The sequence below is a fragment of the Oratosquilla oratoria genome, chromosome 5 (genome assembly GCF_046742065.1).
Source record: "Oratosquilla oratoria isolate Oo_2021 chromosome 5, ASM4674206v1, whole genome shotgun sequence".
NCBI lineage: Eukaryota > Metazoa > Arthropoda > Malacostraca > Stomatopoda > Squillidae > Oratosquilla > Oratosquilla oratoria.
Window position 1 is genome coordinate 75,975,529 of NC_134781.1, and position 72,089 is coordinate 76,047,617.

At 39.7% G+C, this 72,089-nt stretch overlaps 5 protein-coding genes and 1 long non-coding RNA gene across 12 annotated transcripts in view; 3 read left to right on the forward strand and 3 right to left on the reverse strand.

Annotated features, from left to right (window-relative positions):
* The window catches only part of LOC143025564 (uncharacterized), a 444,744-nt gene extending 435,512 nt beyond the window's left edge, over positions 1-9,232 (forward strand). For 4 of the 5 annotated variants that reach the window (XM_076185440.1, XM_076185439.1, XM_076185442.1 and 1 more), the window contains 3 exons: positions 1,884-3,986; positions 6,166-6,402; positions 7,252-9,232. In XM_076185440.1, coding sequence (XP_076041555.1) covers positions 1,884-3,986; positions 6,166-6,402; positions 7,252-7,310 — 2,399 coding nt within the window. In that variant the 3' untranslated portion in view covers positions 7,311-9,232. Of the gene's footprint in view, positions 1-1,883; positions 3,987-5,080; positions 5,176-6,165; positions 6,403-7,251 lie in introns of those variants that run through there. The other variant, XM_076185443.1, reaches the window with a different exon arrangement.
* A 7,074-nt stretch (positions 9,233-16,306) lies between these two features.
* Positions 16,307-21,350, reverse strand: LOC143025565 (uncharacterized). 2 transcript variants are annotated; one of them, XM_076185444.1, is made up of 5 exons: positions 21,213-21,350; positions 20,731-20,796; positions 20,231-20,379; positions 20,077-20,109; positions 16,307-17,121 (listed from the first exon to the last, which is right to left on the reverse strand). In XM_076185444.1, exon 5 carries the CDS (start codon positions 16,900-16,902, stop codon positions 16,432-16,434), a length of 471 nt encoding a protein of 156 aa, XP_076041559.1. In that variant the 5' UTR covers positions 16,903-17,121; positions 20,077-20,109; positions 20,231-20,379; positions 20,731-20,796; positions 21,213-21,350; the 3' UTR covers positions 16,307-16,431. The 2 variants fall into 2 exon arrangements, with proteins under 2 accessions (XP_076041559.1, XP_076041560.1); XM_076185445.1 differs by lacking the exon at positions 20,731-20,796 and having other exon boundaries at positions 20,231-20,370; positions 21,213-21,288.
* A 4,007-nt stretch (positions 21,351-25,357) lies between these two features.
* Positions 25,358-26,346, forward strand: LOC143025566 (uncharacterized). The gene is made up of 3 exons (XR_012966410.1): positions 25,358-25,435; positions 25,786-25,873; positions 25,990-26,346. It is a non-coding gene; the product is annotated as an uncharacterized LOC143025566 (long non-coding RNA).
* Positions 26,347-27,721: 1,375 nt separating this feature from the next.
* Positions 27,722-30,443, reverse strand: LOC143025839 (uncharacterized). Its single transcript, XM_076185852.1, has 5 exons — positions 30,380-30,443; positions 29,864-29,929; positions 29,364-29,512; positions 29,210-29,242; positions 27,722-28,588 (listed from the first exon to the last, which is right to left on the reverse strand). Exons 1-5 carry the CDS (start codon positions 30,441-30,443, stop codon positions 28,520-28,522), a joined length of 381 nt encoding a protein of 126 aa, XP_076041967.1. The 3' UTR covers positions 27,722-28,519.
* Positions 30,444-32,500: 2,057 nt separating this feature from the next.
* Positions 32,501-55,667, forward strand: mms4 (Methyl methanesulfonate sensitivity 4). Of its 2 annotated transcripts, none has more exons than XM_076185447.1 (12): positions 32,501-32,783; positions 35,683-35,731; positions 37,166-37,320; positions 37,509-37,636; positions 39,388-39,579; positions 41,025-41,180; positions 41,722-41,809; positions 42,646-42,739; positions 50,188-50,310; positions 51,716-51,847; positions 52,062-52,248; positions 55,055-55,667. In XM_076185447.1, exons 1-12 carry the CDS (start codon positions 32,684-32,686, stop codon positions 55,226-55,228), a joined length of 1,578 nt encoding a protein of 525 aa, XP_076041562.1. In that variant the 5' UTR covers positions 32,501-32,683; the 3' UTR covers positions 55,229-55,667. The 2 variants fall into 2 exon arrangements, with proteins under 2 accessions (XP_076041562.1, XP_076041563.1); XM_076185448.1 differs by lacking the exon at positions 32,501-32,783 and adding an exon at positions 32,859-32,881.
* A 16,127-nt stretch (positions 55,668-71,794) lies between these two features.
* The window catches only part of slf (C-type lectin domain-containing protein slf), a 5,734-nt gene continuing 5,439 nt past the window's right edge, over positions 71,795-72,089 (reverse strand). Inside the window, exon 3 of the mRNA XM_076185449.1 lies at positions 71,795-72,089. This exon is cut by the window's right edge and continues 697 nt beyond it. The gene's annotated coding sequence lies outside the window, so the exon portion shown is untranslated.

The following is a 72,089-nucleotide window of genomic DNA, read 5'->3' on the forward strand; positions in this document are numbered from 1 at the left end:
TTATTGGTAATAATTAACCGATATAAATAGGTCAACACGTCCGGTTCACTACATTTTTTTGTTTTGTTTTTGGGTACATGCCCCTTATCGGATGTCGTCTTCAGTTGCGTTCGTTTTTGGTCGCGCGGGTGGTCGTTGTCGACTCCACCCGAAGCTTTGGAGGATAAACTACCGCGAAAAGCCCACCCGCTTGCACGGGATTGGTGTATGTGGGAGGGCGTTGGTAAGATAAGTTTGTAAGAAAATGAAAAGATAGTTGTGTACTGGATTACATGAAGAATACCCTAGACTTCGACAGGGTGAAAATTCTTCATGTGGGCTATCCTAGGGTGACAGTTCCTCGTGTGGGCCATCTTGAGTTTACGATACTTTGGGTGATGACAATTAACATAACCCTCATTTAACCGAACCTTATCTTTATTCCACTGTTGTTATTCGGCGTACTGGGGTGACAATTCTTTAGGTGTGATCTCATGGGGTGACGATACTTCATGTGGGCGGCGTCTGGGATGACCCTGTGTGCTGAAGGGGGTTATTCTGAGCGCCTGTAAGGAATGTTTATTGGAGATTTTATGTCATGACTCAGGAGACTGACTTCGAAGCTTTGGGCAGGACCTCCCGACTCCGCCCCGCGTCTTCGCTATTGTCTTGGCCTGGGAAGCTCGTTGTCAAGCAAGCATGACTGCGCAGGTACACCCGTCAAGGTCACGTGTTGGGGGAGGGGAGTACGGTTGGGGGGAGGGGGGTAGCGTACGGTATAGGGAAGAGAGATTGGCGTATGGTTGGGGTGGAGGGGGGATAGAGTACGGTTTGTGGGAGGAGAGGGTTGCGGAGGGGAGGGAGTGAGTTGGCGCACGGTTGGGGGGTGGGGAGAGGGTGTCCGTGTGACACGGTTGCGGAGGGGTTGTCTCCGGATAGAAATGTGTTTGCAGAACAGTCTTCAGCCTAGGGTTGAGCCGGGGGCAGTGATTTTCACCTTTGGTCATTTCGTTGAATGGATGAAAATAGATGTATATTGACTCAGTCTTACCCGTGCCTCCTTCTGTGGGATACATCTAGAGACTTCAATGGTTGACGTTGTTTTTAAACTAAGAAAGTCAAAAGAAAAGTTTTCGTCAAGCCTGTGAAGCAAGGATTACGTCATTGGTTGGCTTGAATGGAACCCAGCAACAACAGTCATCATCATAATAAGACAACAGGGCAGGACTCAGTCATGGATTTGAATTTGATCAATTTAGATTCAAGAAGGAAGTAGGCAAGAACTAGTTTACCCACAGTGTGGTTAACGAATGGAATAGACTTAGTAACCATGTAGTGAGCACTGAAACTAACAGTTGCTTTTAACCATGTAGTGAGCACTGAAACTAACAGTTGCTTTAAGAAAAGGTTAGACAACTTTATGGATGAGGATGACAGGTAGTCATGAACATGGAACTGCCTCGTGTAGGCTTTGTGGTCTCTTACAATCTACTTCATTCTTATGTTCTTATCATCAGCGCCGTCTGCCCAATTCGATCAGACGAATTTGGACTGTTGTTATTGTTAATGATCACACAGACGTTGACGTTTTTGCACAACTCTTGAACACCTACTAACTTTTCTTGATATGAAGTAACACTACTTTTCGTGGTTTTGTAATGCAGGAAATGAGGATACATTTTCAGATGTAGATCAGAGAGCATGTGACCTAAACCGAGTTAGGGATAAAACATGCTAGTGTGACCTCAAACGTAAATGCAAATGTAACTTCATTGATAAATCAGTGTAAGATATACTATTGTATGAACTTGCTGTTATGCCCACAATGCTGATGTTATCTTTTAAGTGGATATGTAAAACTTGATTGTTGTGGCAGTACAAGTAATATTTTCCTTTTCTTGCAGGCAAGGGAGTGAGTGCTGCCATCTACCGGCCTCCCCCAGCACGGCGCGATGGCCCCTTGCATCCATCACCTCAGAGTGACCTCATCCAGACATCGACCCCAACCTCGTCAGTATCACGCCCACGAGCCAAGAGGCCTGACCAGCGGCTGTATGTGCCCAAAGGGCGCCGCTATGGACCTCACGATGCTCCCACACCTGATATGGAACCACGTCCTCCTTCACCTGCCTATTCTGTAGCCTCTGAGTCCAGTGGACGAAATAGGTACAATAACAGGAACCAGCAGGGGAGTCATCTTTCCATATATGATGAAGACCTGGATGAACATAGTGGAGCTCCTCTTCACAATGACTTGCGGGATCTCAGCCGTGAGTCAACCCCTGCATATGGAAACAACAAAGGGAACTCTGCAGGAGGGCTTTTCTCAAAGCAGACACTTCAGCTGATTGAGCGGTGTATGAACCAGGACCGTCAGGACAGCTGGGAAAACAGTTCCGTCAATAGTTCCCCCTCACCCAAGAACAACCGCAGGTACACCAATGGAGGTGCTAATGTGTGTAAGAGCCCCACGCCCAAGCGTGACCTTGATTCTGTTCACAGCAAGGAGAATGTCCTTCTCCCCAATGACCAGGTTCCCACAAGGACGAGGAAGAACCGTAGGAACAGGCGTCGTGGTTCCAGGAGCCGTGACCAGTTGAATGACCAGTCAAACAAAGATCAGTCATCCAGAACCCCACAGAGGAACACCCCCAATACTACACCAAGCTCCTCTGAGTGGGTGTTCTACAACAGTAGTTATGACCACAACAGTGATCGTTATGACAACAGAGGTTATGACAACTATGACAGGTACAGCAGTAGCAGGAACAACAGCAAGGCCAGCAGTCGGAACTCCAGTAGGGAGCGCCAGCAGCAGTACCAGCACCACCAGCAGAGTAATTCCAATCACCACACACCTTTGGACTGGAGGAACAGAGGAAATAATGTAAACACTTCTTATTCCATACCTTCCAGTCCTGCTAAAGGGTACACCCACCCAGGTTACCAGCACTCCAGAAACTCTGCCAAGCCCCCGTCAGGACGTCTTGGCTCCTTACCCAATGTTGCTCTCGACTTTGGTGACACTCGGAGGAGGAGTCTGACAGAACAAACTGCCAACAATACTTCCCCGAAGAACACATCCCCCAGGGCCACCAAATCAATAGAAGAGTCAACCTCCACCTCCATGTCACCTCACAGTTATACCCAGCCTTCCAGAACACCTTGTTCTTCCCTGAATAATTCCTGTTCTTCAAACTCCTCACCACACATTATTCCTGACACCCATGAACACTTTACACCCATTATGTCGGACATAAGTGAACGTGTTGAACCCTCAAGTGCCAACCAAGACCAAACTTACCCCAACAGCCAAACAGTAGAGAGTAATACCCAAGTCATATCTAGTCAAGAACACAGGGTCTCGCCTAGCATAGAACCGGATGTGTCTACAAGTGACCAAAATGACCACATAGATACCCGTTCCTGTAGTCCCAATGCTTCTTCTCACACAACAGCTCACACCCATGCATATGAAGTTGAAGATGTGCACTGCCATGAAACTGAACAGCATACTAGTGGTTCAGTGAATAGTGACCTTGCAGAAGAAGAATCCAAGCCTGAAGATGCACAGAAAGAGGAGACAAAGGAAGAAGAGGAGAAGCCAGCTGAAGAAGAAAACTCACCACCCAAGGAAGGGTTGAAGAAAAACCCAAAGAAGTTCTCCTTTAATTGGGCTGATGAGGTTGAAGATTCATGGGATAGTATGTATGACGAGACTGGTGAGTGTCTGGACCCAGAGCTAAAGAAACAGCTGGACAGCAACATTGGCAAAGTTACGTTTGAGGAGCCAGAGCATGACTACTACAACTACCAAGCCAAGGACAGCAGTCCAGTTCTCATGAATGATGCGGAGTATTCCCACGTTATTGAGATCTACGATTTTCCAGTATCCTTCAAGACGCAAGACCTCCTAAGTATCTTTGGAAACTTCCAGAATACAGGCTTTGATATCAAGTGGGTAGATGACACCCATGCCCTTGGAGTCTTCACTACTGCCCTCATCGGTATGTACTGTTTTCTTGTTAACATTACTGTTGTATAACCTTTTAATCATGATGACAAACTATGAAATTCACTCTGGCATATTTATTCAATTGAGAGGCAGGCCTTTTGAGGGGAAGACCAACAATAGGCAAGAACTGATATACCATCAGAAACATTAAGAATGGAGTACCACAGGGCTCAGTTCTATCCCCCACACTATTTAATCTATACATGCATGACTTACCCACACCAGACACCTCAGAAATACAAATCTCTTCATACGCAGATGACATAACAATCACATGCACACATCGTAACACAGACAAAGCTGCAGAAATAATCCAGCCATACCTTGATACACTCAACACATGGTTCATCACAAACAGACTCAAAATAGCTCCAACCAAATCTACAGCAACACTTCTCACCAACTGGACAATAGAACACAAATACATACCTCATCTCTACATCAACAACACTCTAATACCACACACAAACACACCGAAAATTCTTGGTGTAACATACGATACATCCATGTCTTTCAAACAACACATCACAAACATAAAAAACAAATGCACACCTAGACTGGAACGACATTTGGACAAAACAAAGAAACTAATATAACAATATACAAACAATGCATACGCTCAGTGATGAATTATGCGAGTCCTGCATGGGCTCCTAATCTCAGTGAGACACACCACAACACCCTTCAAATCATACAAAACAAAGCCCTAAAAACAATTACAGGCTGCACAAATACAACACCTACAGACCATTTACACCATGAAACAAAAGTCCTCAAAGTCAAGGACCACCTCGACATGAGAGGCACACAAACACTTGCCGCAGCCACCACAAACACATCACACCTGCTACACTACATAGCAGAACACCTACACACACCAAAAAACATTAAAACAACACCCAAAGACCTTTATTACACACAAATACTCTCTTCTCTTCCTCCACAACCACCAAATACCAGCCTCCGGAAACATATTCATAATCATATCACTCACCGCTCCATTAACACACTGAAAGACAACACACTGCTGCATGCCAGACCCCCTGATATCCACCCTTCTGAATCCTCTCTCCCACGAAATGACAGAGTCCACTTGGCCAGACTGCAGTACGGCCACCACACAGCACTTCTAAGCTACCAGAAGAGGCTGGATGACCGCATTGTGAACAGCTGCCCAGGATGTAACACTTCACCCCATACCATACAACACATAATGGAAGACTGCATTATACACAATCATGCACGCAAACAACACAACATACACTCTATAAAGGATTTGTGGGAAAACCCAGTTTTGGCTGTGGCATTCATTGGGGAGACGGGACTGCTCGGACAGACAGTCTAGGGAACGACAACAACAACAACAACAACAACTGATATACCAACTAAGTGGTTAAGGAATGGAATAGACTTAATAACCATGTTGTGAGTGCTGAAAATATTAGTTGTTTTAAGAGAAGGTTAGATAACTGTATGGCTGGGGTTGATAGGTGATGATAGACATGGAACTACCTAGATGGATGTGTTGAAGGGAGTATTGAATGCAAGGAGCAAAAAAGAGAGTACAAAAGATAGGAGGAATTGTAGAGGAGATAGAAATGGATGGGGAAATGGCATGGCTGTTAGGGATGTTGTCTGTTCCATAACTATGTTCAGTGGATGAGGGAAGGAGGGTTACCACATAATGAAGGACAAGGTGTAAACCAGCTCCAGCTTTTGGATCCTGTTGCAGAAGTGCTCTGTCTTGTTGCATTGGCCTTTAGCCCAGAGTAGTGTAGGGGCTGGGGAGCAGAGATGACCATCATTGAGGATCTAAGATGGAAGGGACAGTGAATGGGTTTTCAGATGGGTATGGTGTGGTTGGATGATGTGATCCAGTCTTGGGTTCAAGTAAAAACTATAGAATATACTACTTGGTAGTGCTCAGGTTGAGGTGCTCAGATGAGGTGCTCAGATGAGAGGGAGGGTGGGAGGGGTGTGGAGTGTATTTAGGGATGAAATGGGTGGGAGTGTTTTTATGCCTTTCCCTTTTTGGCTACCTCCCTTGGAAGGGGGAAAAAGCCTTGGTATATGTATGTATGTATGTACTTGGTAATTATAGTCCAGTTTTTCATGTTTCCCAGTATGTCTGATGATAATTCATATAACAAATTTTCATATCTTTTCCACAGCATCTGAAGCTCTTAACATTGACCACCCATTCCTCAAGACCCGACCCTTGACCCTGGCTACCCGTGCCTCCAAGGCCAAGGCCCTGAGGATCACAGAGGCCCTCCTTCCCTACAAACCTCGTCCAGAAACCTCAGCAGCTCTTGCAAGACGCCTTGTCTCAGGAGCTCTGGGGCTCAAGGTCAACGTGTCCAGGGAAGTGCGGGAGGCAGAGAAGCAGAAGCTCAAAGATGCAAAGGGTAAGTTCCATTGGCAATTTACATATATATATCAAGGGCTTTTTTCTCCTTACAAAGGAGGTAGCCAAAGTCAAAAGGCATAATTCCATTCCTACCCATTTCATCCCCACACACTCCACTCCCATTCACCACTCCTTCCTCCTTCCCTCTTTTCATGGCTCCTTGTGGAGCAATTTAAGTTCAAAATTAATTGAGGCTTCTTCATAGTGAAATAACTAAAATAAACCTTTCACTGTGTCAGTGTATAAACTTTGTATAGGATCTATGTAAATTTTTCAGTGTTTTCACTGTATGCTGTGCTCATAGCTTTATCATTATATATCTGTAATGTAGCTAGACATAGGAGAAAATACTTTATATGCCTTTCATTCCTATTTCTCTCGTCCCTTTTACTCCTTGTCCTATGAAAAAATTGCTCTATACGATTTCACTAGCAAGGTGCTTCTCTAATGGATAGCAGAAACCTATGAAACTATGCAATCATCATGTAAAACCTCAAAAGTGTTGCCTAAGACTTTGAGTAGAAAGTAATCAAATTTCATTCTTGCTTGCAATGGTTAAGCATGCTCATGTCAGTGAAACTTGTATATTTTCCAAGCTTGTGGTTATTGTTTTGGCATTCAAAGGTTTAATACAGTTATGTAGTCAATAGGCTTGTACCATTGTTTGAAAAAATCTTGTTGGGATACTGTAAGAGGTTTGTCAGGTCTTTAACCTCCCTCCATACTTCTGATTGTGAGGCAGTTAGGTTACATGGGTGCTTGAGTATTATAGTGGCTCCAAGTTATCTGTACCATAGTGCCAAGTACTTTAAACTTTTCTAAATTTATTAATGTCTTCTTCCAACAGCCAAGAAACGTTTAGCAGCCAAGCAGCGGGAGGATGCTTGGGAAGGAACCATTGTGTGAAGGCTAAGCACTTCATGAATCTACATCCAAGATAAAGGTCAAGGCTTGCCTGATGCTCATCATCAGGTTCAGTCCATGCAGTCATAGGTCGGACAGTAAAGATCCTTAAGTCAGGGTTCATAACTATGAATCCCTTAGTCTGGGGTCTAGGTGACCGGTCCTCCTTTCCTTCAAGAATTTGATGGCAAACTGGTGTGGCTTTGAATTTTGCAATAAAAAATGTTGGCGACTGTGGCAACCTTATATTATGTAAGGTTATACAGCTGGATAAGATAGGAGTGGTCTGTGTAACCATATATTAAGAACCATTAAAATGATGAAGGTTATTTATAAGAATGAAGTGTTGGGTATCTTTAAGGGATGCATTAGCAACTGGAGAAAGAGTTGTGAAGTAGAGAAAGGGAGGCAAATGACCATGGAGCTGTACTCGGTTCAATATCACAGCAACCAGGAAGGTTACACTCAGGTAACAAAGCTGTTGCAGGGCTTTCTCAGTCTATTCGCCCTTGGTGTTCCGACAAGGGCACACCTGTTGCCTGTTCTGCCAAGAGAGGATGGAGAAAGATGGCTACCTTGAGCAACAATTCTTTTGGTTACACTTTGTTAGCTGAAGACTCAAGTGTAGGAACAGCAGGAGGCAAGAGTTCCATGTGGAAAGACTAGCCTCCTCTTGTGTTGTTGTTGTTGATGTGGGTGAATGGTAGGATCACCTATATGGTTTACGTGTTGTTTGACAGATATTTATTATTACCAAGAGGAAGCACATGCTAATAAAGGTTTAAGTCAAGGCCAAGTCCATTTTTGACAAAGACCATTATCATTATGTGCAACTTCATTCATGATTGTCGGGTTGGATTTGATGATATTGGTTTATTTATTTATTACATAAATTAATGGTGTAAGAAGATAGGGCAAGTTGTATTTTGATTTACTGATGCTTTCATTTGGGAGCTCATATGACTAGCTTTGAGTCAGTGACATTGTGGGCATTATTTTTAGTAGGCTATAGGATGGATTTAAATGGCTCTTGTGATATTAACCAATATCACTTATCATTACTATTATTATAATTCTTAATATCATTAGTATGTGTGAAAAATCAATATCTGTTGAAGTATAGCTGATACTTGTTGTATTGAGTTTCAACTCGGAATGGGTGGACAGATTATTGCAATTGTATTCACTAGTTTGGAATTGTAATTCATTCAGATATTTTGTTTTTAAAGTGGGTTTTACAGAATTAAAAGTTATTTTACTCCAGTGATGAATATCTAGTTGGACACTGAACTTATTCTGCCTCAAAATGACATTCATTTTTACAGTGATATATTACAAAAGAACTAAGATATATAATACATATAAATATATATATACTTTTTCCACAAAATAATATAAACAAAAACACTTGTTCTTTCCTGCCACAGTTTCCCAATGGTCCTTTTGAAAAGCTTCCCAGAGTTATCATACTTATTATTGATTATTGATCATTATTGCTATTATTATTGTTATTATTATTATATTACAACCATAATAGTATGGTACTATCCCATTGAATGATACATTTGGAGGCATCATTTTGGTGCCAGGCTTCAGTGCAATGATTTGATGTCTGTGTAAGGTTGATTGGTTGCATTTTGAAATTCAACCTGGTGGACGGCTTGGGTGTCTCCATTTCTCTGTGAGTAATCAGTCGACTTGCCTGGAATGGAGAGGCCAGTGAGCCGTTAGACATGTCCCTTTTACGTTTAGTCAGTGAGATTCCTATCAGTGTTAAGGTAAACCAAGAGTGAATTCTGAATGCACCCATGTTACAGAAACTTGTAATCTACACACTGGAAGTTTCTATTTTTCTACATCTTAAAGAGGGATGATGAATATTTTACTTTGGAGAGAAAAAAATAAATGTGATTTTTCTCTAGTAATTTTATGTTTTATTCAATACCAGTGTATGATAATTTAAGCGATTGAGCGGAAAAATTGAGTGCTAACTTTATAAAGTACCCACTTCTTAGACACATGGAGTGATTGTCATCTCACTTGGGTTCCCCATCCAAGGGCCAAATGGGTGATAAATTAAGTGGAAATTAGTTTGTGCACTACTACAAGAGAGACCTAGGGCAATGGAATGATTGATTACCAGATGGACATTTCCCCATTATGGCTACAAACTACCTACGGGAAATTAGATGATGCCCCTTTCCTTTTGGGTTTATTCTTCATTAGAATATCAAATAAAGTGACAAAAATTAACTATGACCCATCTCTAGGAATAAGTAATAGCAGAAGAAGGGGAAGTCACAGACTATAAATTTTCCTTATGAAAGAAGGTAGAGGAAGTAAAGTTGAAGTTGGCAAAGATCTTGGGCTCAGTCTAGGGCGCAAGTGATAGCCCACTGGGGGTGCACCACCAGATGGATGTGGGGAAGTTGCCAGATTTTGAAAATGGGCTGCAGAGAGATGAATCTATGCCATCCATCTCACAAGACCAGCACTAGTGAATACCCATAACTGGTTCTGTTACAGCCCCAGGCACATATACACGACAAAAATGGGTTAGAGTAGAAACTATTTTGTTTACAATTTTTTTTTTTTTTTTTTTATCTATTAATTTTCATTTTTTTAGTACCACTTTACAAGGGAAAAGGGGACAAGTGTGAGTGAAGTAGTTTCAAAGGGATCAGTTTGTTAAGTGTACAGTAGTTGGGAACACTTATGGAAGGGTCTTGATCGAGAGGATTAGGAGAGGAACAGCATGGGTTTAGGACAGGTAGGGGTTGTGTGGATCAGATTTTTGTGGTACGACAGATATGTTGTGAGAAAGCTTAGGAAAAGGTAAGGATGTTTTTTGGGCCTTTGTGGATTTGGAAAAGGTTTATGACAGGGTAGACAGGAAGACAGTGTGGAAAGTACAGCCACTCCTCGTTTAACGACGACAATTGGGACCAGCGCGACGTCGTTAACCGAATTGGTCGTTAAGCCAAAGTGTATACATATACGTACATGTACTGTATGTACAATGTCCAGCAATACATGTATCTTTATTTTTGTGTATTTCCCTCTTTTATACAGTACATTAAAGCTTTATTTACTGTTTATTTACGGTGGTTATGTTCCCGAAATTACCGTATATGACCAAATCCGCGTATGCTGACATTCCATATTGAATACCGGGGTATTTTTTTGCAATATAGCAATAGAAAATTAATTATTAATTTTGTAAATTAAAATGTATCAACGTAATATGCAATTTTGTGGGCGGAAATGAAAGTAAAATATACCATGCTACAAGAAAATATGCTAATGAACGAAGTCGGTAGCATAGGATCGGGACGCCATCTTGTCATCTGCCAACGTCTCTCACGACGACGACAACGAGGACGAGCCAGACGACATTTAATCTGCAGGTAATGATTTATCAAACACAGGTTAGGTTAGTTTAGTTTAGGTTAAGCGAATTTATCATCCTTTCATTTCCTCGACATCGGCATCTATCATAACAAACATGGTGTACCATTCATCCGACATGACTTCGTTACTTTATTTCCGCTCACAAAATTGCATATTACGTTGATACATTATAATTTACAAAATTAATAATTAATTTTCTATTGCTATATTGCGCCCTTGGTCGAAACGAAAAATTCACCACTACCGGTATGTATTGTACCCCAGGTAGTTTTTCCAGCTTGCAGGATGGTAATGTAGACCTAAGCTTCAGAACACTTTACCTCACAGCTAATATCCACTGTACAAGTTCATTTATAACATCATACAAATTTGCCTCAGCCAACTTAACCCATTCAACTCCGATGACAAGATGTCTTGTCATTTGGTCAAATAAAACAAAAAATCATAAAACACCAAAATGTTTGATCCAACACCAGAAAAATATGACGTCAGTCCTCGCTTCGCTGCAAGCGAAGCGAGGATTGACGTCATATTTTTCTGGTGTTTGATCAAACATTTTGGTGTTTTATGATTTTTTTGTTTTATTTGACCAAATGACAAGACATCTTGTCATCGGAGTTGAATGGGTTAATTATCATACACGACGTCGTAACTTCGGGAGATTTACATTAAACGAATGTCATAAAGCCCGTCGTTACTCCGAGTTGTCGTTAAACAAGGAGTACCTGTATTGCAAATATATGGGATAGGAGGAAAGCTTTCAAGAGCAGTCCAGAGTTTTTACGAGAGTAGTAGAGCTTGTGTTAGAATCAGAAATAGAGAGAGTGGTTTGAGGTAAAGCTGGGACTTTGACAGGAATGTGTTATGTCACCTTGGCTGTTCAATTTATACATGGATGGAGTTGTGCGAGAGGTAAATGCAAGGGTAATGGGTCTGGGGTTGGAAATGGTTAAAGAAAATGGAGAAAAAAAGGGAGATAAGCCAGTTGTTTGCTGACGACATTGCACTTGTAGCAGGATCTGAGGAGGTTTGTGACAGAGTTTAGGAAGGTGTGCGAAAGAAGGAAGTTGAAGATAAATGTGGGTAACAGTAAGGTGATAAAATGTACACGGGGAGAAAGTGGCAGCAGACTGGAAGTGAGTATTAAGGGAGAAAGACTAGAGGAAGTGGATATTTTTAGATACTTGGGTGTGAATGTGGTGGAAAAGGGAGGAGTGGAGGTGGAGGTAGAATGTAGATTGAGAGAAGCAAGTAAATGTCTTGGGGGATTAAAATGTGTAATGAGAAATAGACATTTGTGAATGGATGCTAAGAGGAGGTTATATGAAGGAGTGATTGTGCTGACAGCACTGTGTGGGGCAGAAAGATGGAATATAAGAAAGGAGTTTGAATGTGTTTGAGATGAGGTGCCTGAGAAGTATGATAGGGGTTACTAGGGTGGATAGAGTGAGAAACAAGGTGAGGAGGAGAACAGGAATGGAAAGGGAGTTGGGAGATAGGGTTGATGAAAGAGTATTGGGATGGTTTGGACACATGGAAAGAATAAGTGAAGAACGATTAGTAAAAGAAGTGTGGAAAGCAGAGGTAGAGGGAGTGAACATGAGAGGCAACCAAGGATAAGGTGGATGGATTGGGAAAGAGGGGAATGTCTGTTGAGGAAGGACAGAAGACATAAGATAGGGATGAATGGAGAATCGCTGTGTATGGATGATGCTGTGATGCATGAAAGGGAGTAGGTGTGAAAAATAAATTGATGTGGCCTGAAGGGATTTTCCCCCGTCTTCTCCATTTCTGCATGAGAAGACGGAGAGGGGGGTTCGACAGTTTAAAGATCAACTGAGAAGGTTTTGGATTTCTTTATTTTTTGTTATTTCATGTATGAAAATATAATTTAGAAGAAGTTAGAACACTAAAATGCACATTTCTAGCATTCTATAGTTTTGATTTTATTCAAACAGCATGATATTAGAAGTGCCTGATAGCAAACGAACTTTTCAATGTCGTCTGCACCGAATGATCCAGTTGATTTTGCAAACAGGATCTTTCAGAATAGAATGAAAATGAAGTCCATCCGCAGCAGAATGTTTCGTCGAATCACTGTTGCAATTTGCGGCAACACAATAATTTTTCGAATGAAATACATGATAAAACCTTGCTAACACACAAAATATGACAGATCACTGATCATGTCGACAGCGCAGAACGGCATTTTATAGTGCACGTTATATGGATACATCAAAATGTAAACAGCGAGGTTGATGTCACAGCCTTACGAGAACAGCCGAAGACTGGCGAAGGAAAGTTCGTTTGCTACCGATATTTTGATAGGATTTTTTTATCACATTGTCTAATAATCAGGATTTTTTCCCATTATTTTATAAAAAAAAAATTACTAAGCCATACATCTAGCAAATATTCACCATATCTTTGAAAACCTTCTCATTTGACCTGTAATGAAGTGGTCTTGCTGTGGATGTGGTGTGCCTTGTGACACTGCTTCTGACCCAGGGCAGTGGGTGAGATGCAGGGATGACCCATCATCCAGGAGGAGCCAAGATAAGAGGGAGGGAGGGAGTGGAGTATGTGGGGATGGAATGGGTGGGAGTGGAATTCATACCTTTGTTTTTTGGCTACCTCCCTTGTATGTATTTTTAAAATCTTCAAATCTTGCGTCATATGTTGAGAAGTTATTTAAAATCTTCAAATCTTGCATCTTAAAATCTTGCGTCATAGGTTGAGAAGCTGAAAGACGAACTAAAAGACGTTAAACCTGTACAAATTTTAGACACATTGTTGAATTGTCCTTAGTGAAGTCTAGAATAATGTAAGCAAAGTCATCCTGCAGCTTTTCAAATTCACAACAATGGATGAGAATCATGGAGCGTTAGTTCCAATACACCACATAATATCTGTTGTACAAAACATTTTTTAGAGTTCGTGAGATCTAGTGGGGGTGGGGGTGCTAGGTTGGTAAAGTCTACCAACTATACAACAAAGGCATCTTTCCCCTTGTAAGGGAGGTAAAGTGCATCACACATACTAGGTTCTCCAAAGAAACTTCACTTCATTGATCCTGGGGTAAGGAAACAGGAAATATCTAGTTGGCTTAATTTGATTAGGTTAGGAATGGTGGAAAACAGACCATCACTTAAACCAAAGCAGGCTGGGGATTTTTTTTCCACAGACATTCTTAAGGAGGAAATTTCCTTTTGCTTTTGGGGACTGGAATTTTTACATGGACCCTTTCACCCAGAGTTCATCCATCGCCAGAATAAGGTTGTCTGGTCAGGAGAAAAGAATCTTAAAACTACTGCACTACATTGAGGACGTTATAATATCAGCCAGTCCCAAAAATTTTAAATTCTTGGGGAAAACAAATATCAGAGTGTGTGGGGGTGTCTACCACACACACTCATCACAAAGTTGGGTTCTTCTTGGCTGAATAAAATTGCTTGGTGGCAACAGGAAGTAGGAGTTACATGCAACATTACACAGTGTAGTGATTGCCATGCTTGGGGCTTGAAAGCTTCACATACAGTGATTCACTATTCCTCTTGGGGTGGTGTGTGTGCACAAGCAAGGTTTATATACGAGTTCTCATCAGAAAGAGTGATACCTATAGGCCACGTGCCCAGCATGTGATCCAAAGTCATAGTGAATAACAAGCACAAATTACTTTCGCCAGCGTTGAGTGGGCAGGTACACAACCAACGTACATGCACTACTTTTGGTATTAAATGTTCATATATACATATTTCATTTTTATATTTTAGCTTAGATAAAAGGGAAACAATTAGGAATGGGACAGCTGGGGTGTCTACCTCTATTTATTATAATGGTTATATGCTTATTGGTAAATTAATAGATTGATATATTATACGTCATAATTGAAATGACGAGTGCTGAATGCTTATGTAAATTCGAGTAAAACTTACTAGTACTGTAGTTATCCTTTCCAATATTATAATATACTATTTTCAGTAATAAAGTACTTCACTTTACAATCACACTGTACAACAGCTTAAGGCGTTTTTACCAGCGCATCAGAATATCAAACGCTATCAAAACTGTTTGATGTTCTTGCTTGGTTTTATCAAATGACTGGGAGAGGCGTTTGATAAGGCGTTTTTACCAGCGCATCAGAATATCAAACACTGTTTGATGTTCTGGCTGGTTTTTGGTAAACACGACTTACTGTGCTGCCAGACGACCCTCGCTCGCACCGTCTCGGAAAAAGTGTCGTACGAATCATAACATACAGCCGTGGTGGGACCATCAAGCCAGACTACGAGAATTGAGCCAAGGGACGAGACAATGGACAGCAGCACCGACTCTGATACTTATATGGAAGATGACGAAAACCAGTCTCTTCTATCAGGACCTATGATGCCTCTATTGGCAGTTGCAAGCATGGCAGAGATGCAGCCAGAGGCAGATATGGGTGCAATGCAGGAAAGATGTCTTTTTGTGGCCAATTCCTCCTAAAATTTCTGAAATTGCACATGAATTCCAAGAAATGGGAGGAATTCCCGGTGTGGTAGGGGCTCTGGATGGATGCCACATTAACATCAAAGCTCCATCACCCACGCAGGCCGATTATGTTGATAGAACACAAAAACACAGTGTCATTTTACTTGCAGTTTGCTTGCCTAATAAAAGTTTTTCCTACATTCAAGTGGGCTTCCCGGGATCTGCACATGACAGCCGAGTGCTAAAGTCAACTTCACTTTATAAAAAAATCCAAAACGGTGACCTAAATTATTTCCCATCACCACAATATCATATCGTAGGAGACTCTGCCTTTGGAGTCCAAAAGCATGTAATGGTACCATTTAAGAACTCTGGAAACTTATCGCAAGCACAAATTCTCTTCAATACTAAACTCTCCAAAGCAAGAGTTACCATTGAAAATGCTTTTGGTTTCTTAAAAGGTAGGTTTCGACGATTGAAGCATGTAGATGCCGATATTCTTCGGATACCTAAAATAATAAAAGCATGCTGTGTTCTTCACAACATATCAATAACTCAGCCTGATGAAATTAACATCCTCGAGAGGGATGGGCTGGTGGATGACGCTGTTGAGTATTTCAGTTCTTCATTGTTGTCTGCCCTGCCACGAGACCAGGCTGGTGTGCTAAAAAGGCAGGCAATAGTGGCAATGCTACAGTGAGTGACAGGAAAAAGTAAAAGCAACCTGGAATATGACTGTTTAGGGTTTCAATAATTAGCCAAAATATATTGTTTTTTACATTTCTTTATATGTTACAAAAATATACAAAATTCACATATATGTACATGGTTTTTATTGATTGTGCCTCCCAAAATTTTGTAAAAGTGTTTTGACTCACTCTGAAATCCTCTTCAAGTGTGACGTGGCACATATAATTGGATGTACTTTTGCTTGTGTTCATATGGTAGGTTGGAGGGAATGCAGAGGGCAATGGAGGCAGGAAGGGTGTCAGAACCGGTGACTGAAGTCTTTCTGACAAGTCAGAGACCACAAGGGTGACTTCAGTTACCGGTTCTGACACCCTTCCTGCCTCCATTGCCCTCTGCATTCTCTCCAACCTACCATTCTACCATTTCAATGCAAGCACCAGTACATCCAATTATATGTGCCACATCAACCTGAAGAGGACTTCAGAGAGTCAAAACATTGTGTTATAGTAATTTGTCACCATGTACTTATTTGGTATTATATTTTATTACAAAATCACTCATTGTTTTGTCTGCGCTCTAATTCAATTCTTTTTAATCTTAGGATATTCAACCTCTCCCTCTTTATCTCCATGTCCATTTCGTGGCGTTCTCTATCACGTGTTGCAATGCAAGACAAAAGTTCTTTTAGTTCTGCCATACTGTTTTGTTGTTTATCACTAGATGTTTTCAGTGTATTTTTCATATATTTCACGCACAATAACAGTTCCTTTCTGTCTGCAGAGGGTCTTAAGCTTCTGGTTCTTGTTCTTCTTGGAGGTGGGGGTAGGACATTCCCTCGGGCTGCAGGTGGCTCCTCACGTGTGGCTGGAGCAGGCTGTGGGGCTTGTGAGGCATGAGCAGGCTGAGGATCTGGTGGTGATGCTTGAGGAGGAGTTGGGGCACATTGCGAGGCTTCACCATGCTGAGGGTCTAGTAATGAGGCTTGTGTGGCTGGGTCTTCTTCCACAGGGTTGTCAACCTCCATTTCTGCCACACTCCTAGTACCCACTTCTGTGCCCTCCAACACACACAGATCTGGCTGGGACAGGGGATGATTCTTCAGAATTGAAGACAGGAGATTGTAAAATCGTGGCTCAGTCTTCTTTCCCCTCCCACTTGCCTTCTTGTAGTCCTCATAATGATGGAATATTGATTTGAGGTTGCGCCACTTGCCCTCAACTTGTCTCAGTTCCACACCTGTGATCTAATTTGGGGGAAAAGACAAAGTGGAATTAATATCACTGTATAACAATGAAAAAAAAAAAACGGAAATGAGACTATCCTTTTCTAGTTATTTTTTGCGTAGATCACGAATATAACATCCGTTTCTTTCTGTGACCCTCCAGTTCTTCGTAAATAGAAGTGCCCGCAATGTCTATCTGAACGGTATTTTTTGTTGCTTTTACCATTTATATAATTTTTCACATAGCTATGTGTTTTTTTTTTCTTAACAGGATACAGAGTTAAGATGCCTAGAGAATGCAAGAATTCGCCAGACAAGTTTTGTTATATATGTGGATCAGTTACATTAAGGCAATACAAGAGACAGTTGACTCAACGTGTAAAGAAACTTTATGAGCTGTACTTTGGATGTAAAGTGGGTGACCAGGACAAAAGCTGGGCACCTCACATATGTTGTGTCAGGTGTACAAGTTCCCTTTCTGCCTGGGTGAAAGGCAAAGGGACTGGCCTCATGTTTGGCGTACCAATGGTCTGGAGGGAGCCAAAGGACCACTCAACAGATTGCTACTTCTGCTTAACGGATATTAAAGGTGGGTGTTCAGTGTTTATTTTTTACTGTTTTTATATATATTTTCAAGAGATGTATCAATAAAAAAGATCGAAATACATAATAAGTTGCACTTCCACTATTTTTGCACGTGATCACAACCAATAGTATCCATTTTTAGTCTGATTTTATTTTATTTTCCTGCAGGTCGCAACAGAAAAGACAAGAAATCTATTGTGTATCCAGATCTTCAGTCTGCTATTCGCCCAGTTCTACATTCAAGTGATATTCCTGTACCACAGCCGCCCTCTGAACTACCAAGCGATGACACGAGCAACTCAGACGATTCAGAATCTCAAGATGCAACGTATACGACACAACTTGAATCTGATAAGAAACCACACCTCATCACCCAACCAGAACTCAATGATCTAGTTCGTGATCTAACACTTACTAAGCAACAGAGTGAACTCCTGGCCTCACGTTTGCAACAATGGCACCTGTTGGATGAAGAAGCTCGAATTACAGTATTTAGGAAGCGTTCTGCAAATCTACAGGATTTCTTCACTTTGGAAAACAACTTGACTTATTGTAATGATATCAGAGGCCTATTCAGTGCCCTTGAGCTGTCCTATGAACCCAATGAGTGGAGGCTATTCATAGATGGATCCCTTTACAGCATAAAAGCAGTTCTGTTGCACATTTGGAACACCATGCCTTCAGTTCCAGTTGCTTACTCAGTCATTTTAAGAGAGACATATGAGAACCTTGCTTTTATTCTAGACCGCATAAGTTACAAAGAGCATGAGTGGTTAATTTGTGCAGACTTGAAAGTAGTAGCCATACTTAATGGGCTACAAACTGGATACACCAAATTTATGTGCTTTCTTTGCAAGTGGGACAGTAGGGCCAGATCAGAACATTATATACGCTCAGAATGGCCATCTCGGGAATCTATGACACTTGGATGCCATAATGTAATTCATGAGCCACTAGTTAAGAAGGAGAAAATCATTTTGACACCACTGCATATAAAACTAGGCCTAATGAAGCAATTTACCAAAGCACTGCAACATAACAAGCCATGTTTCCAGTATCTCAAAGGGATCTTCCCTAAAATTAGTGATGCCAAGATTAAAGAGGGTATATTTGTAGGCCCTCAGATTCGCAAGCTTATAAATGATGAGGACTTTGAGGCGACAATGGATGAACCTGAGCTAGTGGCCTGGCATGCATTCAAAGATGTATGCAAAGGGCTTCTGGGAAAGCACCAAGAGTCCCAGCGAGAGCGTAAAGTGGAGAGGCTAATCAAATGCTACCAAGATCTCGGATGCAATATGTCACTGAAGATACACTTTCTTCATTCTCATCTGTCCTTCTTCCCAGAGAATGCAGCAGATGTGAGTGATGAACATGGAGAGAGGTTCCATCAAGATATAGCGTCAATGGAAAACAGGTACAAGGGAAAATGGAGCCCTGCTATGCTGGCTGACTTCTGTTGGAACCTGAAGCATGACACGCCTGAGACGTCTTATAAAAGAAGAAGTAAATAATAGATTGTAGGTTAATACATCATATAAAGCTAACAAACATGCCGATTCATTATATATTAATTAAATAAATACAATGAAGACATTTAATCTGACTTTGGGAGCAAAATACATTTATGGAACCTTGGAAATCTCTATTAATTGCATAATTATTAAAACAGCGATTTACAAAAAATTGTGACGTGGCATGAAATTTTTGTTATCAAATTTGAATTCAGCACACTGAACTTCATAATAAAACGCACATGAGAACTATGTTTTTTTCTTAATCGTGAAATTTGTTGTACAGTGTATTTTTCAATATTAATTGATACATGCATCTTTTCATCATAAGGATTCCTAAACACACATTTGACAGAGAGAGGTCATTAATTGAGAAGCACATAAAGTAATGGTCTGGTTAACCATTTTTAAACCAAAAATATGTGAAGAAATTTTTTAGGTTTATAGCATACAAAACACAGACATAGAGCAGGGGCACTACAGTCTTGGAATGCAGATCACACTGTGAATTACAATGTGATGCTTCATGACGATGGTACCTTAACCTTGAGGAGGAAAATGGAATGAAGTAATGAAGCACTAAAATTATAATACAGAATCCAGTTACCATACCCATGCTGTCACTTAAAAAGCTATTAGTATTCATACGTGCATGTACAAAATCATGTACGAATCAAGCAGTTGGCAACCAGCTTCCCAATATCAAAGGCAGGTAACACTGAGAGGCTACCCATTATAACATAAGGACCTGACACAGCATATGCCACATACAGAAAAGCATCATTGGTGGTAGGCAACATCCAGACAGGAACATATTACGTGCACTGCTTACATAATAGACATGCATACATCATAACAGTTTTCATTTAACTAATACCTCAATGTGATGCAGTTGGATGCCTGCTAGTCCCTGAAGGAAAAAAAATATATTAAATGTGATACTCCAGCTGTAATGAATTGTGGTTACTAACAGATTATTATGGCGAATATCAATAAGAAAATGAACTCACATGGCCTACATAATAACTTACCAATTCCTGCAACACTCTGGTGATGTCCTTCCACACAACGGCCTTTGTAGTTTTCTTGTCATTTAGGCGCGTGTAGTTTGCCTTGACAAGTTGCAGGAGTGCTTCTGTAGCCTCATAATTCCACAGTTCTTTCACCTTCCCTCCCTTCCCTGAAAAATTGGGCACTCATTATAGTAAGGACGTCATATCATTTCAAGTGCAAAATTATACAGGATATAAGAAACAGTGAAGAAAAAATACATGTGTGACCTACATGTATATTTAGAAGCACAACACAATACTAAAGACTGACATAGTCATGCCACAAGGGCCTAAACATACAAAAATTAGAGGCTACCCTATGGTCAAGCTTTACTGTTTGGAAGAAACAATCTGTGGGACTGTTTACATAGAGTTTCATCCAAAGAATTACAGTACTGATGTATGCCCTGGCATACATGATTATTTTGTATTGTAATATTTCAGTATAAGTGTCCAACCAATACCACTAATTTACTTACTCTGTTTTCGGACACCCTCCTCTGTGAGTGATTCACGTGGTTCTGGGTTGTCCACTTCTTCATCCTCTGAAGGGGAACAAAGTACTTATGTAGGAACAAGAAAAAAAAGGTACAGAAAATTCTCCAATATTCTGGTGAGTATAGTAACATGGCAGAGACAGGAATTGATTTGGTAAGATGAATACTGCCTGGTTATGAATGTGATGTTGGTGCTATGTATAAAAAAAAATTCAAAATAATACCAACAATATCAACTCCATGTGCTTTGAAACATGTATGTATTTTGGGCATTGTCAAGGATAAAATTACTAAGTATATAATAACATAAAATCGTTTATCATAATGTATTTATGATGGTATGTACAAATAACAATCATTGAATGTACAGCCCTACACTAAAATTAAGGTCCTTGAACAGGCTGAAACTATTTACTGTAATAATATAAGAGGAGATAACAAAATACTTTTCATTCATTACTTACAGTTCTCGCTCCATGTTGGTGGAAATTTTGGGGATAAATGGTTGGAATGAAATCTTAGCAGTTACAGCAGTCGTCCATGATGTACGCAATGTTCGTGTTATCTCAGCAGCATTTCAAAACAAATATCATTTCTCCGATATATTTGCTTTAATACGGATGTCAATAGCATACAGCAATACGGTAATCCTTTAATTCTTATTTTTCAGCAAGTATTATACGGATATATAGCATAAACTACACCAAGTTCACATAACTGGAAGACGAAGTCACAACCACATGAACTGACAGGGACGTCTCTCACTAGACATATGTCTGAACAGTGTTGAGGTATCACAAGACAACACAACCATTTATTTCAAGTCTTATGGACAATTGCCAGACGACCCTCGCTCGCACCGTCTCGGAAAAAGTGTCGTACGGATCATAACAGAGACAGCATCCGTGGTGGGAACATCAAGCCAGACCACGAGAATTGAGCCAAGGGACGATACAATGGACAGCAGCACCGACTCTGATACTTATATGGAAGATGACGAAAACCAGTCTCTTCTATCAGGACCTATGATGCCTCTATTGGCAGTTGCAAGCGTGGCAGAGATGCAGCCAGAGCCAGATATGGGTGCAAGGCAGGAAAGGATGTCTTTTTGTGGCCAATTCCTCCTAAAATTTCTGAAATTGCACATGAATTCCAAGAAATGGGAGGAATTCCCGGTGTGGTAGGGGCTCTGGATGGATGCCACATTAACATCAAAGATCCATCACCCACGCAGGCCGATTATGTTGATAAAACACAAAAACAGTGTCATTTTACTTGCAGTTTGCTTGCCTAATAAAAGTTTTTCCTACATTCAAGTGGGCTTCCCGGGATCTGCACATGACAGCCGAGTGCTAAAGTCAACTTCACTTTATAAGAAAATCCAAAATGGTGACCTAAATTATTTCCCATCACCACAATATCATATTGTAGGAGACTCTGCCTTTGGAGACCAAAAGCATGTGATGGTACCATTTAAGAAATCTGGAAACTTATCGCAAGCACAAATTCTCTTCAATACTAAACTGTCCAAAGCAAGAGTTACCATTGAAAATGCTTTTGGTTTCTTAAAAGGTAGGTTTCGACGATTGAAGCATAGATGCTGATATTCTTCGGATACCTAAAATAATAAAAGCATGCTGTGTTCTTCACAACATATCAATAACTCAGCCTGATGAAATTAACATCCTCGAGAGGGATGGGCTGGTGGATGACGCTGTTGAGTATTTCAGTTCTTCATTGTTGTCTGCCCTGCCACGAGACCAGGCTGGTGTGCTAAAAAGGCAGGCAATAGTGGCAATGCTACAGTGAGTGACAGGAAAAAGTAAAAGCAACCTGGAATATGACTGTTTAGGGTTTCAATAATTAGCCAAAATATATTGTTTTTTACATTTCTTTGCATGTTACAAAAATATACAAAATTCACATATATGTACATACATACATATACCAAGGCTTTTTCCCCCTTCCAAGGGAGGTAGCCAAAAAGGGAAAGGCATAAAAACACTCCCACCCATTTCATCCCTAAATACACTCCACACACCTCCCACCCTCCCTTTCATCTGAGCACCTCCTGGATGACGGGTCATCCTTGCACCCTGCCCACCGCCCTGGGTCAGAAGCAGTGTCGCAAGACACAGCACATCCACAGCAAGGCACATATATGTACATGGTTTTTATTGATTGTGCCTCCCAAAATTTTGTAAAAGTGTTTTGACTCACTCTGAAATCCTCTTCAAGTGTGACGTGGCACATATAATTGGATGTACTTTTGCTTGTGTTCATATGGTAGGTTGGAGGGAATGCAGAGGGCAATGGAGGCAGGAAGGGTGTCAGAACCGGTGACTGAAGTCTTTCTGACAAGTCAGAGACCACAAGGGTGACTTCAGTTACCGGTTCTGACACCCTTCCTGCCTCCATTGCCCTCTGCATTCTCTCCAACCTACCATTCTACCATTTCAATGCAAGCACCAGTACATCCAATTATATGTGCCACATCAACCTGAAGAGGACTTCAGAGAGTCAAAACATTGTGTTATAGTCATTTGTCACCATGTACTTATTTGGTATTATATTTTATTACAAAATCACTCATTGTTTTGTCTGCGCTCTAATTCAATTCTTTTTAATCTTAGGATATTCAACCTCTCCCTCTTTATCTCCATGTCCATTTCGTGGCGTTCTCTATCACGTGTTGCAATGCAAGACAAAAGTTCTTTTAGTTCTGCCATACTGTTTTGTTGTTTATCACTAGATGTTTTCAGTGTATTTTTCATATATTTCACGCACAATAACAGTTCCTTTCTGTCTGCAGAGGGTCTTAAGCTTCTGGTTCTTGTTCTTCTTGGAGGTGGGGGTAGGACATTCCCTCGGGCTGCAGGTGGCTCCTCACGTGTGGCTGGAGCAGGCTGTGGGGCTTGTGAGGCATGAGCAGGCTGAGGATCTGGTGGTGATGCTTGAGGAGGAGTTGGGGCACATTGCGAGGCTTCACCATGCTGAGGGTCTAGTAATGAGGCTTGTGTGGCTGGGTCTTCTTCCACAGGGTTGTCAACCTCCATTTCTGCCACACTCCTAGTACCCACTTCTGTGCCCTCCAACACACACAGATCTGGCTGGGACAGGGGATGATTCTTCAGAATTGAAGACAGGAGATTGTAAAATCGTGGCTCAGTCTTCTTTCCCCTCCCACTTGCCTTCTTGTAGTCCTCTTAATGACGGAATATTGATTTGAGGTTGCGCCACTTGCCCTCAACTTGTCTCAGTTCCACTCCTGTGATCTAATTTGGGGGGAAAGTCAAAGTGGAATTAATATTTTTCAATATTAATTGATACATGCATCTTTTCATCATAAGGATTCCTAAACACACATTTGACAGAGAGAGGTCATTAATTGAGAAGCACATAAAGTAATGGTCTGGTTAACCATTTTTAAACCAAAAATATGTGAAGAATTTTTTTAGGTTAATAGCATACAAAACACAGACATAGAGCAGGGGCACTACAGTCTTGGAATGCAGATCACACTGTGAATTACAGTGTGATGCTTCATGATGATGGTACCTTAACCTTGAGGAGGAAAATGGAATGAAGTAATGTTGAAGCACTAAAATTATAATACAGAATCCAGTTACCATACCCATGCTGTCACTTAAAAAGCTATTAGTATTCATACGTGCATGTACAAAATCATGTACGAATCAAGCAGTTGGCAACCAGCTTCCCAATATCAAAGGCAGGTAACACTGAGAGGCTACCCATTATAACATAAGGACCTGACACAGCATATGCCACATACAGAAAAGCATCATTGGTGGTAGGCAACATCCAGACAGGAACATATTACGTGCACTGCTTACATAATAGACATGCATACATCATAACAGTTTTCATTTTAATACCTCAATGTGATGCAGTTGGATGCCTGCTAGTCCCTGAAGGAAAAAAAATATATTAAATGTGATACTCCAGCTGTAATGAATTGTGGTTACTAACAGATTATTATGGCGAATATCAATAAGAAAATGAACTCACATGGCCTACATAATAACTTACCAATTCCTGCAACACTCTGGTGATGTCCTTCCACGCAACGGCCTTTGTAGTTTTCTTGTCATTTAAGCGCGTGTAATTTGCCTCGACAAGTTGCAGGAGTGCTTCTGTAGCCTCATAATTCCACAGTTCTTTCACCTTCCCTCCCTTCCCTGAAAAATTAGGCACTCATTATAGTAACGAAGTCATATCATTTCAAGTGCAAAATTATACAGGATATAAGAAACAGTGAAGAAAAAATACATGTGTGACCTACATGTATATTTAGAAGCACAACACAATACTAAAGACTGACATAGTCATGTCACAAGGGCCTAAACATACAAAAATTAGAGGCTACCCTATGGTCAAGCTTTACTGTTTGGAAGAAACAATCTGTGGGACTGTTTACATAGAGTTTCATCCAAAGAATTACAGTACTGATGTATGCCCTGGCATACATGATTATTTTGTATTGTAATATTTCAGTATAAGTGTCCAACCAATACCACTAATTTACTTACTCTGTTTTCGGACACCCTCCTCTGTGAGTGATTCACGTGGTTCTGGGTTGTCCACTTCTTCTTCATCCTCTGAAGGGGAACAAAGTACTTATGTAGGAACAAGAAAAAAAAGGTACAGAAAATTCTCCAATATTCTGGTGAGTATAGTAACATGGCAGAGACAGGAATTGATTTGGTAAGATGAATACTGCCTGGTTATGAATGTGATGTTGGTGCTATGTATAAAAAAAAATTCAAAATAATACCAACAATATCAACTGCATGTGCTTTGAAACATGTATGTATTTTGGGCATTGTCAAGGATAAAATTACTAAGTATATAATAACATAAAATCGTTTATCATAATGTATTTATGATGGTATGTACAAATAACAATCATTGAATGTACAGCCCTACACTAAAATTAAGGTCCTTGAACAGGCTGAAACTATTTACTGTAATAATATAAGAGGAGATAACAAAATACTTTTCATTCATTACTTACAGTTCTCGCTCCATGTTGGTGGAAATTTTGGGGATAAATGGTTGGAATGAAATCTTAGCAGTTACAGCAGTCGTCCATGATGTACGCAATGTTCGTGTTATCTCAGCAGCATTTCAAAACAAATATCATTTCTCCGATATATTTGCTTTAATACGGATGTCAATAGCATACAGCAATACGGTAATCCTTTAATTCTTATTTTTCAGCAAGTATTATACGGATATATAGCATAAACTACACCAAGTTCACATAACTGGAAGACGAAGTCACAACCACATGAACTGACACGGACGTCCCTCACTAGACATATGTCTGAACAGTGTTGAGGTATCACAAGACAACACAACCATTTATTTCAAGTCTTATGGACAATTGCCAGACGACCCTCGCTCGCACCGTCTCGGAAAAAGTGTCGTACGGATCATAACAGAGACAGCATCCGTGGTGGGAACATCAAGCCAGACCACGAGAATTGAGCCAAGGGACGATACAATGGACAGCAGCACCGACTCTGATACTTATATGGAAGATGACGAAAACCAGTCTCTTCTATCAGGACCTATGATGCCACTATTGGCAGTTGCAAGCGTGGCAGAGATGCAGCCAGAGCCAGATATGGGTGCAAGGCAGGAAAGGATGTCTTTTTGTGGCCAATTCCTCCTAAAATTTCTGAAATTGCACATGAATTCCAAGAAATGGGAGGAATTCCAGGTGTGGTAGGGGCTCTGGATGGATGCCACATTAACATCAAAGCTCCATCACCCACGCAGGCCGATTATGTTGATAAAACACAAAAACAGTGTCATTTTACTTGCAGTTTGCTTGCCTAATAAAAGTTTTTCCTACATTCAAGTGGGCTTCCCGGGATCTGCACATGACAGCCGAGTGCTAAAGTCAACTTCACTTTATAAGAAAATCCAAAATGGTGACCTAAATTATTTCCCATCACCACAATATCATATTGTAGGAGACTCTGCCTTTGGAGACCAAAAGCATGTGATGGTACCATTTAAGAAATCTGGAAACTTATCGCAAGCACAAATTCTCTTCAATACTAAACTGTCCAAAGCAAGAGTTACCATTGAAAATGCTTTTGGTTTCTTAAAAGGTAGGTTTCGACGATTGAAGCATAGATGCTGATATTCTTCGGATACCTAAAATAATAAAAGCATGCTGTGTTCTTCACAACATATCAATAACTCAGCCTGATGAAATTAACATCCTCGAGAGGGATGGGCTGGTGGATGACGCTGTTGAGTATTTCAGTTCTTCATTGTTGTCTGCCCTGCCACGAGACCAGGCTGGTGTGCTAAAAAGGCAGGCAATAGTGGCAATGCTACAGTGAGTGACAGGAAAAAGTAAAAGCAACCTGGAATATGACTGTTTAGGGTTTCAATAATTAGCCAAAATATATTGTTTTTTACATTTCTTTGCATGTTACAAAAATATACAAAATTCACATATATGTACATACATATATATACCAAGGCTTTTTCCCCCTTCCAAGGGAGGTAGCCAAAAAGGGAAAGGCATAAAAACACTCCCACCCATTTCATCCCTAAATACACTCCACACACCTCCCACCCTCCCTTTCATCTGAGCACCTCCTGGATGACGGGTCATCCTTGCACCCTGCCCACCGCCCTGGGTCAGAAGCAGTGTCGCAAGACACAGCACATCCACAGCAAGGCACATATATGTACATGGTTTTTATTGATTGTGCCTCCCAAAATTTTGTAAAAGTGTTTTGACTCACTCTGAAATCCTCTTCAAGTGTGACGTGGCACATATAATTGGATGTACTTTTGCTTGTGTTCATATGGTAGGTTGGAGGGAATGCAGAGGGCAATGGAGGCAGGAAGGGTGTCAGAACCGGTGACTGAAGTCTTTCTGACAAGTCAGAGATCACAAGGGTGACTTCAGTTACCGGTTCTGACACCCTTCCTGCCTCCATTGCCCTCTGCATTCTCTCCAACCTACCATTCTACCATTTCAATGCAAGCACCAGTACATCCAATTATATGTGCCACATCAACCTGAAGAGGACTTCAGAGAGTCAAAACATTGTGTTATAGTCATTTGTCACCATGTACTTATTTGGTATTATATTTTATTACAAAATCACTCATTGTTTTGTCTGCGCTCTAATTCAATTCTTTTTAATCTTAGGATATTCAACCTCTCCCTCTTTATCTCCATGTCCATTTCGTGGCGTTCTCTATCACGTGTTGCAATGCAAGACAAAAGTTCTTTTAGTTCTGCCATACTGTTTTGTTGTTTATCACTAGATGTTTTCAGTGTATTTTTCATATATTTCACGCACAATAACAGTTCCTTTCTGTCTGCAGAGGGTCTTAAGCTTCTGGTTCTTGTTCTTCTTAGGGGTGGGACATTCCCTCGGGCTGCAGGTGGCTCCTCACGTGTGGCTGGAGCAGGCTGTGGGGCTTGTGAGGCATGAGCAGGCTGAGGATCTGGTGGTGATGCTTGAGGAGGAGTTGGGGCACATTGCGAGGCTTCACCATGCTGAGGGTCTAGTAATGAGGCTTGTGTGGCTGGGTCTTCTTCCACAGGGTTGTCAACCTCCATTTCTGCCACACTCCTAGTACCCACTTCTGTGCCCTCCAACACACACAGATCTGGCTGGGACAGGGGATGATTCTTCAGAATTGAAGACAGGAGATTGTAAAATCGTGGCTCAGTCTTCTTTCCCCTCCCACTTGCCTTCTTGTAGTCCTCTTAATGACGGAATATTGATTTGAGGTTGCGCCACTTGCCCTCAACTTGTCTCAGTTCCACGCCTGTGATCTAATTTGGGGGGAAAGTCAAAGTGGAATTAATATTTTTCAATATTAATTGATACATGCATCTTTTCATCATAAGGATTCCTAAACACACATTTGACAGAGAGAGGTCATTAATTGAGAAGCACATAAAGTAATGGTCTGGTTAACCATTTTTAAACCAAAAATATGTGAAGAATTTTTTTAGGTTAATAGCATACAAAACACAGACATAGAGCAGGGGCACTACAGTCTTGGAATGCAGATCACACTGTGAATTACAGTGTGATGCTTCATGATGATGGTACCTTAACCTTGAGGAGGAAAATGGAATGAAGTAATGTTGAAGCACTAAAATTATAATACAGAATCCAGTTACCATACCCATGCTGTCACTTAAAAAGCTATTAGTATTCATACGTGCATGTACAAAATCATGTACGAATCAAGCAGTTGGCAACCAGCTTCCCAATATCAAAGGCAGGTAACACTGAGAGGCTACCCATTATAACATAAGGACGTGACACAGCATATGCCACGTACAGAAAAGCATCATTGGTGGTAGGCAACATCCAGACAGGAACATATTACGTGCACTGCTTACATAATAGACATGCATACATCATAACAGTTTTCATTTTAATACCTCAATGTGATGCAGTTGGATGCCTGCTAGTCCCTGAAGGAAAAAAAATATATTAAATGTGATACTCCAGCTGTAATGAATTGTGGTTACTAACAGATTATTATGGCGAATATCAATAAGAAAATGAACTCACATGGCCTACATAATAACTTACCAATTCCTGCAACACTCTGGTGATGTCCTTCCACACAACGGCCTTTGTAGTTTTCTTGTCATTTAAGCGCGTGTAATTTGCCTTGACAAGTTGCAGGAGTGCTTCTGTAGCCTCATAATTCCACAGTTCTTTCACCTTCCCTCCCTTCCCTGAAAAATTAGGCACTCATTATAGTAACGAAGTCATATCATTTCAAGTGCAAAATTATACAGGATATAAGAAACAGTGAAGAAAAAATACATGTGTGACCTACATGTATATTTAGAAGCACAACACAATACTAAAGACTGACATAGTCATGTCACAAGGGCCTAAACATACAAAAATTAGAGGCTACCCTATGGTCAAGCTTTACTGTTTGGAAGAAACAATCTGTGGGACTGTTTACATAGAGTTTCATCCAAAGAATTACAGTACTGATGTATGCCCTGGCATACATGATTATTTTGTATTGTAATATTTCAGTATAAGTGTCCAACCAATACCACTAATTTACTTACTCTGTTTTCGGACACCCTCCTCTGTGAGTGATTCACGTGGTTCTGGGTTGTCCACTTCTTCATCCTCTGAAGGGGAACAAAGTACTTATGTAGGAACAAGAAAAAAAAGGTACAGAAAATTCTCCAATATTCTGGTGAGTATAGTAACATGGCAGAGACAGGAATTGATTTGGAAAGATGAATACTGGTTATGAATGTGATATTGGTGCTATGTATAAAAAAAAAATCAAAATAATACCAACAATATCAACTGCATGTGCTTTGAAACATGTATGTATTTTGGGCATGGTCAAGGATAATATTACTAAGTATATAATAACATAAAATCATTTATCATAATGTATTTATGATGGTATGTAGAATGTACAGCCCTACACTAAAATTAAGGTCCTTGAACAGGCTGAAACTATAAGAGGAGATAATTCTAGGCAAGGCTCTATTTAAAACATTGAATTACCGTATTCACATTCCACGAAGGTTCAATGTTGTGGATGTGATTTTTCTGTAAGTACGTACCACAGTCAACAGCAGGTACTGGTAGTGCCACATCAAGTATACATAAGTCGCTGCTGCCCTCCATACTATAGGTAGGTCAAACACCACCAGAGGCACCACCGTCGATGAGGAGCCCAATAGCGCGTCATTTTATGCGCACGCCATGCAAACGGCCAAATTTACATACCGCCGGATATTTCATTCATACAAATGTTATACGAGTGTATTTACTACGATCGTAGTAAATTTCAAACAATAACATCATCAGTTACATGTCGGTACATAAAAACATAAGATAAACATGGCGGCTTGCATTCAGCAGTAAATCGAAAATTGGTTTATGTTTCAGCGTAAAAAATGAGCTAAGTAAATTCAGAGTGCGGGCAACTAACCAAAAATAACGAAAACTACTAGTCTCGCGGATTATTCTTATACCAAAATAAAGGCAGCGTGATACGGTAGAGCTGAGAAATCGGTGGTACTAATTAGTTTTATATTCTATCGGGTCGGATTATTGGATAACAACATCAACATCCATCCCGCCATCTTATCAAACTTCACTCTTTAGTTTCTTACTATTATGTTATTAGTGTAATAGACTTATAGTTGAATTATTTGAACTATTTTCTTTAAAATGTGTGATTTTCATGTAATTTGATCAAAGAGAAGTTACGTTTTTATCCTCCGTAATATTACGGACCACAGCTACGATTCGTCCTGCCCGCTATGATCATTGGTGGTATGGATCAAACTACACTATAAAGTTTGTTACTATTGTGCTATTAGTGTAATAGCTTGCATATAGTTGAATTATTCAAACTATTTTCTTTAAAATTTGTGATTTTAATGTAATTTGACGGTATTCGTAGCTGTGGTGGGTAATTTTGCAAAGGATAGAAACGTAATTCTATGATCAAATTACATGGAAATCACACATCTTATAGAAAATAGGTCAAATAATGCAACCATATTAGATTTTTATATAAAATTGTGCCTGTCAGTAAAAACCGTCATTGTTTACGTTTGATCGGCGATAAGTCAGACCGCACGTTTCGGCCTGATTTTCTGGGAAAAAATAGGCCCGATTTAATTCCATTCAAAATGCAATATCTCGAGAACTAGGACAGCTAGATGGATAATTCAAATTGCATTATACTCATAGCGACTTTTTGCATCCCATGAGAACTACTTCAGCTCAAATATCAGGAATTTCATTTTCATGTTGACCTAGCTACATACTACCAGAGGCTCCAACCACTTCTGCAAATACAGTATTGGTGCTCATTTCAAAAAGAAAATACTGTACATGTATATTCAAGATGGACACCAAGGAATGTTTAGATTGTTCATACCTTATTTCACCATCCATACACGAAAACAATAATAATTATAATAATAATATTAATGAAACTTACCGCAAGATGGTCCTGCCTGAGCCTTGAGGCAGCACGTTTTCATTATTTTTTACCCATTACAGGTGATGTAGGCAGTGTCCAGTAATACAAAAGATGCAATGGAAACCGTTACACTATAACAATATACTTTTCATTCATTACTTACAGATCTCGCTCCATGTTGGTGGAAATTTTGGGGATAAATGGTTGGAATGAAATCTTTGCAGCGTCCATGATGTACGCAATGTTCGTGTTATCTCAGCAGCATTTCAAAACAAATATCATTTCTCCGATATATTTGCTTTAATACGGATGTCAATAGCATACAGCAATACGGTAATCCTTTAATTCTTATTTTTCAGCAAGTATTATGCGGAAATATAGCATAAATTACACCAAGTTCACATAACTGGAAGACGAAGTCACAACCACATGAACTGACACGGACGTCCCTCACTAGACATATGTCTGAACAGTGTTGACGTATCACAAGACAACACAGCCATTAATTTTACCTGCAGAGCGTTTGGAATTCGTTTGTCATTTTCATGCTACAGTACTCTTATCAGTGATCCCAGCGTCTGATTTTTATTTACAGGTTGCCATTGTACACTCTGAATTCAATTTTCATCCCGCTCCAGCATTTGTATTTCATATACTTATGTCGTCCTACACATGGTATCTTTATTCTAGCGTTTAATTTATATATATATAAGATGTAATGCTGCTTCTGACAATTTCACTAGAACGTATGAAATTCGTCCTCCAATTCCATCCTTCTCGTGTCAGTTATCCCATTGTTATTTAGTCTGAGGGTTGACACCGAACGGCTTAATCGATATAATCTTTAGTATAACAAGTGGAAGTTGTCCCAGTCGTCTGGCATTAGTCGGAATTATTATTTCTTTTAACACGACGTTCCCAACTGCAAATGTTCCATTCAAAACTATCGTACTTTAGTTTAGGTCTGAGTACATGTTTGAACGGGGTCTCATTGAACGTATGTAAACAAAGACTCAAAACAGGTTCAGGTGAGAATAGAATTCTGGATGGAATAGGACTTGACAAATGTGTATATATTTTTATATTTATAAATTTTAGTTAGTTATATGTAGTACTTCGTATGAAGGTATGTTATATGTATGTATTAGGTTTTAAAAAACTAATTGTGTTATACGACCATGTTGGCGGGAGAAGTGGCAGTATGAATTCCAATGGCTACAGCCTACACTAAGAAAAATCTTAAAATTAAAATGACGTACACTTGTGTTTTTATTTTTAGTGACTGAGGGTTGAATGTGTATGATTTTCATATGTAGGCTTACCTCAAGTGTGGAGTATTGACTGTATAAATCTCACTTAGTCAATACTAGAAGCTCTTTACTAGTGACACCCCTACGATCAAGGTTCACACACTCACTGACACAGGAATCTGTAATGACTTGAGACTAATCCTTTCAACAATAAGACTGAGAACTCATAACAGTTTGTTCTAATAACTTGGAAACTCACTTTTCTCCATTTTCCATTTGAAAGCTCTTATTTTTTTTTTCTTTGGAATAGCTAGATCATAACTTTGCTTCTTGTCTGCTACCCTCTAGTATAAATTAAAATTGGTTCTTTGGCTTTGATACCTCTAAACCTTCACCTTGACCTCTTCAGTATGATATTGTCTTGAAGGATGGAAGCACTGAAATATTGATTATGGTATATACATTATTATGTTAAGTGTTGAGTATATGTTATAAGTGGGCAGTATTTGAGGAATTTAATAAGAAAACACTATTAGAACAGTTATAGTGACAATTATCCAATAGACAATGAATAAGGTATTCAGTACAGTCCCCAGGCACATCTTATAAAAGATCATAGAAACTGACATCCACAAACAATGATAAGAAGTGGCAAAAAAACACAGCTAGAGGTGAATATAAAGTATCCTGAAATAACTATACAACATCAAAAGATTGGGTAAATATGATACTTGCCAGTCTCAGTTTTTTTTTTATAAAATTGCTACTGACGTTACCATTAATTTGTGGCACCAGCACTTTATATGGAGCGTAAAATACTCAAAATGATTACAGCTGGCTGATGAAATAGATAAGAATTGCAGCTGTGTGGCTGGTTAACATCTCTATGATATACCCAGGTGTTCACCCATCTAAATTTTTAACATTGTTACTGATGTTACAGTTACTTTGCAGTATTTACATATGGCTGGGGGGAGGGGGTTCAAAATACTCAGAATGATAAGAGCTGCCTGATGATATAGGTAAACATTGCAGCTGTGAGACCTTGGTAAATGCCCATCTTGATATTTAGAAATTGCTACCAATGTTGATATTTGCAGTAGAACGAGTTTGCCCAATGCAGACGCATTTGACACAAAAAAACATCTACCTGCCAATGGTGAATAGATAGGAGCATAATTATAAGCTCAAAAAATCACATTTTGAGGGGATAGTTAAGTGATTTTTTGAGCCTATAATTATATTATGCTCCTATCTATTCACCATCGGCAGGCAGAAGTTTTTTTGTGTCAAATGTGTCTGCATAGGGCAAGTGCGTCTCCATTGGTACGCGTACCCTACTTATATATGGGATTCAAAATACAGAGAGTGACAAGAGCTAGCTTATAATATAGGTAAAAATTGCACCTGTAAGACTGATAATCATTTCTATAAATACCAAGATTGGCAAACACTCCAGATAACTTTGATTCAAAAAACATCCAACAATGAGATTGAATGGCCACCTCCTTCTATTAAACAAGAATCCTAAAATCCTAAGCTTTACTTTTGATGTGCACATTTCCTTCAGTCCACTCACCAACAGTAAAAAATCAACAAAAATAAAAATACTAAGGTCACCTGCAAGTACATATTTTGATCAGCAGAAAGAAATACTAATCACATTTGAATAACAGTTAATAAGAATCATCCTCTGTTACACCTCTTTGGGATGGTTCTCTATAATCAAGAAAAATAGATATCCTACAGGTAAACAAAACAGAGCAATAAGAATAATAACAGGATGTAATGAAATCTTCTCCAAAGAGGAGCACATGAAAAGGATTGGCACACACTTCTGTGATGGAGTTGTCAGTCCCACCCATCCATCCCATCACATAATGTAAGCACAACCAACATAATGATTTGGTTTGCCTGGACAAGTACCTTTTGCTAACTTCTTTTGCATTTGAACTGAGATCTATGTTGTGTGAAGCAGCATTGAAACAACTATACCAGTGTCACACAAATGTAGCTATTATGTAAATTGTGTTGAACCTAGGCATGCAAGATAGTTACACTTCATCATCAACTGTATAATGGACTGAATGTTTTAAAGTACTTGTGAGAGATTGGGTGGTGGGGGTAAAACAAAGACTATCTAGGAAATTATTTACTCTAACGTTTTGACCAACTTGGTCTTCTTCAGAGAGGTGTACAGAAAGTTTTGACATGTACTTGTGTAATTCCTTGTGCTTGGGATCAGTGGTAAGTACCTGCATGTGGTGGTCCTGCAAGATGGACAGTAAAACTGCCCGTTTTCAAAACCTGTTCACATTTTTGCCTCCATCAGGAGGTGCAGCCCAGATGGGGTGGCACTTGATCACTGGAGTCAGCCCAAGATTTTTCTCTGTCAACTTCAACTGTATTTCTTACACTTTTTCACACATAGAGACCTGACAGCAGGTAAATGCTCCCCTTCCCCCTACCACTTTCAGTTGGTGACATAGAAATAGTTCCACACTAATGCAACATGGAAGAAATTTCAGAGAGGGCCTGGAGACTGTTGCCAGCCACACTGTGAAACTACAGGTTTTCTATTTAGTGAAACTCAAGGCAATAATTGATTGATTCCTTGTACCATTAGACATTTCTAGTATGTTTTTATTTTAGTTATTTACATATTTATTTATTTCAGAAATGTCTGCAAATTCTGTGTCCTTCTGTGGAGATGACTCGGATGACAGGTACTTGTACCCCCTCTTTGGAATATGTCATAATTTGTAGATATTAAGAAGACTGAAGGATTTGTATCATAGTTACTATAGTCAACCTGGCAACAATTCACTCTTGGCTAACTGTATGTTTGCTGCTGCTTAGCTGAACTTAGCATTGTCTCACCTACTGAATATTGATCAGTCATTTTGTTGCCTCAGGTTTCTATAGCAGGAGATCCATGGCTCCCACCTACTATATAGCATCATGGTAATGAATGTAATTGGAGCATTAGAGAAAGCTTGCATTACTGAACTACTAATGATTACACCATTTTTATACAAGTGATACTGTATTAGTTGAAACAAAAGGGTCATGATACGGTATCAAGAACTATTATACAACTAGTGAATGGTGTTGAATTTGACAAACAAAATTCCTTTTGATGAAGTTGGCACAACTCCCATATAGCTTCTATTTTAACAAATAGGTTTTGGGCTGAGTTTTTTTTATATTTGTTCTTAAGTAACATAGTGCCATAGCTATGATATATGGATTACCTGTAATGATGATAATTGCTGCCTCAATTTTCATCGACTAAAAACTTCCAGGCCCACAGTATTTGGCAACAGACTTTGAGCTCTCCCAAAGATTTTCCATGGAAGAGACATTGGACTTTTGTCTGCGTTGCATTAGTGTGGAGTTATTTCTCTGCCACCAGCCTATGGTATATGAAAGGGAGGAGCAGTTACCAGTTGTCAGCTCTTTTTGCATGCAAAGGTGGAAGAAGTATAAAGTTGACAGAGTTGGGTCCAGTCCAGACACTGAGTGTGAGCCTGTCAGGATTGCACCTCCTGGTGGAGATTGTGTTGATAGGTTTTGAAGATGGCCGACAGGGAGATGATTTTCTCTGACATCAGTCTTACTGGGGGCTGACAGTGGCCACCTGCATGAGGTGGTCCTGCAAGAAGGGCATGAAGAGAGTCATCTCCATACTGCTCATCTTCAAACCCTGTCAAGTTTCTCACTTCCGTTGGAAGTGCAGCCCCAAGCTCTGGGTTAAAGATCTATTTTTATCAACATCATCTATATTTCCTCCATCTTTGAACACAAGGATATCTGACAAAAGGCAATTTCTGCCCTCCTATTACTTTCAGTCAGGTGGCATAGAGATAGTCCAGTATGGATATCAATCCAAAGTTTCTTCCCAGAGAGATCTGTAGGAAGGCCCAAGGACCATTGCCTACTGCTGTAGAGCTGCAGGCTTACAGTTAGCCATAACTTGAGTCAACATTTGATCCACCTCACAGAACCACCATTTCTAGTACCTGATGTTGGTTCTTGTTTGAATTGAATAAAATAAGGATGAAGTGTTGTATTTGTGTGAAGGTCAACAAAGGTTTGATAAAGGAAGTGTTACATGTGTGTCTTGAATATTTTTATTAATGATTGTAATTTTTTTGTAGCCTCCCTGATCTTCAATCTCGGATTAGTGCTAAATTATCTCCATTTCGGAAAGTTGAAAGACTTGTTCATACACTAAGTAGTGATGAAGATTCAGAAAGTGAGATTACAGAGGAACCAACACAAGAGTCATCAGAGGAGCATAATTTCAATCAGCGTAAGTATCGTGTTTCATTGTATCTTATAAACATTTGATATATTAATTTGTATATTACTGTTGTGGATGCTGTAACTGATTTAAAGTTTAATATGTTTTTAATTTATTTCTAGTCTACAACCAGTAACTGAGTGTTTGATAGATTCAAATTATACTGTATTTTATATAGTAATTTGAATTTATTTTAGTTGATGGAGACTTAAACAAAGATTGTGGAAAAAATTCAAACCATGCTGTGGATATCATTCCTGAAATTGAAGACATAACCTTCATTTGTGAAGAGCCATCTCGTAAGACTCCTCCAAAATGTAGCAAGGTTTGTAGCTAGCCTTTATGTACATTCAACCCTTCAATACAAGGTCCTCCCCCAATCTAAATAAATTTGCCTGGTAACAGCCTAGACAAAGTGTGAGGAAGTGTGTTATCATAATGGTAAAGGAGTTAATGGAGAAAGTCTTCTTCAGTACAAAGCCCTACCCCTGGTGTTAGCCGGAATAAAACTGAGAAGTACATAATAAAAAAAGCACTTTTGTGTATACAGGTATTGCTTTTTCACAAATATTCAATTTTTTTTATGGTGGGAAGCTCGTTGGCTGAGTGGGTTAGGGCGTTGCTACTTGCGGTGAAGGTCGAGGGGATGTTGGTTCGAATCCTGCCACTGGTGAAGTTGAACCAAGGGCATGGTTCATTAAATTCCACGCTACAAAGCCCTCTGTGAGGGGCACCGTCCTAGTCTTCCGATAGGGGGGAGTTTGTGATGTTAAACCATATCAAACCATATCATCATGGTGGGATGAAGATGTGAAGAAAAGAAATGAGCCTATAAAGTTGGGTTGCAAAGTTGAACTGGGGAAGTATATGGGATATACAGAAAGAAGAAGGGGGAGGCACAACACAAGGTGAATGAGGCAAAGATGAGGACAGATATAAAAAGGGGTAGGAATTTGATGAAGAATTTTGAAAAGAAAAAAAATTTGCGAGGAAGTAACAAGGGGCCAGGGATGAGTCAGAGTGTAAAAGATAAATGGTTCAGACAGGCAGGTGTTGTTGGAAGTGAAGGGTGTAATGGGAGAGTATTTCGGGGATGTAGAAGAAAGTGAGGAGCATATGACAGGAAGTGTGTATCCAAAGCCATCATCATTGACCTATGTGCTTGTACTGTTGGGGCAGGTAACAGTTACTTCTTGGAATTGAAGAGGAGTGCTGGATTTGAACCCATGACTAAGAGAGTGCAAGAGTGGCATGTTACCGATTATGCCACCACTGCAATGTAATGTAGAGATTATGGATTGATTGATTATGGCAGTCAGAGATGCTAGGAAAATGATAATGCTGTAGGAAATGATGAGATAAAAAGAACATTGAAAGTGATGAAAGCTGGTAAGGCATCTGAGTTGGATGGGTGTCATGTTTAGTATCTGATGAAGGAAGGAATAATTAAAGTGGATTGGTTAGTGAGGTTTAATGTGCAACTAAGGGAGGGGATTGTGTCAGAAGACTGGAGGAGTGCATAAATAATTCCACTATACAAAGAAAAAGGGGACAGATATGAATGAAGTAGTTTTAGAGGGATCAGTCTGATGACCCATCATCCACGAGGAGCTAAGATGAGAGGGAGAAAAGGGTGGTGGATTGGAGTGGAATGGGTGGGAATGGGTATTTGCCTTTTGATTTGGCTACCTCCCTTATAAGGGGGAAAAACACTTGGTATATAGATAGATAGTCTGTTGAGTGTAGTAAGAAAAGCATATGGGAAGTTGTTAGCTCTAAAGGAAAATTGTATTAATATCTAAACTTGTTACTGTATTATACTTACAGATTTTGTTCAGGTTTATTTCCAGGAGGTGCCAAGATAAGAGGGAGGGTAGAGGGTGGAGGAGAGTGGAGTATATTAGGGATGGAATGGGAGGGAATGGTTTTTAGGTCTTTGTTTTTAAGCTACCTCCCATGTAAGGGGGAAAAAGGCTTTGGTATATGTATGTATGTATGTTATTTGATATTCATTTGTAAAGTATCTTTTTGACTAAAAGGAAAATAATAGATAATACTGACCTGTTGCATTTTCAGCCATCTGATGATACTTCAAGTAAACCAAAGAAAAAGTTAATAAGTGAGGCCTTGAGGGCAGAAAAGGGCCTTCTTCAGAATCAGAGGCGATTGTTGAGAGAGGAAAAGGCAGCACAGAAAGCCCAACTGAAAGCTGAAAAGGAAAAGGAAAAACTGCTGAAGAAGTCAATGAAACCTGGAGAATGCATAAAGGTACAATGTTATTATTCATATTTTTTTTTTTGGCCTGATGGTTTTGTTCTCCTCAGATCATATATACAAAGGAGGTAGCCAAAGTCAAAAGGCATAATTCCACTCCCACCCATTTCATCCCCATCCATTCCACTCCCATTCACCGCCCTTACCTCCCTCCCTCTTTTCTTGGCTCCTCCTGGATGATAGGTCATCCCAGTATCATGCCCATTGCCCTTGGTCAGGAGAGTCGGGGTGGAAAGGGAGTTGGGTTATATGGTTGAAGAAAGGGTATTGGGATGGTTTGGACACATGGAAAGAATGAGTGACGAAAGATTAGTAAAAGAGGTGTGGAAGGCAGAGGTTGGGGGAGCAAACATAAGGGGGTGACCAAGGATGAGGTGGATGGATGGAGTAAAAGGGGTATTGGGAAAGATGGGAATGCCTTGAGGAAGAAAGGGAGAAAACCGAAGATATGGAGTGGAGTGGGTGGAGGATGGGGGGTGAAGGGAAGGAGAATGTGTGAATGATATTTTGATGCAGCCTGAAGGGCTGTCCTTTCTTTTTCTGCATGAGGGGATGGAGAGTAGGGTTTGCCAATTAAATGAATTGGTCTTGCTATAGATGTACTGTGTCTTGCTGCATTGCTTCTGACCCAGGGCAATGGGCGAGGTGCAAGGATGGCCAGTATTCCAGGAAGAGCCAAGAGAAGAGGGAGGGAGGGGTGGTGAATGTGAATGGGAGTGGAGTATATGGGGATGAAATGGGTGTGAGTGGATTTATGTCTTTGACTTTGGCTACCCCCCTTGTAAGGGAAAAATGCTGTTGGTATATGTCAGGGGTTCCCAAAGTGGGTTCCGTGAAGCTAGGCCAGGGGTTCCGTAGGTCGTAAGCTAAAGTTCACCAGACATGCAAAGTATAGTATGTTTAAGGAAATTATGTTGTACAACTTACTATTTTGAGTAAAAAGTATGTTTATTTAAAATAAATTCATTTTTCAGTATAGTTTGTTTTGAGGAAATTATGTACAACTTATTATTTTGAGTATAAAGTATGTTTGTTTAAAATAAATTCATTTTTCAATATAGTATGTTTTATTTTGTGTTCCATTTTTTTTAAAATAATTTCAAAGGGTTCCGCAACAAAAAAAGTTTGGGAACCACTGGTATATGTATGTACAGTGAGACCTCTCATTAATGGATGTTAATCAGCTGTGTTTGCGGTGTTTTCGCTGTGTTTTTGGTGCTGTTTAGTGTGTGCAATCACTATGCCACCCAAAAACCACTCCAAAACACCGAAAACACAGCGGAAACACAGCTAATTAACGTCTGTTAATGAGAGGTCTCACTGTATATTTATTCAACAAACTATGCCATTTTGTGAAAAGGTGTTTTCATATAGAAAAATATGGTCTTCCATCCTTTTTATTTATTTGTATGTTTATTATTTTTTTGTGTTTTCATCAGTTTATGGAAGTGGAATTGGACCGGCGCTTGTTAGAAGATGAAAATGGAAGCCTTCTCCTGGGACATCTTCAAATCAGTGAGATAAAGTACCAAATCACAGATCTTCCCATTGCCTCATCAATCAGATTCCGTCGAGTGAACCCAGTTACTGGGCAGGTAGTTTAATGAATGTCATATAGTGTAACATGATAAAGAGTCAACTCTGTAGTTTTTTCAGGACAAAACCAGCCAAAATCAGTGATTCACTGTAGCCAACCTGTGGTCAGCAAAACTATCATACTTGGATTATTGGCTTATTATGATGTTATTTTCACTGTAGCAGTATGTTCTAACAAAGTTACAAATATGATACTCCTTGCAAGTGAAAATAGGATGGGTGGATACTGAATTCCTTGCTTATTTATATCAGTCAATGTTTTTATACACTGGTTTCTGTTACTTGACATTCAAAACTTCCTTTGTCTGCCATGAGATTTGGCATTTGGGCATATAATGATATATTAATTGTCGCCTCAAGTTTCATTTGCTGGAAACCCACAGCCCCATAGTGGATGGCAGCAGTCCTCAAGCCTTCCCATGTTGGTAACAGACATATGATTGCTGTGTATACAAAACTAATACTTTGAAATGGACAGCTGATCGTCAGTTAAACAGTTTGAGAGTTCATATTTTGAGTACATTTTATTTCACATTCCAGAAGGAAGACGAGCCTCAAGCCATAGTTGTGATTCCTGTAGCAGAGTTTGTAGCTATGGTGTGGTCTCAGCTTTATGGAGGTCAGACAGGTATTTAGATGACATTGTTGAATTTGCATTCCTGTATAAGCTGCATATGTGAGAAATAAATTGATCCAGCCTGAAGGGATTTCTCCCCATCTCCTTTTCTGCATGAGGGGGATGTAGAGGAGGGGTCGATGATTTAATGAAGTGGCCTTGCTGTGGATGTGCTGTGTCTTGCAACACTACTTGCTGACCCAGGGCAGTGGGCAAGATGCAGGGATGACCCATCATCCAGGAGGTGCCAAGATAAGAGGGAGGGAAAGGGGTGGATAGGAATGGATTATATTGGGGATGGAATGGGTGAGAGTGGTATGCCTTTGTTTTCTTGGCTACCTGCCTTGTTAGGGGTGAAAAAGCCTTTGATATATGTATGTATGATTGTGCTTGATGTGTGTGTATGTTAAACATGGCCACTTTCCATATATGGGGGAAGAGAGCTTTGTTATATGTATATGTGTATTATGTATTTGGAGGGCAGGGTGCAGGGATGACCCGTCATCCAGGAGGTGCTCAGATGAGAGGAAGGGTGGGAGGGGTGTGGAGTGTATTTAGGGATGAAATGGGTGGGAGTGTTTTTATGCCTTTCCCTTTTTGGCTACCTCCCTTGGAAGGGGGAAAAAGCCTTGGTATATGTATGTATGTATTTGGAGGGGAATGGAGTGTATAGGGATGGAATGGGTGGGAATGGTTTTTATGACTTTTTCTTTTTGGCTACCTCCCTTGTGCCTTAGGTATATGTATATATATGTATTTTCACTGCTTTATGATATGTGTTTGCATTCATAATCTAGTCTGTGATAAAAAAAATTACAGAATCATGATTTTATGAATGAATTTTACAGACAAAGCATTGTTAGATGAATGTTTATTGTGGAAAACATCTCTAGAAAGGCAGAATCTGACCATCATTGTATGTGGACTTGACTCCTATTTCAGGTTTGTATTTGCTGTTACTTATATAGCTTTAAAAAATAACAAGAAATCTATACCATGTAGACTCAATTGAAATGACAATAAGTTGCTTGACATATACATATATCACTACAGATCCTGTCATCTCTCTTGAATTTGAACAGTGTGAATACAACTTGGGATGGTTTGGACACATTGAAAGAATGAGTGAAGAAAGATTATTAGGAGAGATATGGAAAGCATAGGTGGATGGAGTAAATTTAAGGGGATGATCAAAGATGAGATGGATAGATGGGGTGAAAGGGGCTTTGAGCAATAGAGGATTGTCTGTTGAGCAAGGAAGGAAGAAGGGAGGGTATAAGTGTGAGTGGAGAATGGTTGTGTATGAATTATATATTGATCTGGCCTGAAGAGATTTCTCCCCATCTTCTGTTTTCTGTATAAGGGGATGGGGAGGGGGGTCACCATCTAAGTGACCCATCCCTGCTGTGGATGTGCTGTGTCTTGCTACATTGCTTCTGACCTGGGTGATGGGCAGAAAACAGGAGTGACCCTTCCCACAAGGAGCTACAATAAGAAGGAAACAAGGGTGGTGGATGGGAGTGGAATGGGTGTGTGCCTTTGACTTGCCTACCTTCCATAAAAGGGGGAAGAAGGCCCTTGGTAAATAGATCAATATAATACAGCTTTTGTTATTGAACACTTGATACGTATAAATGCATACATACATACATACATACATATATATATATATATGTACATAATTACACACATATATTTTGAGTATCGGGTTGCATGTGGCAGAGAATGAAGGAGTGGAGTGGAGGTAAATTATACTGAATACAACAGTTTACCATTTTTCCCCTGTGAGATCTATGGGAGACCATTTACTTCACACACACACACAATGAGGAAAAAGAGAGGGAAAAGACACTGAGAAATTAAGCAGATGAAAAAAACGAGAGAACAGTGACTGAAAACAATGAGTTCTTTTTTTGTGAGTACTAGCCCTGAGGCTGAGAAAATAGTATACCAAAAAAAGAAAACACAATAAACAAAAATGGAAGAGAAAGGAAAAAATTAGAAATAATGTATACCAACATAGATGGCATGATTTCAGGATGAAATGAATAAAACAGCTATCTGGCAGAAGAGAAACCGGATATAATGCGAATTGTGGAGACGAAATTAAAAGGTCCCCTACCGTCTTATACTGTGGGACAAGGTTTATACAACCATTGGATGAAAAATAGAAAGGAGAAACAGGGTGGAGGAGTCATGTTTTTGACTAAGAAAGGCTTAAATGTGACAAAGATAACAGAAGGAAAAAATAATGTGGAATTGATTATGATAAAAGTTGAAAACAGTGACATGAAAAGTAGAAAATTTGTAGTAATATATGTGCCCCCAAAAACATATTCTTGGACAGAGAGTGATCATTCCAAAATGTTGGAAGACACAAAGCACGCATTAAATGAATTACTGAAAAGAGGAAACATAGTAATTATGGGTGACTTTAAAGAAATATGTTGGGAAGAGATGACAGTGAAAGGTGGAGGCCTTTAGGGAAATATACAACTGGATATGACCATTGAATACACAATGACTCATTGGGTAAAGGAAAATATCAGATATAGAAACAGTGAAGAACCGTCAAGTCTGGACTTAATATATATGTCAGAGCCTGAAATTGTGGATAAAATGGAATACAAGACACCAAGTGGGAAGAGTGACCACATACTAATAGAGTTAAAACTAAAAGAACAAATGGATTTGAGAAGAAATGAGAAACACAGAAAAGGAAGATTTATGTACAACAAAATGGATTTTGAGAAACTCAGAAAATTCTATCAAAAAGTAAATTGGGAAAATATCTTAAATGAAGAAACATAGTTGGAAGAGAAATGGAATATATTAAAAGAAATTTATAAAGAAGGAATAGATAAATATGTACCAAAGCAGAAGCAGGAAAGGGTGGACATTAAGTGCTGGGACATCAAAAAATGTAGCGAGGCTAAAGATAGAATAGACAAATCTTGGAAAAGATGGAAAAAATGAGTAAGTGGCAAATATATATCAAACTAAGAAATGAATGTATAAAAATATGCAGGGAAGAAAAAAGAAACAATGAAAAAGACATAATAGACAAATGTAAGGACCAACCTAAACTATTCTACTGGTATGTAAATGGTAAATAAGAAAATAAACAAGAAATAGGGAAACTGCATCAAGGGAATGACAAATGTATAGAAGATGTAGAAATGGCTAAAATTATGAACAAACATTTTAAATCTGTATTCCCAATTAAAAACACACAAAATTGGGATGAAGGAAAGAGAGAAAGACCCCCCTAATGAAAGAAATAATTGTGACACAGAAAGAAATAAGAGATAAGGGACCAAATAATAAATCAGAAAATCATGTGGGCTGAATGGAATTGCAAATTGGATACTAGAAGAATGTATAGATAAACTAACGGACAAAATGTATAAGATAATTGATTACTAACTCAAAGAAGGAAAGGTAGTACAAGATTGGAAAAATGTGTAAATACTGTACCAATATATAAAGGGGTTAGATATGGAAGACCCAACAGACTATAGACCAGTCTCCCTTACAAGCACAATAGCTAAAATATGTGAAAGAATTATCAAAAGTAGATGTATTAAACATTTGGAAGAAATTAATATACTTAATCCAAAATAATTTAGCTTTAGACACGGAAGATCATGTGCCACAAACTTGATTTGTTTTTACTCAAGGCTAATAGAAATAATGCAAGAAAGGGATGGATGGGCTGATTGTGCTTTCTTAGATTTACAAAAGGCATTTAATAAAGTACCACACAAAAAGCTACTAAGAAAACTTGAAATAGTAGGGGTACAAGGAAAGTTATTGAAATGGATGGAAGATTTCTTAAGTTGGAGAAAAATGAGGGTGGTACTTAGAGACAAAAACTCAACCTGGGAAGAAATGATATGTGGTGACCCACAAGGTTCTGTATTAGCTTTGATAATGTTTGCCATATATATATGTATGACATGGATTAAGGTGTAGAATGTTATATGAACTTTTTTGCAGACGATGCAAAATTACTAAAGAAAGTAAGTACAGAAAAAGACTATGAATCACTACAGAGAGAACTGGACAAAGTTTGGGAATGGAGCCAAGAGTGGGAAGTGAACTTCAACATCAAGAAATGTAGTATAATGGAATTTGGGAAAAGTAAAAATAGAATATCAGGACAATATAGAATTGATACAAAGGAAGTTAAAAAAGTTAGCTAGGAAAAGGACCTAGGAGTAATTATTAACAAAGACATGTCACAAGACAAGCATATTAACAAGATAGTTGGAGAAAACTACAATTTACTTAGAACAATAAAGATGGCCTTTAACTACTTGGATGAGGTAATGGTAATGAAAATATTAGTTACACTGATAAGACCAAGATTGGAGTATGCTGCGACACTATGGACACCCAGCACAAAAAAAGAATATAAAGAAATTGGAAAGAATTCAATGAGCAATGACAAAGATGGCATCAACACTCTCTAAATTGACATATGAACAAAGATTGTCCAAACTGGAACTACCAAATGAGGAGATCTACTGGTCATTTACAGAAACATGAAAGACATGGAAGTCCTTGACAGAGGAAATTTATTAAAGTAAGATAAAGGAAAACATGAGGACATGAAAATAAAGTAAAAAATGATAGTTATAGAGTTGATCTGAAAAAGAGAAAATGGTTTCCTACACAGAGGGGAACAAATTGGATGAGGCAACAGTGTGTGCAAAAAACATACAAGAATTTAAAAACAAACTAGATGCTGAAAGATACAAAGATGGGTTACTACAAGCATAGCTCCCTTCCTGTATAATACAACTACGTAAATACACAGACAAGGACCCATGGCTCAATGGCATAATGGTAGCGTTCGCAACTGCTGCTACAGCAGTCCGAGTCTGAATCCCGCCCATGGCTGAAATGATTTCAGTATTGCTGCACTGTGAGTTATTATTCCAACTCTCATGGGCGGGTAGTTAGGTGTATTTTACTTAGTTTTATTCACCTAGTTGTATTTTACAGAATGAGAGCTATGCTCGTAGTGACCCATTTTCATATCTCTCCGTATCCAGTTTGTTCTTAAAATCTTGTACAGTTTTGGCACTCACTGTTTCCCCATTTAGTTTGTTCCAAACATCAATCACTCTGTGTGGGAAGCTATTCTTTTTCAAATCTCTTCTGTAACTGTCCTTTAGCTTCTTCTCATGTCCTTTTGTTTCTCTTTTGTTATATTTTGATAAGCTGTCTCTATCAAGAACTTTCATCCCTTTCATAATTCTGTAAATAGTCAGCAAATCGCCTCTTTCTCTTCTCTGTTCGTGTTGATAGAGGTAACTTATCCAATCTTTGTTCGTATGTCAAATTTGAGAGTGTAGGTGCCATTTTTGTTGCTGCTCTTTAAATTCTTTCTAATATCCTTATGTTTTTTTTTTTTGTGCTAGGTGCCCATAGTGTTGCAGCATACTCCAATTTAGGTCTTATCAGTGCAACCACTATTTTCTTTACCATTTCTTTATCCATGTACCGTATTTTTCGGTGTATGACCCGCGGCTTTTTGCCTCAGAAAGGGGCCAAAATTCGGGGGTGCGGGTGATATAAAGGTGCGGGTCATCTGTGGATTCTGGTTAGAAATTGCCCTCTTACGCAGTCAATAAAAAAAAAAAAATGAACGATTAGTTTAGCTGGGTGCCCTCTCGGATCTGGGATTTGCGGGGGGACCGACCGGATTCGTCGTATGAAAGTTGATTAAAGTCATAATACAGCGCGTACTATCGAGACAAACTACAAAGAGAAGGTAGGATTTGTCTTACCCGCTTTACATGCTCTTGTTATTAGTAAAGGCATTATCACAAATAAAACAGGGTTAACTAAACAGCATGAACACAATACAAGTGACCGGTACCAACACCAATATCGTGTGTCGCGATCAAACAAAAACAAGTGGCGGCCATTTTCGCAATTACAAATTACAAACTGTACCTGATTCCTTAATTTAATGCTAAATTTGTGCATTACACGTGGGTCGTTCAAGCATGGAAGAAAATTAAAGAATCGACTATTCAGAACGGTTTCCGTAAATCAGAAATGTGCCATCCTGCAATGTTCGATGCATGCTACGACTCGGAAAAGGAATCGGACGAATCCGAAATCGAAACGGATGAGGTCACTGCATCAGAATTGGCCGATTTATACCACAACCTCTTCCATGACGAAACAGAGGATGAGGAATTCGATGGCTTCGTGAGCGATGATACGCCTTCATAAACATTGACTGTCATCTGTGATCACTGACTGTGTTTTATTCTAATATCGATGTGCTCCATTGACTCTGTTCATAACAGTTCAGTAATGTGCTCTATTATTGTTCTATTCTATTGAAAACTAACCATTGGAAATTGTTTGGTTTAAAAATTAATTACCAGTGTTTGTATGGCATTTATAAACCAATTGATTAATTACCGGTAAACAACCAAACAGGGTTTTATGGCATTATTTACACAAATTTATTAAGGTTCTTTGTAATATATATATATATAAGTGCAATGAAATATATTGAAATGTAATTTGTTGGTTATTCTTCATCTTCATCACAATCAGAAATAAATAGGACTGGAGGAATACTAGTATCATGATCATGAATCGCAATGCCGCGTCTTCGACCCATCCCAAAGGCATCGTAAGATCAGTTGCACACTTTCGAGATCACCCCTCTTTCATCGAAGCTACCACTACATCTAGTGGCAGCTTCAGAAACCAAATTGTGATGAATCCTGAAAAGCAAGATATCACCAAGAAACCTGCTAATATCGGAAAACATATATCTTTTTTTTTTTATAAATCACATAAGCATTGATGAAACAGAAAATTTAGAAAAAGCCTCAGCTTTGAAATTACTTTGATCACCACGTCAACGGCCGGCCGTAACAACAACCGCTGTGAGCTGTGCCTGTGGCCACCCATGCATGGGTAGTATACATCGTCGGATCTACACTGCCGCACACGCCATATGACTGCGGGTCATACAGCAGTGCGGGTCTTGTGTGGATTTTCACTAAGGTGTAAGGGGGTGCGGGTCATATAACGGTACGGGCTATAGTCCGAAAAATACGGTAGTCGAAGGCCACTTTCATTGATCTTAATAAGTTAAAAGTCTCTCCAACTAATAATCTGATTGTGTGTGTATGTAAGATCACAACAGTACCCATAGATTGGTCATATATGAGCTTTGAGCTCTCTTTTAGGAGGGTAATAGCTGTTGACCACAAGTCCAACATGTGACGAAGGCCATGGTGAATTACACACACATGGAGGAATCATGTTTTTGGCCAAGAAAAACTTAAATGTGAATAAGGTTACAGAGGATAAAAACTGTGAAAATGATCATGAAGAAATGGTAAACTGTTGTACCGTTTTAAATGTGGGACAATTTCTGTGTCATTGACTTACAGTAGCAGAAGGAGGGGAACAGTTGCTGACTGCCAGCTTTTCATATATGAAAAGGTGGAGGAAATTCAAAGTTAATAGAAAAAATGATTCTGGGCCTCGTTCTGAGACCAAGTGTCAGCTCCTTTGACTTGCACTTCAGTTGTTGTTGTTGTTGTTGTCGTTCCCTAGACTGTCTGTCCGAGCAGTCCCGTCTCCCCAAGGAATGCTACAGCCGAAACTGGGTTTTCCCACAAATCCTTTATAGAGTGTATGTTGTGTTGTTTGGGTGCATGATTGTGCACTTCAGTTGGAGATAAGGGTGGTGATAGGTTCTTAAGACAGGTAACAAGATGATTCTCTTGTATGTCTGGTTTGTATGATCACTTTCAAGTACCCATCATTTGCCCAGGGAAAGAAGGAAAATAGTTTAGTAAAGGAGGAGATGAAATTTAAAATTGAGAAAAGGGAAATGAAAAGGAGGCAAAAGAGAGGTTATTATTATTTTTTTATCGTTTTGGTCGAGGTAAAAAAAACTAGTTCTACTGCCATTTTCTTTTCATTTTGGGGACAGGATAAACACACCATTGATAGCTGGGATGTCAGTGTTCTACTTAGAGGTCTATCTATCTGTATACCAAGGGTTTCTTCCCCCTGATAAGGGAGGTAGCCAGTCAAGGCACACACCCACTACAACCTATTCACTCCCATCCACCACCCATCGTTTCCCTCTCATCTTAGCTCCTCTTGGATGAAAGGTCATCCCTGTCTCCTTCCCATTGCCTGGACACACTGTCTATCTATCTGTATACCAACAGTTTCTTCCCTCTTGTAAGGGAGGAAGCCAAGTTAGGGAATACACTCCCTCCCTCCCATACTATAGATACAATTTTTGTTTCCTCATGTTTTGTATTTTCAGGGAATGTATGAAAATTTCATATCTTACTAATACTAAATTAATTTTTTCATGACTGGAAAAGAGGTCACAAGGTTAATAATGAGAGACAATTTCGAGCTGCTGTTCTGGGTGAAGAGAATGCAGCAAGAAGAGGTCAGAAGAGAAAGAAAGACAATCAAAATTTTACAGATATCAAAGTATCCAGGTAATGTACATTGATTCTTGTAGTTGTAAAGAAATGTGGTAAATAGGATATTTTGTTGTACTCTTGTTTATATTATACAAATATTTTTTTTATATATTTATCTGTCTGACTATATTTTTTATGAACAGTATGAACAGTGTTCACACTGTTTACAGTAGAAAGAAAGTAAAGATATGTAGTCAGTACTTTAGGGGTATCCCTACATACCAGAGTCATACATTATAAATCATGTCAGATACAAATCTCCACAGAAGAATGCTAAGCTGCTTATTTATTTTTGCTGCCTTATTTTTGCTATTTCCTCAAAACCCACCTTTATTACTTCTAAGTATCCATCTCTTCATTTTCGTATAGAATACAACATGAAAATATCAAACACAATTTTGTGTCAGAACTCTAAATACCATACATCTATCACACTACATCTCACAAGCAACACCAACAGAACTTAACAAAAAACTAAAACTGTGATATGCTACTCAAACATCCATAACAACCTACCTCTGATATCACACAAAAATGCATATGCACTCAGATCACTAGGTAAGCCCTTCAAGATATACTACCAAACTCAATACTCCACCAACAACCCCCAATCATATACCTCACAGAAAAAAAAAAAACTCACACCTTATAAGTACCATACTAGCTTGTCTGTGCTCAGACACCATCCAGCATGAAAGCATCTATATTACAAAAGCCTCTTCTCCCTTTTAAGGGAAGTAGCCAGACAAGGCACACATTCACTCCCATGCAATGTTTCCCTCACAACACAAAATTGGCCTGGCCACAGATTCAAACTGCCACAGGTCCCACCACCACACAGAAGAGTCAGAACACCTCATGCTACTATGTCTCACACTAACAATCTCCAGACAACAACACAATATATCTTCCTTGAGTGGCTTGTGGGTCTGTCTGTAGGCTATTGCCAGTTATCCAAAGGGCACAGGCTTTCTGCAAGAGATAACAGGGACAATTGATTCATAAATTGATTTTCTGTAGAGCAGGGAAGAGAGACTGCAAAATATAGGAGTGAATGGATGGAAATTGTGAATGAATTAGGGAATGACATGACCTGAAGGGGTGTTCCCTTCTGTTTTACAAGTTATTTTGAGTGGATGAGGAGGGGGATTGCCACATACTGAAGTGCTTGGGGGTAAAACGACTCAAGACAGTTGGGCCCTGCTTTTGACCTAAGTAGTGTCTTGGGGGATAGGACTGCCCTTCATCCCAGAGTTGTTGAGATGAGAAGGTTGATGGTGTGGGTTTTATTTATATTGGATGTGTATGTATACTTGGCTTAGTGAATCATAAAGGAGAAAGGGTCTTTGGTGTGTATGTATTATTTTGTAAAGTTGTAGTGATTTTTTTTTTATAGTAATTAACCATTTTCTTGTAACAGGGTGGATGTTGAAACAGTGCTTGTCCAGTTACAGATTGAGTGTGATATAAATCATCGACTTTTGAACAGTCCACAGAAACTTGCTGTATATGTAACTCAGATAAGTAAGGCAATAGCTGAAGCACCCTTCAAGTGAGTAGCATTGTGTATGTAGTACTAGAACAATACCCTAACCTAAACATAATAAAGTCACACTGAGAAGATATTTTGTGTTGTCTAGAGTGAGAATATATTACAGTAAATACATGAAATTATATATTTAAGGACTTATTTTGAAAATAAGATATAAAAGAAAAATGTAGATACATGTAGAGACCCTGATGATTTATTTTACACATACATCCAGGCGAGACAAATCAGATGGCTTTACCTATTATGCGGAAGGCTGCTCTTTCAATACTGTGCGGGTGGACAAGAATGGTATAGGTCTTCTAAAACTCTGGCACCAACAGCTGCAGCAGTTTAATAATGTTGGTGTTGAAGTTGCTCAGGCCATTGCAAATGTATATCCATCACCTACGGCTCTGTTTCAGGTAAGTTCTTGGATTTTGTTTTATTTTAGATCCTAGTGGCAAGGGACCAGTGATGGGTATCTGTATATGGTGGTCCTGCAAAATGGATAGCAAAACTGCCCATTTTCAAAACTTGTCAATCTCCACATTTCCATCAGGAAATGAAAAGCAGACACTCAATCACTGGATTGACCCAAGATCTCTCTGTCAACAAAAACTGTATTTCTTACTCTTTTTCTCATATGGAGAGTTGAGAACTGAGGACTGTTCCCCTCACCCCAACTACTTTCAGCCAGTAACAGAAATTGGTACAAAGGAAGTAAAAAAAGTTAGCTCGGAAAGGGACCTAGTAGTAATTATCAGCAAAGACATGTCACCAGACAAGCATATCAACAAAATAGTCGGTGAAACCTTCAATTTACAAAGATCAATGAAAGTGGCCTTTGACTACATGGATGAGGAAATGGTAGAGAAAATATTAGTTACACTGATAAGACCAAGATTGGAGTGTGCTACAACACTATGGACACCCAGTACAAAAAAGAATATAAAGAAATTAGAAAGAATCCAAAGAGCAATGACAAAGATAGCACCAACACTCTCTAAATTGACATACGAACAAAGATTGTCTAAACTCAGACTACCAACCCTGGAACAAAAAAGAGAAGAGGAGATCTACTGGCCATTTACATAATTATGAAAGGGATTGAAGTCCTCAACAGACATACATACATACATACATACATACATATACCAAGGCTTTTTCCCCCTTCCAAGGGAGGTAGCCAAAAAGGGAAAGGCATAAAAACACTCCCACCCATTTCATCCCTAAATACACTCCACACCCCTCCCACCCTTCCTCTCATCTGAGCACCTCCTGGATGACGGGTCATCCCTGCACCCTGCCCACCGCCCTGGGTCAGAAGCAGTGTCGCAAGACACAGTACATCCACAGCGAGGCCGCTTCATTTAATCGGCGACCCCCCCTCTCCGTCCCCCTTTGCATATAAGGCGAGGATGGGGAGAAATCCCTTCGGGCTGCGTCAAAATTTACTCACACATACTACCCCACCCCCCACTTCCCCGCCCATTCCTCCTCATGCAGTCACAACATCATCCATATACAACCATTCTCCACTCACCTCTGTCTTCCGTCCTCTCCCTTCCTTCCTCGACAGACAAGATTTATTAAAGTGGGATAAAAGAAAAACAAGGACATGAAAAGAAACTCAAAAAGGATAGATATAGAAGAGATCTGAAAAAGAATAGTTTCCCACACAGAGTGGTAGATATCTGGAACAAATTGGATGAGGTAACAGTGTGTACAAAAACTATACAAGAATTTCAGAATAAACTAGATGTTCAAAGATACAAAGACGAGTCACTATGAGCATAGCTCTCTTCCCATATAATACAACTAGATAAATACTGATACAACATGGACAAAAATCCAAAGTTTTTTTTCTGGAGCATTTAACCCATTCAACTCCGATGACAAGATGTCTTGTCATTTGGTCAAATAAAACAAAAAATCATAAAACACCAAAATGTTTGATGAAACACCAGAAAAATATGACGTCAATCCTCGCTTCGCTCGCAGCGAAGCGAGGACTGACGTCATATTTTTCTGGTGTTTCATCAAACATTTTGGTGTTTTATGATTTTTTGTTTTATTTGACCAAATGACAAGACATCTTGTCATCGGAGTTGAATGGGTTAAGGTACTGACTACATAAGACTGGCAGTCTGGCATACTGGTATTGTATTGAGTATTGTATACCAAACATTGCCACAACAAAATTATTTTTATAGTATGAGTCTGCTTAAACCATACAAAATTGCACATAGTTCTTTCTCTAGTTTTATCCCCAGTACAATACCAGTATGATGCTTTGACTGCCAGTCTTATGCATTAGAAATCAGTCTCAAAATTTGAATATGTTTAGTTGTTAGTTTAGCTGCTTAAAGCCATTAAGAAATTTGGGATTACTTTAAATCTGGTCAGCAGAAACACTTTATTATAATTTTTTCTGGATGAGATGACACCAGGAAGTACTGGGCTTTAGCTGAAGGAGTCATCTTTGCCTAATGTATTTGGACTGGTGGAGTAAGTGGCACAATCCTACAGCCATTAGAATCTGATCTTACATGTTTACAAGACAAGATCAAAGGCCAACTTTTATCTCAGTGTCACTTTTCTCCTTGCCTTCTTGTAGAAATGTATCACATATTTTGATGCAGCCTGAAGGGATTTCTCCTTGTCTTCTCTTTTTCTGCATGAAGGGACAGAGAGGGAGACATTGAGAAAGTGAAGTGGCCTTGCTGTGGATGTAGTGTCTTGCTACAATGCTTCTGACCAGGGTTGTGAGTGGGATACAGGGATGACCTCTTACCCATGAGGGGCTAAGTTGAGAGGGAGGAAAGGGTGGTGGATGGGAGTGGTATGGGTGGGAGTTGTTGTTGTTGTTCCCTAGTGTGTCTGTCTGAGCAGTCCCGTCTCCCCAAGGAATGCCACGGCCGAAATGGGTTTTCCCACAAATCCTTTATGGAGTGTATGTTCTGTTGTTTGCATGTGTGATTGTGTATAATGCAGTCTTCCATGACGTGTTGAATAGTATGGGGTGAAGTTATACATCCTGGGCATTTGTCCACAATGTGGTCATCCAGTCTGATCTGGTAGCTTAGGAGGGCTGGGTGGTGACCTTTTGATTTGGCTTCCTCTCTCATAAGGGAGAAAAACCCCTTGGTATATAGATAGTAATTTTCCTAAATGCCAGGATGGTACTGATAAAGATTTAAGAATTGTTACTCTACTCTTCATCAACAGGCTTACTCTAGATGTTCAAGTAACCAAGAAGGTGCCAAACTTCTCGCTGATATACCAGTACGAAGAGGAACCGGGCCCCTTGTGTCTTCACGGAGGGTAGGACCTGAATTGTCCCGCAAAATTCATGCTTTCTTTACATCTGAAGATCCAGAACTAAGTCTAGCACTCAGGTGAAACATATTATACCAGCTCTTTAACTCACATTTATGTTTTCCCTTGCACGCACACACACACACAATAGCTGCTGTCTTTGGTCCCTCCCATAGGTTCCTCTGGGAACAAGCATTGGATTGTTGACCTCATTACATTAGTGTAGGAGATTTTCTATATTACCATCTTGAATTGATGAGAGGGGAGCAGGTGGTAGTTGTCAAGTCTTCAGATGTGAAAAGATGGAGGAAATGCAGTTAAAATTTATAGAGATCCTGGGCCTGGTTCAGACAAAGTGTCAGCCCTTCAGAGCTGTACCATGAAGGTAAAGATGATGACAAGTTTTAAAGATAGGTGGTAGGAAGATGACTTCTTTGACATCCATCTTGTATGACCACTACAACCAGGAATTTGTCATTGGTCCTTGACAGTATAAAAACAAATAATAAATTGGACAATACAATTTCACTTCTTTCTGTTTTCCTTCACAACAAAGGTATGCTGCTTAAGTAAGCTTACACATGAGCAAATTGTACATGGCTAAAATCCAAGTAAATTTTCTATGCTTTTAAAAGTAGAGATTCTGGCAACCTTTTATATTTCTTTGTTATATATTGATTGCATGGAAAACTAGTGAATGCACATTTATATATATATATATATATATAAATACATACATATACCAAAGGTTTTTTCTCCCTTACAAGGTAGGTAGCCAAAAGAAAAAGGCATAAAAACCATTCCCACCCATTCCATCCCTAAGTACATTCCACTCCCTTCCACCCTCTACCCTCCTCTTATCTTGGCACCTCCTGGATGACGGGTCATCCCTGCATCTTGTCCACAACCCTGGGTCAGAGGCAGTGTTGCAAGACACAGCATATCCACAGCAAGGCCGCTTCATTAAATCGGTGACCCCCCTCCATCCCCTCATGCAGAAAAGGAGAAGACAGGGAGAAATCCCTTTGGGCTGTGTCAAATTTTTCTCACACATATTATCTCACCCCCCATCCTCCCACCCATTCCACCTCATGCATCACAACATCATCCATATAGAACCATTCTCCATTCACCCCTGTCTTCTGTCCTCTCCCATGCTTCCTCAACAGACATTCCCCTCTTCCCCAAAGCCCCTTTCACCCCATCCATCCATCTCAACCTAGGTCGCCCCCTCATGTTCACTCTCTCCACATCTGCCTTCCATACCTCTTTCACTAGTCTTTCTTCACTCATTCTTTCCATGTGTCCAAACCATCCTAATACTCTTTCATCCACTCTATCTCCCAACTCCCTTTCCACTCCTGTTCTCCTCCTCACCTCCTCATTTCTCACTCTATCCAGCCTAGTAACCCCCATCATACTTCCCAGACACCTCATCTCAAACACATTCAAACTCTTTCTCTCTTCCTCTCTTATGTTCCATGTTTCTGCCCCATACAGTGCTGTTGGCACAATCACTCCTTCATACAATCTCCTCTTAGCATCCATTCCCAAATGTCTATTCCTCATTACACTTTTTAATCCACCAAGGCATTTACTCGCTTCTCTCAATCTACAATCTACCTCCACCTCCACTCCACCCTCTCCTGCCACATTCGCACCCAAGTATCTAAAACTATCCACTTCCTCCAGTCGCTCTCCCTTAACCACTTCCATACGGTGACGCCTGTGTAGGCGGCATGAGGAGCAAGTGGGTACTCGATGATGCCGACGTCGGCATCTTGATTATATTTATTGTAGTCGTACCTACGTAATTTCCATTCTCTCTAAACTGGCTTCATCAATTTTCTATGGTTATCAAAATACACGGGTGAAAGAGAATGAACAATTGAGCACTGACTTAATATTTTATAATGCGATTATTATGACGCAACATCGCATGTCGGGCAGCTAATGCTACCAGACGTGTGATATGCCCCGGAGTGAAGAGGTAAATGCTCACTTTCAGTCTGCTGCCACTTTCACCCCTTGAACATCTCATCACTTTACTTTTACCCACATTTATCTTCAGCTTTCTTCTTTCACACACTCTCCCAAACTCTGTCACCAACTTCCTCAATCCCTCCTCTGATCCTGCTACAAGCGCAGTGTCGTCCACAAACAACAGCTGGCTCACCTCCCACTTTTCTCCATTTTCTTTAACCATCTCCAATCCCTGACCCACCACCCTTGCATTTACCTTTCGCACCACCCCATCCATGTATAAGTTGAACAGCCAGGGCGACATAACACATCCCTGACGAAGTCCCACCTTTACCTTGAACCACTCACTCTCTCCATTTCTAATCCTGACACCTGCTCTACTACTCTCATAAAAACTCTTGACAGCTCCTAGAAGCTTTCCTCCTATCTTGTATGTCTGCAAAACCTCCCAGAGTGCCTTCCTGTCTACCCTGTCATAAGCCTTTTCCAGGTCCATGCCCAAAAAACATCCTTACCTTTTCCTATAGCTTTCTCACATATCTGTCTTACCACAAAAATCTGATCTACGCAGCCTCTACCTGTTCTAAATCTACACTGTTCCTCGCCAGTTACTCCCTCTGTTCCTCTCCTAATCCTCTCAATCAAGATCCTCCCATAAGCCTTCCCAACTACACTTAACAAGCTGATCCCTCTGAAACTACTACATTCACACTTGTCCCTCTTTCCCTTGTAAAGAGGAACTATACAGGCACTCCTCCAGTCCTCCAGCACTCTACCTTCTCTCCAGCACACATTAAATAACCTCGCCAACCCATCCACCATCACTGTACCTCCTTTTTTTTAGACATTCTTCATGGCATCCATCTGCTCTCATCATCTTAACAACTGCCTTCACTTCATCCTTCCTTATTTCTCCTCCATTTTCTTCACTCTTCATGGTCATTTTCTTAGCACTTCCCACTGCAACTATCTTTCCCTCCCTATCCTCCTTCACACTTAGCAACTCCCTAAAATACTCTGCCCATCTTCCCCTTATTGCCTTCTCTTCCATTATCATCTCTCCATCTGCACCTTTCACCTTTTCTTCTCTACTTGATTTGCCTCCTCTTCCTCTCTTGTCTATATTGTATTTTCCTATTTCTTCAATTTCTTTCCCTATTTGCTGTTCACCTTGAAATATTTTGAATACTTTGTTTACCTTTTCTTTCTCCTCTCTTACTCTTGTAGTCCTATTTGGATTATGCCTCTCTTCCATTCCTAATGTAATTATACATTTTTATCTGCTAAGTCTCTTACTATATTCTCTCTCATCACTTTAATAAATGTGTCCTTAGTGTGTTCCTTCATCTGCTGTTTCACTATATCTCTAAATTAAGTTTTGTTATCCTCCTGAACTTTTCTCCAACCCTTTACCTCTTTTGCTATGGACTCCTTATTCTCTTTATTATTCCTCTTTAATTCCTCATTCTCATCCTTTACTTCTCTTAACTGTTTTATTCTATTTCTTTATTTATGTTTTGGTTCTCTTTCTTTAGTTCTTTTAATTTATCAACCCTCTGTGTAATTAGCTTGAGTTGGCTGAACCTAACCTTCCATGATTTGTTCATTTTTGTTAGTTTTTCCTTTAGACTTGCTAATCGGGGGAGGTTGTCGTCTTGTAGTGTATGCAAGTTAGTATTTTGAATACATGTAGGAAATGCAAGTGATGTGTAATTGGATGTGTGTGTGTTCATACATGTAATGTGTTCTGGAAGTTTCGGGAAGAAAGCAAAATTGTCATTTCTATTTACTTAATTAAATTATCATTTCTATCATTGTAATGCAAAAGTTGAATGAATGTAAAATAGATTATCATTATATTATTAAACTAATTTTTGTATTATTTTTAGTGTCTGTTATTTTCTGTGTGGGAGTGTACAAAAGGAAAACAAATTAAGAAAATGGTAACAATAGACTAGGCCTAGTAGAAGGGATGCGGAGGGTGTGATGTGCAATGAGTCAGTTCTAAGCGGGTTACCAGAGTGAGAGTGTATTTGTGTGAGTGAGAGGTGTGTACAAACAGGATCAAGATAAACTGTGAGCCGGAACTTTAATGTATTCTTCACAACCTATGTTGAGACGTACAATGGTCCAACAGTCTCCTCCCTCATTAAATCCATAGAAATAATTATCTCCACTTTCTATTGAGTTGCTCTTATCTATATTTCTACTTTTGATCCCTTTTCTGACTTCTTCGACTTCACTTGTGTTGTCTGCGCACCTTTTGTTTACCCCTTTTATGACTTCCGGGGCCTGTTCCTCCCCTTCCTCATTTTCTTCCGTTTTTCTCAATAATTCCTCTCCTTTTTCTTCAACTGCCCAATTCACCACGAGCTTTCCCCTTCCCTACTAATACAACACAGGTACTCCCTCGTCGCTGAAATCCACGAAAATTGCGTTTTTTCCGGAGTTCCAATCTCCGCCGACTGTCTAACGTGTATTTACCTAGTATTTTACAGGAAGGGGAGCAATGCTCGTGGTGTCCCGTCTTCATATCTCATTTTATCTAGACTGTTCGTGTATTGTTTTTGCACACACCACTTTCTCATCTAACTTGTTCCAAATGTCTATTACTCTGTGAGGAAAGCTGTTCTTTTTCAGATCTCTTCTATAACTGTCTTGATTCTCTTTCCGTGTCCTCTTGTATTTCTGCTATCCCATTTTATTAGATCTTCTCTATCTATAGTTTCTATGCCTTTCATGATTCTATAAATAGTTATCAAGTCTCCTCTCTCTCTTCTTTGCTCTAATGTCTGTAGCTCAAGTTTTGCTAGTCTCTCTTCATATGATAGTTCTGAGAGTGTTGGTGCCAATTTCGTAATTGCTCTTTGTATTCTTTCAAGTTTTGTTATACATTTTTTTGTACTTGGTGACCACATCGTCGCTGCTTATTCCTATCTTGGTCTTATCAAAGTGACTAGTATTTTCTTCACCATTTCTTCATTCAGGTATGTAAATGCCAATTTGATTGTTCTTATTGACTTATAAGTTTCTCCAAAATTTTTGTTTATATGTTTCTCAGGGGACATATTATTCATAATAATGACTCCCAGGTCCTTCTCATTTCCTACTAATTTTATTTATTCTCCCAATTTATATGATCCCATTATTCTTTTTTTGCTTCCAAATTCCATTATACTACACTTCTTAATATTGAATTCCATCTCCCACTCCATTCCCATACTTCATTGAGATCACTCTGTAGCGATTCACAATCTTCTGCAGTGATCACTTTTTCACCAATTTTGCATCATCCGCAAAGAAGCTTGTATATCTTTAATTCTTTTATCCATATCATTTATATATATATAGCAAACATTATTGGGGCCAGAACTGTTCCTTGTGGAACACCACTTATCACTTCATCCCAATTAGAGTGTTTGTCTCTTATCACTACTCTCATTTTTCTTTCATGCAAGAAGTCTCCCATCCACTTCAGCAGTTTGTCCTGTATTCCTCCTGCAGTTTCTAATTTCTTAAGCAACTTCTTATGTGGCACCTTATCAAAAGCTTTTTTCAGATCTAGAAATGCACAATCAGCCCATCCATCTCTTTCTTGTATTACATCTATTAGTCTTGAATAGAAACACATTAAGTTTGTGATGCATGATCATCCTTGTCTGAATCCAAATTGCCTTGGATTTAGTACGTTGTTTATTTTCCCAAATGCCTTATCCTTCTACTTTTGATAAATCTTTCACAAATTTTTGCTATCATGCTTGTTAGAGAGAGCGGTCTATAGTTAGTAGGGTCTTCCTTGTTTCCCTCTTTTTATATTGGTACTATATTTGCTCTTTTCCAATCTTCTGGAACTTTTCCTTCTTTCAATGAACTGTTTATTAGGCTATGTATTTTGTCTGTTAGTTCAATCCTGCATTCTCTCAAAATCCAATTTGCTATTTCATCTGGTCCATGCAATTTTCTGACATTGAGATTACTCAAATGTTTCATTATTTCATTCCTTGACATTTCTATCTCTTTCATAGGGGGGACTTTCTCCTCCCATTTGATATCTCTAGGTTGCATGTTCTCCCTTGTAAACATCGGTTTAAAATATTTGTTCATAATTTCTGCCACTTCTATTTCCTCTGTGTATTCAACTCCTCCTCGTCATAGTTTCTCTAATTCTTGTTTGTTTTTCAGTTGTTTACAAATCTATAGAATAGTTTTGGTAGATCTTTACATTTTTCTATGACATCTTTTTCGTATTTTCTCTTTTCTTCTCTGCACACTTGTACATATTCATTTCTATAACTAGTATATATTTTCCATTTTTCAGGTCTTTTGTCTTTTTTCCATTTTATCCAAGCTTTATCTCTTTTGTCTTTTAACTCCCTACATCTTTTGTTGTACCAGCACTTTACATATTCTTTTTCTTGCTTTTGTCTTGGGACATACTTTTCCACTCCTTTTTTATAATTTTTTGTCAAAATATTCCATTTCTCTTCTACTGTTGTTTCCTCCTTGTGTATTCTTTCCCAGTCTGCTTTTTGAAAGAATTCTCTTATTTTATTAGAATTTGTTTTTTCTTACATCAATCTTCCCTTTCTATATTGTTCATTTTTTTATATGTATTTTTCCTCATTTAGTTCCAGTTCAACCAATATGTGGTCACTTTTACTTATTGGTGTCTTATATTCAATTTTCTCCACTATTTCAGGTTCTGATGTGATTATTAGTTCCAGTCTCGATGGTTCTTCCTCATTTCTATACCTAGTATTCTCTTGAATCCATTGTGTCATTGTATGTTCTATAATCATATCAAGTAGTACATTTCCCCATAGGTCGTCTCCACCCTTCACTGTTATCCCTTCCCAGTAGATTTCTTTACAATTAAAGTCACCCATTATAACTTTTCTTCATCCATCTTCCATTATCTTATTTAGTGTTATTCTTGTGTCTTCTAACATAATTTTGTGTTCTCTCTCTTCCCACGAGGCCGTTTTAGGAGGCACATAATTTACTACAAACTTCCTGCTCTTCCCATCCCTGTCCTCCACTTCCATCATAATCATCTTTACTCTATTCTTTCCATATGTGACATTCCTCACATTTATATCCTTGTTAGTAATTCCACCCCATTGTTTTACCTCTCTGTTTCTAATCCAGTAATTATATGCACCATGTCCTACACTGTTGGGTGGTAGTGGACCTTTTAATTTTGTCTCTACAATTCCCTTTATGTCTGCTTTTTTCTCTTCAGATAATCATTCAGTTCGTTCAAGCCTGTTATTAAGCCATCTATATTTGTGTAAGACACTTTTAATTTTCTGCTACTTCCATTGTGTTTTCCGTTTCCCTTCTGTTTTCCTCTGCTATGAACCATTTCTTCACTTTCATATTCACTACTCTCCAATAGAATTTCTCTTTTTGTGACTGTTCTTTTCTCGTTTTTTTTTTCTTTGGCTTCTAGTCTTTTTGTCTTCTCATCCTCTCTTTCCTCTTTATTAATTTCTCTTTTTATCCATATCTTTTTACATTGCTCACTGTTTGCTAGTTTCCCTGTTATTGCCAAGATATTCTCTGCTGTTGTTTATGACCTAAATTTAACCTTAATTGGTCTGGTCTTATCTGTATTGTATTTCCCAAGCCTATACATTTCTTCTATTTGTTTCCCTATTTCTGGTTCATCTTCTTGAACTACTTCTAATATATTATTTACTTTTTCCTTTTCCTCCTTTATTTGTTTAGTCCTATTTAGATTATACTTCTCTTCCATCCGTAATATGATTATACATTTCTTTTTATCTGCTAAGTCTCTTACTATATTCTCCTTCTCCCTCATCACTTTAATAACTGTATTTTCAGTTTGTTCTTTCATCTGCTGTTTCATTATACATCAAAATTCAATTTTATTGTTCTCTTGTTCTTTCTTCCAACCACTTACCTCTTTTGCTATGGACTCTTTATTCTCTTTATTACTCCTCTTTAATTCCTCATTCTCTTCCTTTGTAGCATCTAGACCTCCTAGAAGACGTAATCTACCACCAAAATCTCCTAGACATTCATCTACCACCTCTGCTTATACTATCGGCACGACACCGATGCATTTCGGTGCAGTCAGAGTAGCCTGGTACTCGACCTGACATCTTCATGCACCTGGTCACTACGGGTCAGGCTATTGTCCAGGCAGACACCTCACGCGCAGTTGGACGCCTCGCCAACCCTAAAGGATTGCCACCAAGCCAAGCATTGATACACATTATATTTAAATCCCTTTCCTACGGGATATGTCTATCCTGTCCAACCTCGGACAACTGTATGTCATTTGTAAATATGTATATGCAATGTATAAGGTAGTTAAAACCTATCCTGATCTCTAATATTTGCTAAAACTGCATCTTGTAAATAAATATTATCTCGTCGGCAACCTAACCACGAGCCATGTATATAAGCACCTCCTGTCACCAAATAAAGAAGAGAAAGACCACAGAGAGAGACAGAGCTACACGTGCTCCGCTGCTTTTATTTCAAAGTCTCCGAACACCGCTCAACTACGACCACGTACTACCACAACTCATATGTTGAGATACCATCCAACATATCTGGCAGCAGCGGTGAGATATGAACTTATCTGGAACCAACGCGGGACTCAAAATATCTGGTAAACTGCGCGGGATTCAACATATCTGAAATCAGCAAGCACAAGATCCCGGAGCAGGAACGTTGTGCAACCTACCCAACGCCAGCAAGCCCATCAACTCGAACCTTCGCTGTGAGTCCTACCCAGCGAAGCGAACGAGCTAGCCAACGCACAGGACAAGTTATCCCAGCGATCCAACTATCCAGCGAAGCGGACAACAGCTCAAGCCATCTCTCTCGCTGTGTGAGCCAGCCCAACGCACAGGACAAGTCATCCTAGCGACCCACCCCAGCAACCGGCAACGAGACAAAAGCCCATCTCCCTCGCCGTGACCCAGCTCAACAACATCCTTCAAAGGAAGTATCGCTCTTACGTCCGGAAGTCGAACCGACACCTTTCAAAAACTGAAGAATTCCACACACGAACTAACCCATTTGCCACCCTTCTCATTCTTTCAATATTTCCAGATCTGCATCATCGCACCACACTCCATCGAATTATTCAACTTCCACCTCTAGTGAACCCTTCACCATCGCTTCACCTCGTCAGAACTGTAAGTAGATGCCTGTATTTATTGGGGCTAGGTAGCTCTAAATTGTTGTGTGAGTGAGGTTAAGTGAAGGCTATCCAGTGATTTTTTTTTATATTTTTTGCAAAGCCTTAAAAAATTTTCGGTGATTTTTTTTTTCTTTTTGTACGAAAGTGTGCATGACCCATTCACAGTCCAACGTTTCACACCATTACAACACTCGTTCCAAAATGGCAGCACAAAACGAAAATAACACACAGTCCTCGCCGAATCAAAACACAGACCCAACCGTCGCTCAACCACACATGCAACGTTCTGCAACAAACCTACTAACACTCCTGCAGCATGACAACACTCTTCCTAAGTTCAACGGGACAAACATCGCCATCCACACTCTCTTAGATGACGTCCGTTCGGAAATACAGCGCACACAGGTGCACGATGAAATGACTAAAATCGCTGTCCTTAAAAGTCGCATCGATTTCAACGATACCCTTGCAAGCGACATAATACAATCCGACGCGTTCCAACAACCACAGACTTTCCAAAATTTCATTGACGAGTTCAAAAAATCCTTCGCCCCATATGAACAGTTAGGCTCCCTCTCTCCCTTCTACACACTAGGAACAAACTTTAACAACCCCCCTTATCTCACCAAAGAAAGAGCAGTCAGGGAGGCGAGTCAGTTCAAGGAAGAACTAAAAGACGCATTCACTTCTTCACCTTGGGTTAAAAATAACACAATCAGCCTAGATCACGTACTCTCATTATTTGGCTACATAAAACTGATCTCGCGACTTCACCCAGAAACACTAAAGAAAATAGAGAACATTCCTTTTGATCCAGACACAACACTCGTTGACTTCTCTAGAAAATTTTCGGACACATCAGCGACAAAAACACAAATTCAACAACAACAAATCCCCCTTACACACACACTCACACACCCACCCACTCCCACAGTAGCAAAAATCTCACAAGAACATTACACCAGAGATAAACCCATGTCTCACGACCATCACACTAGAGGTAGACAAATATCACGCACAAGATCACGACAGCGTTCACAATCTAGGAGACCATTCTTTTGCAAAATCTGCAACATAGTAGGACATAGCACAAACAGGTGTTATTACAGACAACCAACTAGCTACTGCTCATATCACGGACCAGCTTTTCACGACACAACACAATGTCGCGTCTTGAAATCACAAACCTACACGTCATACGCGTCTCCCCAACACCCGACTAGCGACAACACAAACAAACACAACACGGTATGACTATCGTCTCACGGTGAACAAAACACACGACCTCACGAGACAGAATCAAACCCCCCACTACCGATTCTCACGATGGCTGACTCTCGATCATCCCCGTCTGCTATGACATTTCACGCCACGGTCAACAACCTTCCACAACTACTCTTTCTGGACACAGGATCCCCAGTTAATCTAATGTCAAAGGTTTCCTTCGACCAATTCCGATTCCGACACCGTAGAGTAACAGTTATAGAACCAACGGATATCACATTACAAAATGTAGACGGAGTTCCCTTTCCCATCATAGGAAAAACCGAACTAGACATCTCCCTGCATGCCAACTGTCCTCCCATTACAACGACAGTATACATAGCTGACGTAGTGTTTCCCGCAGATATTCTTATAGGTTTGACATGGATGCAAAGAAATCGCATCATCATCTATCCTGCTCAAAACGGCATTGGTTTCAATAATCACTTCATAACGGCTTTAAAGACAGCTAACACGCATGCACACACAGAAAACACGCGCGTCAAACACTTGCATATGATCGAGCAACAGCATGCAACATCAACAACAGCAACAACTGAACAAAACAGTGACGAAACAGAAAAGGTGACACTTGTAACAGACACGCACACTGGTGTAACGGACACGCCCACCCCATCCGCTCACCCCCGTAGCTCACACCACAGACGTAATAGACGTACACTGTCAGCGCGCATGTCAAAGTCAACTCGCGACCACAAGAAACACGATGTTTTCACTAACATACAGGAAATATCACCACAATACACTACCGTCTCACAGATCTCTCTCACGAATTCTCACGCGGTTGTAATAACTGACAAAACACTCTATCCACGCGAGTACACTAAACTCAAAGTGCGTATCTTCAAAGCTCCCGACTCAGATGTTCTTTGCATCACAGACACTTGCCGTGTATCTGGTGTATCTCTCTTATCCGCCCTATCTCACACATCGAGCAAAGGACACACAACAATCATAGTTGCAAATAATACCAATGCCCCTCTTCAGATGAACAAAGGAACGAACGTTTGTGATTTTACAGTGTATCCCTCCCCAGTACACGTAATCGACCATGACAACTCACAACACGTATGCGCCATCACCAACGGAGAACAGAACACACAGGAAACCATCAAAGCACCACACATTAACGATGTAGATTTCCCTGAAGCACGAGAAGATCTCCTGACACTCTTGAACACGTACAGACACGCAATTGCACTCCCAGGCGAACCATTAGGTCTCACAGACATCATACAACATCATATACCACTTCAACAAAATGCAAAACCACGGTACATACCCGCTTACCGTCTTCCTCACAGTAAAAGAAACATTGTCGACAACATAATTGCAGATATGCTCGACCAAGGCATCATTGAACACAGCCTATCTCCCTGGAATTTTCCTCTCTTTGTCGTTCCAAAACACGACGGCTCTTTTCGCCCTGTTGTTGATTTCCGTGAGCTAAATAAACTCATCATTCCCGAAAGACATCCTATTCCTCATCTCCAAGACACAATCTACTCCATAGGCGAACACAACACGGTCTTCTCTACTCTCGACCTTATGTCAGGGTATTTCCAAATACCTCTAGATGACGAATCAAAACTTCTAACAGCCTTCAGTACCAATACGGGCCATTACCACTTCAAAAGGTTGGCCATGGGACTCGTCTCTGCTCCCTCTGTTTTCACAAGACTTATGTTCAAAGTCTTAGAAGGTTTGATTGGAAAGACTGTCTTCATATACCTTGACGACATTATCATTGCCTCACGGTCACTCACGGAACACCTTAACACACTTCAAACTGTCTTCTCAAGATTAGCCGCGGCAGGCCAAAAACTTAAACTCAAAAAGTGCTCCTTCCTCAAAAAGGAAATAAGGTTCCTAGGACACGTCATAAACTCACACGGTGTCATTACTTCTCAAGACAAGGTTAAGGCTGTTCTAGATTTTCCAACCCCTAACTCTACAGAACACGTGAAATCATTTCTAGGACTTTCAGGTTTTTACAGACGTTTTATCGAAGGCTATGCTCACATGGCAGCTCCTTTAACAGCCCTTCTCAAGAAAGATACTCCTTTTAACTGGACGTCTGAACACAACACCGCTTTCCACAAGCTCAAACAAGCACTCACAACAGCCCCGGTTCTGGCATTCCCAAACTTCTCTAAACCCTTCACACTATGCACAGATGCTTCATACAAAGGCCTTGGCGCAGTACTAATGCAACAACACGACTCCAAACTTAGACCTATAGCTTACGCCAGTCGCGCATTAAACAAGCACGAACAAAACTACTCTGTCACTGAAATTGAAGCGCTCGCAATCATATATGCCCTCAAACATTTTAAAGACATCATTCTAGGATACGAAATACATGTACACACAGATCATCAACCCGTTTTAAACCTCTTCAAAGGCAAGAACCTAACTGGGAAACTAGCCAGATGGTTCCTTACTATCCAGGACTTCATGCCTACCTTCCACTACGTCCAGGGCCATGCAAACTATGTCGCCGACGCCCTTAGTAGAAACGTAGCAACAATACGTCAAGCATCAGAGCCACTTGACATTACGCGAGACCGCATCATTGCCGCTCAAGCGACAGACCCCCTATGGAAAAGAGTCATACACTATCTAAATTCAGGTGACACTACAAACACAGACGATTTTCCTCCCAACATAGACAACTACTCTCTCATAGACCAGGTTCTCTACCACACAACACTGCTCACAAACAAATGCGAACCAAACCGCATGGTTACACAATTAGTAGTTCCCACAAGTCTTGTTCCAGAAGTTCTCAAAATACTACATGATTCTCCATTAGCAGGACATTGCGGAAAGGACAAGTGCCTCTCGCAAGCTAGGTTAAAGTACTTTTGGCCCACCATGCGTAAAGACATACACACATACATAGACGCATGCCACTCATGCATAACTCATAAAGGTCACATTAGCGGTCAAGTACCAATACACAATTACCCAACACCTTCCAAACCCTTTGAAACCATTGCCATTGACTTACTCAAACTTCCAATCACTCTCAATGGAAACCAGTACCTTTTCGTATGCATCGATCATTTCTCTCGTTTCTGCATCCTCTCTCCTTTAGCGGACAAGACAGCAAAAAGTGTAGCTCAGACAATAATCAATAACGTCATCTGCCCATACACCACACCGAAAACACTAATCTCAGACAACGGCACGGAATTTAATAACGACATCCTCACAAATATCTGCCAACAGTTCAACATTACAAAGTGTAACACCACACCATACCACCCCAGCTCAAATGGACTCGTTGAACGTCAAAATCGGAAGATACTCAATATTCTCAGACACCTTGCCACAGACATACACGCATCTTGGGACGAACACATACCCATGATACAAGCCTGCATCAACAGCGCAATCAATAGATCAATCTCAGAATCACCCTATTTTGTTTTGTTTGGATCTGATAAGAAAATGCCATACGACCTACTCACTTCAGAAACCCCCCCTGTGTATGATTTCAATGATTTTGTCAAGGTAACTCTCAATAATTTCAACACTCTTTTCAAGAGAATACATGAGTCACTGACTCTCTCAAAAGCAGATATGCTTAGGTTGAAGAACGCTCACTCCAGAGATTGCAATGTTTCTGTAGGTGACATAATATACCACACCAACCACCAACCCACATCAAAACTTGCACCCAAATTCCATGGTCCATTTCGGGTCACCGACATACTTCCGCACAATAAGATCAAAGCTCTCCACTTACGCGAACTCACAGAGGCTATCCTACATTTAGATCATATCAAACTAGTTCCTAGAGGTCTCGACATGGATGACATTCCACCCCCGCCCATACTACAACCAACACACACGACCGAGACTCTAGACACAAACACCTTTACCACTCCACCGATCCCGACACCACGCTATAGCCTCAGAAATAGAATTGTATAAGTTTCTTTAGCCCCAACAAATCCAAGCATCTATTTCCAAAACCAATATTTATCATTCATGTTCATCTTATCATGCCATAACCAAGTATCTCCCTTCTAGCTGTGCAGATCACCTTTGCCACTCAGGGAAGGTCAACCCCTTCACCTAGGCACACCCCTCCTTCTTCTATCTCCTTAACAGTTCGTGCACCAAGCCTATGTGGATCTCAAGCTCATGGTGTCGCGAGGACGGACACTGGTAGCGTATGCCGAGCAACTGTAGCATCTAGACCTAGAAGACGTAATCTACCACCAAAATCTCCTAGACATTCATCTACCACCTCTGCTTATACTATCGGCACGACACCGATGCATTTCGGTGCAGTCAGAGTAGCCTGGTACTCGACCTGACATCTTCATGCACCTGGTCACTACGGGTCAGGTCGCTATTGTCCAGGCAGACACCTCACGCGCAGTTGGACGTCTCGCCAACCCTAAAGGATTGCCACCAAGCCAAGCATTGATACACATTATATTTAAATCCCTTTCCTACGGGATATGTCTATCCTGTCCAACCTCGGACAACTGTATGTCATTTGTAAATATGTATATGCAATGTATAAGGTAGTTAAAACCTATCCTGATCTCTAATATTTGCTAAAACTGCATCTTGTAAATAAATATTATCTCGTCGGCAACCTAACCACGAGCCATGTATATAAGCACCTCCTGTCACCAAATAAAGAAGAGAAAGACCACAGAGAGAGACAGAGCTACACGTGCTCCGCTGCTTTTATTTCAAAGTCTCCGAACACCGCTCAACTACGACCACGTACTACCACAACTCATATGTTGAGATACCATCCAACACCTTTACTTCTTTTAACTGTCTTTTTAATTCTACTATTTAGTTAGGTTTTGATTCTCCTTCTTCAATTCTTCCAGCTTATCAACTCTTTGAGTAATTAACTTTATTTGGTTAAACTTAGCTTCCCAATTTTCATTAATTTCTTTTAGTTTCTCCTCTAAATTTGCTAGTCGGGGGAGGTTGTCACCTCCTCCCTCATTAAATCCATGGAAATAGTTATCTTCACCTTCCATTGCATGCTCTTATCTATATTTCTAATCTTTACATTTTTGCTAATCCCTTCGTCTTCATTATCATCCGGTCGCCGTTTGTTGACATGGCGTCTGCTTTCCTGGACCCAGTCTTCCCCTTCCTCATAACCTTCCATTTTCCTCAGTAATCCCTCCCCTTCTTTTTCATCACTTCCCACTACCCCACGAGCTTTCCCCTTCCCTATAAATACAACACAGGTACTTCCTTGTCGTTGTGATCCTCGAAATTCTTGGATAACTCCGGAGTCTGAATTTCGCTGCCACTTTGACCGACGTGTGTGTGTGTGTATGTATTTACGTAGTTGTAATATACGGGAAGGGAGCTATGCTCGTGGATCCCCGTCTTTGTATTTTTCAGCATCAAGTTTTTTCTTAAAATCTTGAATAGTATTTGCACACACTGTTCCTTTGTCTAATTTGTTCCAGTTATCAATTACTCTGTGTGGGAAGCTATTATTTTCAGATCTCTTCTATAATCATCTTTTTGAGTTTCTTTTCGTGTTCTCTTGTTTTTCCATTGTCCCATTTCAATCAATAATTCTTATCTAAGATTTCCATTCCTTTCATAATGTGTGTGTGTGTGTGTGTGTTTACCTACTTGTAGCATGCAGGAAAGGAGAAACGTTTGTTGGGCCTTGTCTACTATTCTCTAATTTTCTAACATATCTAGACTCAGATTCATGTATGGTTCCAACTTAATCTATGTCTTTGATTTCCAATTATCGTATTTAGATTTGAACTCGTGTATTGATTGAGCTTGGGCTATATCACCTTCTAAGCTATTCCACATATACATCTATATAGAAAACTATTTCTTCACATCCTTTCGAGATGTGATCTTAATTTACTTCCATGATCTCGTAAAGCCCTCCTCTCTTTTAATCGGAAGATTAAAGATGTGTGAGAGAGGTGTGAGTCAGCATTTCGAAGCCAGTGTATGAATTGAGTTCTCTTTTTTATTCATTTATTTTTTCAAACAGCATTCATTATTATTTTCTATTTATGTGGTGAAGTAGAATGACTACCATTCTATTCATTTACACATTGTGATACAATAATATTAATGTTAATATTATGCAGTAGATATTTCTATTTATTACCTTCGTTGATGTTCACAACACTCGGCATAAATGGCATTACATATAGGTGAATGATATCAAAAGGTTGTTTGGATCCATGGCTTTAATATAATTAAGGAATGATAATGTAAAATAAATTATACAGAGTAAAATAGAATACATTTCAGTAGAACTGATTCATCTTTCAGTTTCCATTTGGATTTTTCTTTTCCTTTTTTTTTCGAAGAGTGAACCCAAGGGATGTTCCATGATCCTTTAGTAGGAATCGTGGAGGCGCATTCGTTCGTATGCATGCGTCATCGACTTCGGTAGTTTGGTGTGTAGTTTGGAAAGAAGTAGAAATTCTACTGTAGAATTGATTATCAATGTCTTCAAGAGCA

What these genes read in the sequence shown, in the direction of transcription:
- LOC143025565 (XM_076185444.1), bottom strand. Translation starts at nt 16,902, where the DNA reads ATGGAGGTTGACAACCCTGTGGAAGAAGACCCAGCCACACAAGCCTCA.
- LOC143025839 (XM_076185852.1), bottom strand. Translation starts at nt 30,443, where the DNA reads ATGGAGGGCAGCAGCGACTTATGTATACTTGATGTGGCACTACCAGTA. An exon ending in GGAGGGTGTCCGAAAACAGA is followed by an intron (nt 29,513 to 29,863) that starts GTAAGTAAATTA and finishes CTAATTTTTCAG; the next exon opens with GGAAGGGAGGGAAGGTGAAA. An exon ending in TCCAACTGCATCACATTGAG is followed by an intron (nt 28,589 to 29,209) that starts GTATTAAAATGA and finishes CCCCCAAATTAG; the next exon opens with ATCACAGGCGTGGAACTGAG.
- mms4 (XM_076185447.1), top strand. Translation starts at nt 32,684, where the DNA reads ATGTTCCATTCAAAACTATCGTACTTTAGTTTAGGTCTGAGTACATGT. An exon ending in GGAGATGACTCGGATGACAG is followed by an intron (nt 35,732 to 37,165) that starts GTACTTGTACCC and finishes ATTTTTTTGTAG; the next exon opens with CCTCCCTGATCTTCAATCTC. An exon ending in CTCCTCCAAAATGTAGCAAG is followed by an intron (nt 37,637 to 39,387) that starts GTTTGTAGCTAG and finishes TTGCATTTTCAG; the next exon opens with CCATCTGATGATACTTCAAG.